Here is a 70,170-nt window from a genome sequence, read left to right on the forward strand (position 1 = left end):
GTAGCAAGTAAAAGCCTCATCAGAAAGACGATGTTTATTACATTTTCTGACATTGTAGAAAATTTACAGTGCAGTGAAAACATCAACATAAGACAATAACAGAAAAACCCAGGTTATATACTCCACTAACGAGAATTAGAAACAGGTGAACAAAAACACAGGTGCGGTATCATTCTTTTCTTAATCAAATGAAAAAATTACATAAAATTAAAGTGAGTAGCAAGTAAAAGCCTCATCAGAAAGACGATGTTTATTACATTTTCTGACATTGTAGAAAATTTACAGTGCAGTGAAAACATCAACATAAGACAATTTTGTTATATGAATATCGGCAAATGGTGTTGGCCGATCATTTTCTTATCGGTGTATCCCTATTATGTAACACTTAAATGTAATGGGAGTTATAGCAATGACATGTAAATATTGTATACGATGTTCTGGTTGTGCTTTTTCTGTATAAGTTACTAAAAAACTCTAAACAAATATATTTTACAGCACCAACTAAGAGTCAATTTCATCTAGGAGAGGACAAACAGGTGAGACATAGTTTGATGCTACATACTAATGTATTCTGCTCAAAGCCTAAGGACCACCAGTATAACTACTACAGTAATTGTATAAAATGAATGATATTGTTTTATTTAGTCTACACCTTTTGAAGGTTCTGAGGCATACGTACTTTACAGTAATATAAAGTAAATGCATTCATCATTTATACTTTGAATTAATGAGAAAAGAAGGAATAGATTTTGTAAGTGATATCTTTTTACCCCAGTAAACCGCCACCATGAGTACGGACGCGGAGATGGCCCAATATGGCAAGGCCGCCATTTACCTCCGTAAGCCTGAGAGGGAGAGGCTTGAGGCCCAGGCTGCACCCTTTGATGCTAAGAATGCCTGCTACGTGCCTGATGCCAAGGATTTGTACCTTAAGGGTATGGTTGTTAAGAGAGATGGTGGAAAATGTGATGTGAAAGTCCTTATCACTGAGGAGGTAAGAGGATACTTAGCACGGAATGAAAAAAACATTTAGTGGACGTTTCTGTACATGTCTGTGTTATTCATTTAGTGTAGGCTTCATGCTTGTTATTGACGTTTTCCAGGTAAAAACCTTCAAAGAAGAAGACATCTCACCCATGAACCCTCCCAAGTTTGACAAGATTGAAGACATGGCCATGATGACCTACCTCAATGAAGCCTCTGTCCTGTATAACCTCAAAGAGCGTTATGCAGCATGGATGATCTACGTAAGAACACTACACATGTAGACATGAGCCACCTTAAGGAAGCAAATTGCACCCTCCGAAAATGTACCATACATGAGCTCTAATATCAATATTTCCCTCTACTCTCTGCTCATATGCAGACCTACTCTGGGCTCTTCTGTGCCACGGTGAACCCCTACAAGTGGCTCCCTGTGTATGACATGGAAGTGGTCAACGCCTACAGAGGGAAGAAGCGTATGGAGGCTCCACCCCACATCTTCTCCGTCTCTGACAACGCCTTTCAGTTCATGTTGACTGGTATGGACGCTCACTGATAGATGGCTGAAGTCATATATAAATGTATGGATGCATTCTTAGTTGCTACTCGTATTACTTGCGACAAATGTATTTGTCAATTTACTTTCAGATAAGGAGAACCAGTCTGTCCTTATCACGTAAGTTTGAGACTTTAATTGAGTGGATATTTTTTATATTTATATGTATATAAATATGAAGACTATAATGCTTAATGACTTAAGATGCTTGAAAATACTTATTTTAGTTCATGCACACTAAATCATATTTTTATCATCTTATAAACTAGTGGAGAATCTGGTGCTGGAAAGACTGTCAACACCAAGCGTGTCATCCAGTACTTTGCCACCATTGCTGTTTCTGGAGGTGAGAAGAAGAAGGAAGCAGTTCCCGGCAAAATGCAGGTATGACCTAATATTTACCATAGAAAGTGCATGCCATCAAATGTTCCATCATTGTTTTTACCCCCCAAATAAATGCTTCAGTTCAAGGGTGTAGGTTTCATTATACATTAAAACTGTAAATATGTCCCCCCAATTGTTTATTAAGAAAATATTCTATTCACTTTTTGCATCCTCAGTTATTAAAAAAATGTGTCCCCCAACAGTTGAAAACAAAAAAACTCCCTTAGTAAAGTTAAAATCTAGTTTATATCTTCAAAATATGTTGTCATACAGCACAACGTAAATAAGACTGTAAGTATATTACTTATTATTACTCATTCAGCAACTTGATAGGTTATGGATTTAGTGATGAGAAAATTATTTTGGATGATTGGTGATCAGTCTAAATGACCAATGTTTTTTCTCCCTTCAGGGTTCCCTTGAGGATCAGATCATTGCAGCTAACCCTCTACTGGAGTCCTATGGTAATGCCAAGACAGTGAGGAATGACAACTCATCTCGCTTTGTAAGTTTGGAGGGAAAATATTCATTTTCACATTTTACACTAACTTAGAAATCAATAGGATGCGTTGAAAAAGCCCTCTCTATGACCTCTTTCAGGGTAAATTCATTAGGATCCACTTCCACATGAACGGAAAACTGGCTAGTGCTGACATTGAGACCTGTAAGTTGGTTTGAATTATTTCCCAGATGATCCTTTAAATAAATGTTGGTGTCCATTCACTTGAGATTCAAATTGTTCTCATGTTTCTCTATCCTTTCAACCACGTTTCTCACAGACCTGCTGGAGAAGTCTAGAGTGAGCTTCCAGCTGCCTGATGAGAGAGGCTACCACATCTTCTACCAGATGATGACCAACCACAAACCCGAGCTTGTTGGTGAGGCACTGCGGGGATTAAAGAAACAATATATTCTGAATGACATTTACTCCTTTGTCCACTCATTGAGGGTTCTGCCTTTTACATAAAATGTACACATGCCTGGGTGATAGTCATTTTAGTTTTGTGTCTCCACAGAAATGTCGCTTATCACCACCAACCCCTACGACTACCCCATGATCAGCCAGGGTCAGATCACTGTGGCCAGTATCGATGACACAGTTGAGCTTGATGCCACCGATGTAAGTCACTAAAAGGGTTCAACTTGAAAATATAATAACATATATATTGATGGTTTAATGTAAACTTTCTTTCCCCATCCAGGATGCTATTGACATCTTGGGCTTCACCGCTGAAGAGAAGATGAGCATCTACAAGTTTACCGGTGCTGTCATGCACCACGGCAACATGCACTTCAAGCAGAAGCAGCGTGAGGAGCAGGCTGAGCCAGATGGCACGGATGGTAAGACAAAGTATTTGTATCAAAGTTCTAAAGAGCAAGCATCTAACTATATTCCAGTGCTAAACGTTGCACTTTGATGCTCATTGCTCCGTTCCCTCCCCAGTGGCTGATAAAATCGGTTACCTTCTGGGTCTGAACTCAGCTGACATGCTGAAAGCCCTGTGCTATCCCAGAGTGAAGGTCGGCAATGAGTTTGTGACCAAGGGTCAGACAGTGCCTCAGGTAAGAATAGACTTGAAAGCAGTCATTTTACAATGAGACTGTTTCTGTTGACTTGTGATGTGTTTGTAAAAAGAAATGTAGTCACTTTGCATTGAATTAATACAAGTTATTAACATTTGTATAAGACAGTGAAAGTAACTTTTAGCATTGATGTTACACAGGTGAACAACTCAGTGAGTGCTCTGGCCAAGTCCATCTATGAGAGGATGTTCTTGTGGATGGTCATCCGCATCAACCAGATGTTGGACACCAAACAGCCAAGGAACTACTACATCGGTGTGCTTGACATTGCTGGTTTTGAGATCTTTGACGTGAGTTTGAGATTGGTCATTATATCAATATTTGACAAATTATTTGAAATACCTTCAAAAGTGGTTTATTTCGTGTGTCATTAAACTATAAAGAGAGTATCTACTGTATTTCAATTATTTGATTTAAAGGAACAACAATCAAGTGCAGATATAGTAAAAAATGCATTTGGTATGGTGGGATCTTTACTCAATGAAGTTCTGACAAACTTTGCAAATCTACAGTACAACAGCATGGAGCAGCTGTGCATCAACTTCACCAATGAGAAACTGCAACAGTTCTTCAACCACACCATGTTCGTCCTGGAGCAAGAGGAGTACAAGAAAGAGGGCATTGTCTGGGCTTTCATTGACTTTGGCATGGACTTGGCTGCCTGCATTGAGCTCATTGAGAAGGTGAGGTGTCTGTAAAAACTGTGGATGTTTCATACCTGGCAAGGATACAAGGTTATTCATACATGTAGATACATTAAACTGACATGTTCTTATCATATCACAGTGCTTAATATATGTCTTATTCAATTATGCCGTTTCAGCTCACTCTTATACACAGTATATTTGACTGATCAAAGTATATTTCTACACAGCCAATGGGTATCTTCTCCATCCTTGAAGAGGAGTGCATGTTCCCCAAGGCTTCAGACACTTCCTTCAAGAACAAGCTGTATGACCAGCATCTTGGAAAGAACAAGGCATTTGAGAAGCCTAAACCAGCCAAGGGCAAGGCCGAGGCCCACTTCTCCCTGGTCCACTATGCTGGTACAGTGGACTACAATATCACTGGCTGGCTGGACAAGAACAAGGATCCCCTGAACGAGTCTGTGCTTCAGCTGTATGGAAAGTCCTCAGCCAAACTGTTGGCCACACTCTACGTTGCTGCTCCAGCTGAGGGTTAGTATGGTTGAATTAGATTACAAACACACATGTTTATACATGAACATATTAACATGATTTGATAATGAATTAACAGTATCGTTCAAGCAACAAGACATATGCATGTATTATGCTGTCTAACTCCTCACACTCCTATAACAGATACCTCAAAGAAAGGAGGCAAGAAGAAGGGAGGTTCCATGCAGACTGTGTCCTCTCAGTTCAGAGTGAGTGAGGTTTTTTAAAATAAAATTTGGGATAGTTTCATGCTATGATTGTACTTTAATATTAGTGAGGATTTTAGCTTTGTTATAAATAATATCTGAGAGTAACAATGCTTTATAACAACCTTACAGGAGAACTTGGGCAAACTGATGACCAACTTGAGGAGCACCCACCCTCATTTCGTGCGTTGTCTGATCCCCAATGAGTCTAAGACTCCAGGTATAACATATTGTTTCATGGATTATTTCTCTCAAATCATTATTACTTTAAACATAGAGTACATTCATTCGATTATTATTTCTAAAAATAAGTTCCACAAAGTACAAAGCTGACCCAAAATCTTTCATGCAGGTTTGATGGAGAACCACCTGGTTATCCACCAGTTGAGGTGTAACGGTGTGCTGGAGGGTATTAGGATTTGCACAAAGGGCTTCCCCAGCAGAATCATCTATGCTGACTTCAAGCAGAGGTAGTCTTACACACAAATGCAACAAAGATGTGGTAGATGGATAAAAACATGCAAGTAATAAACACATTTTCTCCCTATTCAGATACAAGGTATTGAATGCCGGTGTCATCCCCGAAGGCCAGTTCATGGACAACAAGAAGGCTTCTGAGAAGTTGCTTGGGTCCATTGATGTGAACCATGATGAGTACAAGTTTGGACACACCAAGGTAACATACCGTACACTATTGATGATGGGATACTGGCAACTGGGAGTCAGGTGGCTGAGCGGTGAGGGAATCGGGCTAGTAATCCGAAGGTTGCCAGTTCGATTCCCGGTCAAGCCAACTGACGTTGTGTCCTTGGGCAAGGCACTTCACCCTACTTGCCTCGGGGGAATGTCCCTGTACTTACTGTAAGTCGCTCTGGATAAGAGCGTCTGCTAAATGACTAAATGTGTAAATGTAAACTCATGTTTGTGACCTACAGAGGTTATTAAATATTTAATTTACTTGGTAGACATTCAAAATTGAGTTTACTTTTTTTCTGGAGCGATCCAACAACCTTAATAATGAACAACTTATGAGAAATGTACTGTATTATACATATTTGATCCTAATGTCATACATAACCTTTGCTTTCTACTCAGATAGCAATGTGTTTACACCAGAAGTGTTTATTTCAGTTTTGTATTATACTTGTGTCGCAGGTGTTCTTCAAAGCTGGTCTGCTTGGTGTCCTTGAGGAGATGAGAGATGAGAAGCTTGCTCATCTAGTAACCATGACACAGGCTCTTGCCCGTGGATACCTGATGAGGAAGGAGTTTACCAAGATGATGGAGAGGAGGTGAGATGGAAATGATAAAAGGAAAAATATGGATTCAAGTATTTGCATTCAAATCTTGCTTTTAGGGAGCGATCAATTTTGTTTTACTATGAAGCTATTGTTAGAATCATGATGTGAACTTGTGAATTTTGGAATGATGGATATCTTGGGCTTGATGGAATGATAGACTTTACATGTAGGAATGGGTTAGGGTAATGACTTTACATTGCATAATCTGCTTCGAGCTAAACTATCTCTTTTTGTCATGCCTCTCTTTTTCTTATAATTAGAGAGTCTGTCTTCACCATCCAGTACAACATCCGCTCGTTCATGAATGTGAAACATTGGCCATGGATGAAGGTCTACTACAAGATCAAGCCTCTCCTGCAGAGTGCTGAGACAGAGAAGGAGCTGGCCAACATGAAAGAGGACTATGGGAAGTGCAAAGCTGCTCTTGAAAAGTCTGAGGCTCGCAAGAAGGAGCTGGAGGAAAAGATGGTGTCCCTCCTGCAAGAGAAGAATGACTTGTCTCTCCAAGTTGCATCTGTGAGTGAGCCACACACACGTATGCACACACACACACACACACACACACACTCACACCACATTAAAGTCTAATTAACCTCTGTTATTTTCAGGAATCAGAGAATCTGAATGATGCTGAGGAGAGATGTGAGGGTCTGATCAAGAGCAAGATCCAGCTGGAGGCCAAACTCAAAGAGACAACTGAGAGGCTGGAGGATGAAGAGGAGATGAATGCTGAGCTGACTGCCAAGAAGAGGAAGCTGGAGGATGAGTGCTCTGAACTGAAGAAGGACATCGATGATTTGGAGCTTACCCTGGCCAAAGTGGAGAAGGAGAAGCATGCCACAGAGAACAAGGTATCAACATCTCACCCACATCCGAGCAGTAGTTTGTTCAAAAACACCAAACATTAGCTTTAACTTGAGCTAACTTTGTCTTTGTCTGCAGGTTAAAAACCTGACTGAGGAGATGGCATCTCAAGATGAAAGTGTTGCCAAACTGACCAAGGAGAAGAAAGCCCTGCAAGAGGCCCACCAGCAGACATTGGATGACCTGCAGGCAGAAGAGGACAAAGTCAACACTCTGACCAAGGCCAAGACCAAGCTGGAACAACAAGTTGATGATGTGAGTCAAGTTATGTTTTCTGGGGGTTTTATCCAACTTTGCCTCTATTGGTATTGAATTTAATCTCATATAATAAATTGGTTTGGGGATTCAGTAGGACGACTGACTTCACTATAATAATATAAGGTGTTATGAATGAGCTGTTCACATCAAAGCTTAAGTATGAGAAATGTGTTTTGTCCTCCAGCTTGAAGGTTCTCTGGAGCAAGAGAAGAAGCTCCGTATGGACCTGGAGAGAGGCAAGAGAAAGCTGGAGGGAGACCTGAAACTGGCCCAGGAGTCCATCATGGACCTGGAGAATGACAAGCAGCAGTCCGATGAAAAGATCAAGAAGTAAGTATTGTAAAATCATTCAAGACTTTCTTGACATTATTTGGATTTTATTCACTCCAGCAATACTTACAATCAATTTTGACTTCCACATAATTATTTCAATGTCCAATGTTCAACCCCATCTATAGGTCAATGCATTTCAATTTGTTTATTAATATTACTCAACTTGAGTAATGCAATAATAAAGACCTATGACACTGAGTTTTGTTTCTAAGTATACTAATCAGATAACATAGATTACTTAATATATGTTAATCCCATGTTAATCATATGTTATTGTATTAGGCATATGTTAATATGTTAATCATTAGGCATAGAGAAACTTTTGATATGAAAAATTGTGGATGTTCTTTACAATTTAATGTCAACTCAATGACACAAAACCGAAACCTGACATGGATTCATTTGTGCACTAAAGGAAGGACTTTGAGACCAGCCAGCTCCTCAGCAAGATTGAGGATGAGCAGTCTCTGGGTGCCCAGCTTCAGAAGAAGATCAAGGAGCTCCAGGTGCGTTGTAGTTACTTAATCCCAGACAAGTAATATTTCCTGTTTTGGGCTGGATGATATTGGACTTGCTTGTACTCAAATCCATGTTGTCTATTAAGTAATTTTCTGCTCATTTTTAGGCCAGAATTTGGACACGTTGATGCTAAATAATGGTTTTGTCTATTGTAGGCTCGTATTGAAGAGCTGGAAGAGGAGATTGAGGCTGAGCGTGCTGCCAGGGCCAAGGTGGAGAAGCAGAGGGCCGATCTGTCCAGGGAACTGGAGGAGATCAGCGAGAGGCTGGAGGAGGCCGGAGGCGCCACAGCTGCTCAGATTGAGATGAACAAGAAGCGAGAGGCTGAGTTCCAGAAGCTGAGACGTGACCTGGAGGAGTCCACCCTGCAGCATGAGGCCACAGCCTCAGCCCTGAGGAAGAAGCAGGCTGACAGTGTGGCAGAGCTGGGAGAGCAGATCGACAACCTGCAGCGCGTCAAGCAGAAGCTGGAGAAAGAGAAGAGTGAGTTCAAGATGGAGATTGATGACCTCTCCTCCAACATGGAAGCAGTTGCTAAGGCCAAGGTATGAATCAAAGCAGAAATATATAATACATTTAAATCTGCCGTGCTCAACTACATTAGCAACAAAAGGTGGAAGTGTGGGGGGGACATAAAGAGAATTCTTCATTCCCTAATTCCTCATTTCCGGTTCCTCCTCAATGAGACATGTTGATGCATTCATTTGTGAATAGATTCATGTCAAGTGTAACATTGTGTTTGTTCCACAGGGCAATCTGGAGAAGATGTGCCGTACCCTTGAGGACCAGCTCAGTGAGATCAAGACCAAGAATGATGAGAATGTTCGCCAGATCAACGACATCGGTGGACAGAGAGCCAGACTCCTCACTGAGAATGGTAAAAAAAAAATACCAGACACGTCTGATGCCTTCAAAAGTCTTCATGCAGAAATATGTTCCAGAAGGTGTATATTGAAAATGACCAAGTATAATCAAGAAACAGACCTAACAAAGAACTTTCTTAATTCCCCACAGGTGAGTTTGCTCGCCAGATGGAGGAGAAGGAGGCCCTGGTGTCCCAGTTGACCAGGGGAAAGCAGGCCTACACCCAGCAGATTGAGGAGCTCAAGAGGCATGTTGAGGAGGAAGTCAAGGTAAAAGCCCCATGTTGACCGACTATGACAGTTTTACAGTACAGTAGTTAGCAAATACTTTTTTTGGTCCCTTACTACATCACCCATGTCTCCTAATATTTTCCTCTCAGGCTAAGAACGCACTGGCCCATGGTGTCCAATCTGCCCGCCACGACTGTGACCTGCTGAGGGAGCAGTTTGAGGAGGAACAGGAGGCCAAGGCAGAGCTGCAGCGCGGCATGTCCAAGGCTAACTCTGAGGTGGCTCAGTGGAGAACCAAGTACGAGACTGATGCCATCCAGAGGACAGAGGAGCTGGAGGAGGCCAAGTAAGTCCACAAAAGTCCAAAAGATAGTAATTCATAGTACCCCAATATAACATTACTGTCAAGCACTCCAAGCTTGCAATCAGTACAGAACATCTTTGCGATGTCATGATTTGTGTCAACAGGAAGAAGCTGGCTCAGCGTCTTCAGGAAGCTGAGGAGACCATTGAGGCCACCAACTCCAAGTGTGCCTCTCTGGAGAAGACCAAGCAGAGGCTGCAGGGAGAGGTGGAGGACCTCATGATTGATGTTGAGAGAGCCAATGCCCTGGCTGCCAACCTGGATAAGAAGCAGAGGAACTTTGACAAGGTGAAAAATATTGTGCCAGTTTTAGGTTTTGATGTAATTGTACGTGTGGAACATGGGTATTAATGTGTAATTGAATACATATATACATAAATGCATACATTGCAAGACTTATTTGAGATGTGTCTACTTGCCTAGATGGACCTAAATCTGCAATTGGGGCTTAAGAACTCTATTGTCATGCTCATGTCCTTGTCATGTGCTTCTTCCTAGGTTCTTGCAGAGTGGAAGCAGAAGTTTGAGGAGGGCCAGGCTGAGCTGGAGGGAGCTCAGAAGGAGGCTCGTTCTCTCAGCACAGAGCTCTTCAAGATGAAGAACTCCTACGAGGAGGCTCTTGACCAGCTGGAGACTCTGAAGAGAGAGAACAAGAACTTGCAACGTGAGTTGCAATGTTGTGTGTGGTGCTTTTCCCCACCTCAAGTACATCGGATTATACGTTTTGGAATGAAACTATGTTTCTTTTTCAAATCACAGAGGAGATCTCTGACCTGACCGAGCAGATCGGAGAGACTGGCAAGAGCATCCATGAGCTGGAGAAGGCCAAGAAGACAGTGGAGACAGAGAAGTCTGAGATCCAGACGGCTCTGGAGGAGGCTGAGGTACAAACTCTCCACAATTCCCAGAAAATAATAAACCCTCTTGGAATCACCATAACTAAGACTGACATTTGCAAATATTTTCATTTATTCAGGGAACTCTGGAGCATGAGGAATCCAAGATTCTTCGTGTGCAGCTGGAGCTGAACCAGATCAAGGGTGAGGTGGACAGGAAGCTGGCAGAGAAAGATGAGGAGATGGAGCAGATCAAGAGGAACAGCCAGAGAGTGGCTGACTCCATGCAGAGCACCCTGGACTCTGAGGTGCGCAGCAGGAACGACGCCCTGAGGATCAAGAAGAAGATGGAGGGAGACCTGAATGAGATGGAGATCCAGCTGAGCCATGCTAACCGCCAGGCTGCTGAGTCCCAGAAGCAGCTGAGGAACGTTCAGGCGCAACTCAAGGTACTGTGAATGTTGGCAATAGTGATGTGTATACTGCAGTGAACTACATTAATAATGACTTCAGACCATTACTAGAGATCTAGACTCAAAATGAGAAAATGGGGGCTCCAATGTCCATCTCAGATTTGTTTTGGTTTGGTTAACATGGGTGCATCTATATAGAGGGGCAAGGAATAATATCATCCTTACAAAGAACATATATTTCCAGTACAAACAGTACTGCTGAAGCCATATAGGACAGTATAAGCCATACTGTACACAGCAGCATCTTCTCATTCCTCTCTACACTCTTTGGTGTTTCTAGGATGCCCAGTTGCACCTGGATGATGCCGTCCGTGCCTCAGAGGACATGAAGGAACAGGCTGCCATGGTGGAACGCAGAAACGGCCTGATGGTGGCGGAGATTGAAGAGCTGAGAGCGGGTCTGGAGCAGACAGAGAGAGGCCGCAAAGTGGCTGAGCAGGAGCTGGTGGACGCCAGCGAGAGAGTGGGACTGCTGCATTCCCAGGTGCGGACAACACAGACACATAAACAAATAACTTTCACAGCAAAGGTTTTGTTTTGCTATATCCATGTGTTCTCTCTTCCAGAACACCAGCCTGTTGAACACCAAGAAGAAGCTTGAGGCTGACCTGGTCCAGGTGCAGGGAGAGGTGGACGACATTGTCCAGGAGGCCAGGAATGCTGAGGACAAGGCCAAGAAGGCCATCACTGATGTGAGTTCGGATAACCAAGTATCCCAGAACAGTATTGAGTCTGCTACTTTACCTGCACTGTCTTCAAGGGCACATCAACCAGGTCATGTAACCTGGTACGATATACTATGTGTGTGTACGGTTCCTCAGTTCAACCAAGCTGCATTATGTTGCTGCAGGCGGCCATGATGGCAGAGGAACTGAAGAAGGAGCAGGACACCAGCTCTCACCTTGAGAGGATGAAGAAGAACCTGGAGGTGACAGTCAAGGACCTGCAGCACCGTCTGGATGAGGCAGAGAACCTGGCCATGAAGGGCGGCAAGAAGCAGCTCCAGAAACTGGAGTCCAGGGTAAGTTTGCAAAAGTTGAAAATAAATCCCTGTTGCCTTGAGAAAGGTCAAATATTTTTAAGCCCTTTTTCCCCAGTATAATGCTGTTCATAAGGACCTTTTAGCATGGGAGTGATGGACTCACCATGAGCTCCTGTTCTCCACGCAGGTGCGTGAGTTGGAGACTGAGGTGGAAGCTGAACAGAGGAGAGGTGTAGATGCAGTCAAGGGAGTCCGCAAATATGAGCGCAGAGTGAAGGAGCTGACATACCAGGTAACAACGCACAGTCAAAATCAGCATATGTTGATACAACAGTTCATGTTGACACATATCATTCTAATTGACATTATCATCTCCTTCAGACTGAGGAGGATAAGAAGAATGTAACCAGACTTCAGGACCTGGTGGACAAACTGCAGCTTAAAGTGAAGGCTTACAAGAGACAGGCTGAGGAAGCGGTAAGTCTAATGCTAATTTGACCCTTGCTTATGCAAAATAAAGCTTCCTAGATTTCAGTGTATATATCTATGGCTTTACCAATGGTATTGTTATTGTCTAAATGGTCATTGCAGAAAGCACTTACAAAATTTGTAAGAAATCTTTTTCAAATTAATTTATCCCAGGAGGAACAGGCCAACTCTCACATGTCCAAGTTCAGGAAGGTTCAGCATGAGCTGGAGGAGGCTGAGGAGCGTGCCGACATCGCTGAATCTCAGGTCAACAAGCTCAGAACCAAGAGTCGTGACTCTGGAAAGGTAAAGATCTGCTGTCACACCAAGGAATAAAATTCATTACATTGTCTTGTCAGACCATTTGTCAAATAGAAATATAATTCAATACAATAATTTCCTGATTTTTTCTTTCTCACAATCAGGCAAAAGAAGCGGAATAGACACTAACCTGAACAACACCCGATGAATCATTGCTGTGTTTCATAAAATATGTACATAGTGGTATTTTGAGGATTTTTGAAAATAAAATAAAAAACATCTACAAAACGACATGGCTTGTGGGTTTGTTGTAGGAGGTACAAATGTTGTCTCAGATTGCACAGCATTGTACATAGAAATTCAATTATATGGTCAATAAAACATATAAAAAATATCTGCATCCAAATTAATTTTGAAAACACATGGCCTGTGTAGTCTTTGAAATAGATTCTTCCATGCTCCTGAATATAGTATCTTGAGGAAAGTGAGATTGTTAGAGCTACTGTGGCCTGTTTAAAGGTGCTATAGCTGAAAGCTAAGTCTAAAGATGTTTGTTTCAGTAAAATATGTTTGAAAAAGTGGGTCCATTAGTGACTGCAAGGGGATACACAATATACTGATGAAATGATTAAAATTCATTTAATATTGCATCTTGACAAAATGTGAGCCTAACATTGGCCATTCATTTGATGTTATACCTGGACAAGAAAAAGTCAGCTCTCTTGACATTTGATATTCATTCGATATTACATCTGGACACTGGCCATTCATCTGATACTATATCTGGACAAAATATCAGCCTTCTGCACACTGGCCATTCAGTTGATACCATGTTTGGACAAAATGTCAGCCTTCTGGAGACTGGCATTTCATTTGATGTTGTATATCTGGAGAAAATGTCAGCGTTTTGGATACTGGCCATTCATTTGATAGGTGTATTACATCTGGACAAAATGTCAGCATTCTGGACACTGGCCATTCATTTGATATTATATCTGGACAATAATGTCAGCCTTCTGGACACTGGCTAATCAAGCTCACAGGATAGACCCACTTACGTATTTATTCACTACCTTGGTGTCCAGGCAACATTTTGTTCTGCGTTGGTCTAACATAACTGGTTACCCTGGGCACACCGTAGACAATAACCGAGTGTACCTGTCACATATTTGGGTTTTCTCGAGGCAATAAACATATTGACCATCACAGCCCCTTATGACACTACATTACAAATGAATACTTAGATCGTCACCCAACCAATATAAACAAAATACACTTAAATGCTTACACTGAGGCAAAGGAAGAGTATACAAGTGGTAATATTCTACCCACAACACAGTACTGAAGGTGTGGAATTAATGTGAATGACCATCCAGGTAACTTTGTTAGGTGTCTAAAATACATAGATTTGTATTTTGTTTTGTAACAAACACACAACACTCATGTATGGACATCATATTTCTTTAGTATGTACTATACAAGTACTATACAAATTTAAAGCAGCAAAAAAATAAAGAATACAACAACAATAAAAACAACAGAAGGAGGCAGAGCAATTAACAGCAGGTGGAATAAGTGGTTTTAAACAGATGTGTTTTGAGTTGTAATGTGTGGCATTACAGTAAACATGATATTACTGACTATTAACAGACAATTTGTATACCAAAACCCTTTCCACATGCTTAAACCGCCATGATTAACATGTTAGATCACTCATAAGTTTCACCCAGAAGTTACAAACAAACCAAAGCAATTGCATTGAAAATGCTATTCAGGAGGTGAAAAGCACTTTAATTAGTAGGATTGGAAGTAAATACAGCACAGAATTAAATGTGGCATTAGGAAATAAAAGTCCCATGAAATAAATAAATGTGGCATTAGGAAATAAAAGTCCTATGAAATAAATGTTATCTTTTGAAAGTCAATTTGAATTAAGTACATTTTGAAGGTAAATTGATTCAGCCATATATTTATAGAATGCTATATTTATTGCCATCTTTTTTTTTATTTCAGGGTTTATTTCATAGCCATATTTATTTATTTAGTACTTACCTATTTATTTACCTATTTATTTAATTAATTTTGAATCAAACAGCATTCCATATTTTGCAGGACCCTGGGATCTAGTACTGTACTCATTACAAGCTTTAATATTTACTGTACTTAAAAAATCGAACTTGGGCCTTTGTATACATTACTGTATACAGTCTATGAATACCCCCCCCAAAAAAATAAATTTTAAACGAAGAAAATGGAAAGCAATGCACAGAAAGCAATGCATGGAAAGCAATGCACGGAAAGCAATACACGGAACATATTCAGGAATGTCCTGTGTCATGAAAAAGAGACATGTGGAGAAGAAGGGAAGGGAGGGATGGGCTTAAAGTCTAACTCTTTCCTTTATAGGAGAGTAGTCCACAATTAGCTTCTGCTTGCTTATCACTCTCCACTATATATAAGTAGTCCCACAGAGAAGCCTCTATGGACAGACAACTTCCACCTCTGAGGTAAGACACTTGTTATTTTCACATCCGTTTACTGAGATCACATCCGTTTACTGAGATCACATAGATACAACTCATAACACTTTTTGCTATTTGTCCACTATTGTGGACAAAACATGTAAGATTGAGTTTTGAATTGAAAGACTGACGTTATATGTTATACAATACATTTTTGTCTCATAACTGAAATGCTATTTTGGAATGCCAAACCTTTGTTGACTATTAGACACTGAATGGGGGAAAGTAAAACCCAGATTATATACTCCACTAACGAGAATTAGAAACAGGTGAACCAAAACACAGGTGCGCGCAATAGCGCGTAATCAGCACTAGACAGCGGCGCCACTAGTACTCTGGGGAATCTGAGTGTAGATGTGGAGTCGCTGGCCTTGATGTAACAGGCACCATGCTTAGGCTACTATGTTTTTCCAGTCACGTGTCAATGTGTCCACCATATGTATACCATATCAAATTGGTGGCCATTTATCTTATGTCTTAATGCGGTATCATTCTTTTCTTAATCAAAATTTTTTTTTTTAATTTACCTAAAATAAAGTGAGTAGAAATTAAAAGCCTCATCAGAAAAGACAATGTTTATTACATTTTCTGACATTGTAGAAATTGACAGTGCAGTCAAAACATCGGCACGGGACAATTTTGTTATATGAATATTGGCTAACGGTGTTGGCCAATCATTTTCTTATCGGTGCATCCCTACTATGTAACACTCAAATGTAATGGGAGTTACAGCAATGACATGTACATATTGTATATGATGTTCTGGTTGTGCTTTTTCTGTATAAATTATTAAAAAACTCAAAACTAATTTATTTTACAGCACGAACCAAGAGTCAATTTCATCTGGGAGAGGAAAAACAGGTGAGACATAGTTTGATGCTACATACTAATGTATTCTGCTCAAAGCCTAAGGACCACCAGTATAACTACTACAGTAATTGTATAAAATGAATGATATTGTTTTATTTAGTCTACACCTTTTGAAGGCTTCTGAGGCATATGTACTTTACAGTAATATAAAGTAAATGCATTCATCATTTATACTTTGAATTAATGAGAAAAGAAGGAATATATTTTGTAAGTGATATCTTTTTACCCCAGTAAACCGCCACCATGAGTACGGACGCGGAGATGGCCCAATATGGCAAGGCCGCCATTTACCTCCGTAAGCCTGAGAGGGAGAGGCTTGAGGCCCAGGCTGCACCCTTTGATGCTAAGAATGCCTGCTACGTGCCTGATGCCAAGGAATTGTACCTTAAGGGTATGGTTGTTAAGAGAGATGGTGGAAAATGTGATGTGAAAGTCCTTATCACTGAGGAGGTAAGAGGATACTTAGCACGGAATGAAAAAAACATTTAGTGGACGTTTCTGTACATGTCTGTGTTATTCATTTAGTGTAGGCTTCATGCTTGTTATTGACGTTTTCCAGGTAAAAACCTTCAAAGAAGAAGAGATCTCACCCATGAACCCTCCTAAGTTTGACAAGATTGAGGACATGGCCATGATGACCTACCTCAATGAAGCGTCTGTCCTGTATAACCTCAAAGAGCGTTATGCAGCATGGATGATCTACGTAAGAACACTACACATGTAGACATGAGCCACCTTAAGGAAGCAAATTGCACCCTCCGAAAATGTACCATACATGAGCTCTAATATCAATATTTCCCTTTACTCTCTGCTCATATGAAGACCTACTCTGGGCTCTTCTGTGCCACGGTGAACCCCTACAAGTGGCTCCCTGTGTATGACATGGAAGTGGTCAACGCCTACAGAGGGAAGAAGCGTATGGAGGCTCCACCCCACATCTTCTCCGTCTCTGACAACGCCTTTCAGTTCATGTTGACTGGTATGGAAGCTCACTGATAGATGGCTGAAGTCATATATAGATGGATGGATGCATTCTTAGTTGCTACTCGTATCACTTCCTACACATTTATTTGTCAATTTACTTTCAGATAAGGAGAACCAGTCTGTCCTAATCACGTAAGTTTGAGACTTTAATTGAGTGGATATTTTTTATATTTATATGTATATAAATATGAAGACTATAATGCTTAATGACTTAAGATGCTTGACAATACTTATTTTAGTTCATACACACTAAATCATATTTTTTTATCATCTTATAAACTAGTGGAGAATCTGGTGCTGGAAAGACTGTCAACACCAAGCGTGTCATCCAGTACTTTGCCACCATTGCTGTTTCTGGAGGTGAGAAGAAGAAGGAACCAGTTCCCGGCAAAATGCAGGTATGACCTAATATTTACCATAGAAAGTGCATGCCATCAATTGTTGACCCATCATTGTTTTTACCCCCCAAAAAATGCTTTTCCATGGTACAGTTCAAGGGTGTAGGTTTCATTATACATGAAATATGTAAATATGTCCGCTCCAATTGTTTATTAAGAAAAAATTATATTCACTGGCTACATCATCAGTTATCAAAAATCTGTGCCCCCATATTTGAAAACAAAAAAGCTCCCTTAGTATAGTTCAAATCTAGTTTACATCTTCAAAATATGTTGTCATTCTTGACAGGAGCCCTGTGGTAGTTTTACATACAGCAAAACGTAAATAAGACTAGTAAATTAGTGTAGTACTTATTATTACTCATTCAGCAACTTAAAAGGTTAAGATTTATGACATTTGCACTTTAAGTGGGGGTTACTGTGTTAACAGTGGCGAAACATATTAAACTTAAGGCGTTCAAAGATAATATAGAAACAGGGTTAGACCTAGTCTAGGGAAAGCGTTCCAGGAGTATATAACTATAGACAAAGTGACGAGATAATTATTTTGGACGATTGGTGATCAGTCTAAATGACCAATGTTTTGCCTACCTTCAGGGTTCCCTTGAGGATCAGATCATTGCAGCTAACCCTCTACTGGAGTCCTATGGTAATGCCAAGACAGTGAGGAATGACAACTCATCTCGCTTTGTAAGTTTGGAGGGAAAATATTCATTTTCACATGTTACACTAACTTAGAAATCAATAGGATGCGTTGAAAAAGCCCTCTCTATGACCTCTTTCAGGGTAAATTCATTAGGATTCACTTCCACATGAACGGAAAACTGGCTAGTGCTGACATTGAGACCTGTAAGTTGGTTTGAATTATTTCCCAGATGATCCTTTACATAAATGTTGGTGTCCATTCACTTGAGATTCAAATTGTTCTCATGTTTCTCTATCCTTTCAACCACGTTTCTCACAGACCTGCTGGAGAAGTCTAGAGTGAGCTTCCAGCTGCCTGATGAGAGAGGCTACCACATCTTCTACCAGATGATGACCAACCACAAACCTGAGCTTGTTGGTGAGGCACTGCGAGGATTAAAGAAAGAATATATTCTGAATGACATTTACTCCTTTGTCCACTCATTGAGGGTTCTGCCTTTTACATAAAATGTACACATGCCTGGGTGATAGTCATTATAGTTTTGTGTCTCCACAGAAATGTCGCTTATCACCACCAACCCCTACGACTACCCCATGATCAGCCAGGGTCAGATCACTGTGGCCAGTATCGATGACACAGTTGAGCTTGATGCCACTGATGTAAGTCACTAAAAGGGTTCAACTCGAAAATATAATAACATATATATTGTTGGTTAATGTAAACTTTCTTTCCCCATCCAGGATGCTATTGACATCTTGGGCTTCACCTCTGAAGAGAAGATGAGCATCTACAAGTTTACCGGTGCTGTCATGCACCACGGCAACATGCACTTCAAGCAGAAGCAGCGTGAGGAGCAGGCTGAGCCAGATGGCACAGAGGGTAAGACAAAGTATTTGTATCAAAGTTCTAAAGTGCATGCATTTAACTGTATTCCTGTGATAAACGTTGCACTCTGATGCTCATTGCTCCTTTCCCTCCCCAGTGGCTGATAAAATCGGTTACCTTCTGGGTCTGAACTCAGCTGAAATGCTGAAAGCCCTGTGCTATCCCAGAGTGAAGGTCGGCAATGAGTATGTGACCAAGGGACAGACAGTGCCTCAGGTAAGAATAGACTTGAGAGCAGTCATTTTACAATGAGACTGTTTCTTTTGGCTTGTGATGTGTTTGTAAAAAGAAATGTAGTCACTTTGCATTGAATTAATACAGTTAATAACATTTGTATAAGACAGTGAAAGTAACTTTTAGCATTGATGTTACACAGGTGAACAACTCAGTGAGTGCTCTGGCCAAGTCCATCTATGAGAGGATGTTCTTGTGGATGGTCATCCGCATCAACCAGATGTTGGACACCAAACAGCCAAGGAACTACTACATCGGTGTGCTTGACATTGCTGGTTTTGAGATCTTTGACGTGAGTTTGAGATTGGTCATTATGGCAATATTTGACAAATTATTAGAAATACCTTCAAAAGTGGTTTCTTTCATGTGTCATTAAACTATACAGATAGTATATACTCTATTTTAATGATTTGATTTAAAGGAACAACAATCAAGTGTAGATAAAGTAAAAAATTCATTCGGTATGGTGGGATCTTTACTCAATGAAGTTCTGACAAACTTTGCAAATCTACAGTACAACAGCATGGAGCAGCTGTGCATCAACTTCACCAATGAGAAACTGCAACAGTTCTTCAACCACACCATGTTCGTCCTGGAGCAAGAGGAGTACAAGAAAGAGGGCATTGTCTGGGCTTTCATTGACTTTGGCATGGACTTGGCTGCCTGCATTGAGCTCATTGAGAAGGTGAGGTGTCTGTAAAAACTGTGGATGTTTCATACCTGGCAAGGATACAAGGTTATTCATACATGTAGATACATTAAACTGACATGTTCTTATCATATCACAGTGCTTAATATATGTCTTATTCAATTATGCCATTTCAGCTCATGCTTATTTTTTTTCTCATGCGTATATTTGACTGATCAAAGTATATTTCTACACAGCCAATGGGCATCTTCTCCATCCTTGAAGAGGAGTGCATGTTCCCCAAGGCTTCAGACACTTCCTTCAAGAACAAGCTGTATGACCAGCATCTTGGAAAGAACAAGGCATTTGAGAAGCCTAAACCAGCCAAGGGCAAGGCCGAGGCCCACTTCTCCCTGGTCCACTATGCTGGTACAGTGGACTACAATATCACTGGCTGGCTGGACAAGAACAAGGATCCCCTGAACGAGTCTGTGCTTCAGCTGTATGGAAAGTCCTCAGCCAAACTGTTGGCCACACTCTACGTTGCTGCTCCAGCTGAGGGTTAGTATGGTTGAATTAGATTATAAACACACAGTTTTATACATTGAACATATTAACATGATTTGTTAATGAATTAACAGTATCGTTCAAGCAACAAAACATATGCATGTATTATGCTGTCTAACTCCTGACACTCCTATAACAGATACCTCAAAGAAAGGAGGCAAGAAGAAGGGAGGTTCCATGCAGACTGTGTCCTCTCAGTTCAGGGTGAGTGAGGTTTTTTTATATATAATTTGGGATAGCTTTATTGTGAATAATATCTGAGAGTAACAATGCTTTAAAACAACCTTACAGGAGAACTTGGGCAAACTGATGACCAACTTGAGGAGCACCCACCCTCATTTTGTGCGTTGTCTGATCCCCAATGAGTCTAAGACTCCAGGTATAACATACTGTTTCATGCATTATTTCTCTTAAGTCATTATTACCTTAAACATAGAGTACGTTCATTCGATTATTATTTCTAACAAATAAGTACAAATAAGTTCCACAAAGTAAAAAGCTGCCCCAAAATCTTTCATCCAGGTTTGATGGAGAACCACCTGGTTATCCACCAGCTGAGGTGTAACGGTGTGCTGGAGGGTATTAGGATTTGCACAAAGGGCTTCCCCAGCAGAATCATCTATGCTGACTTCAAGCAGAGGTAGTCTTACACACAAATGCAACAAAGATGTGGTAGATGGATAAAAACATGCAAGTAATAAACACATTTTCTCCCTATTCAGATACAAGGTATTGAATGCCGGTGTCATCCCCGAAGGCCAGTTCATGGACAACAAGAAGGCTTCTGAGAAGTTGCTTGGGTCCATTGATGTGAACCATGATGAGTACAAGTTTGGACACACCAAGGTAACATACCGTACACTATTGATGATGGGATACTGGCAACTCATGTTTGTGACCTACAGAGATTATTAAATATCTCATTTACCTGGTAGACATTCAAAATGTGTTTGCACCAGAAGTGTTTATTTCAGTTTTGTATTATACTTGTGTCTCAGGTGTTCTTCAAAGCTGGTCTGCTTGGTGTCCTTGAGGAGATGAGAGATGAGAAGCTTGCTACTCTGGTAACCATGACACAGGCTCTTGCCCGTGGATACCTGATGAGGAAGGAGTTTACCAAGATGATGGAGAGGAGGTGAGATGGAAATGATAAAAGGAAAAATATGGATTCAAGTATTTGCATTCAAATCTTGTTTTTAGGGAGTGATCCATTTTGTTTTACTATGAATTTTGGCTTGATGGAATGATAGACTTTACATGTAGGAATGGGTTAGGGTAATGACATTACATTGCATAATCTGCATCGAGCTAAACTATCTCTTTTTGTCCATGCCTCTCTTTTTCTTATAATTAGAGAATCTGTCTTCACCATCCAGTACAACATCCGCTCGTTCATGAATGTGAAACATTGGCCATGGATGAAGGTCTACTACAAGATCAAGCCTCTCCTGCAGAGTGCTGAGACAGAGAAGGAGCTGGCCAACATGAAAGAGGACTATGAGAAGTGCAAAGTTGCTCTTGAAAAGTCTGAGGCTCGCAAGAAGGAGCTGGAGGAAAAGATGGTGTCCCTCCTGCAAGAGAAGAATGACTTGTCTCTCCAAGTTGCATCTGTGAGTGAGCCACACACACGTATGCACACACACACACACACACACACTCACACCACATTAAAGTCTAATTAACCTCTGTTATTTTCAGGAATCAGAGAATCTGAATGATGCTGAGGAGAGATGTGAGGGTCTGATCAAGAGCAAGATCCAGCTGGAGGCCAAACTCAAAGAGACAACTGAGAGGCTGGAGGATGAAGAGGAGATGAATGCTGAGCTGACTGCCAAGAAGAGGAAGCTGGAGGATGAGTGCTCTGAACTGAAGAAGGACATCGATGATCTGGAGCTTACCTTGGCCAAAGTGGAGAAGGAGAAGCATGCCACAGAGAACAAGGTATCAACATCTCACCCATATCCGAGCAGTAGTTTGTTCAAAAACACCAAACATTAGCTTTAACTTGAGCTAACTTTGTCTTTGTCTGCAGGTTAAAAACCTGACTGAGGAGATGGCATCTCAAGATGAGAGTGTTGCCAAGCTGACCAAGGAGAAGAAAGCCCTGCAAGAGGCCCACCAGCAGACACTGGATGACCTGCAGGCAGAGGAGGACAAAGTCAACACTCTGACCAAGGCCAAGACCAAGCTGGAACAACAAGTTGATGACGTAAGTCAAGTTATGTTTTCTGGGGGTTTTATCCAACTTTGCCACTATTGAAAGTTTTATCCAACTTTGCCTTTATTGAATTTAATCTCATATAATAAATTGGTTTGGGGATTCAATAGGACGACTGACTCCACTATAATAATATAAGGTGTTATGAATGAGCTGTTCACATCAAAGCTTAAGTATGAGAAATGTGTTTTGTCCTCCAGCTTGAAGGTTCTCTGGAGCAAGAGAAGAAGCTCCGTATGGACCTGGAGAGAGGCAAGAGAAAGCTGGAGGGAGACCTGAAACTGGCCCAGGAGTCCATCATGGACCTGGAGAACGACAAGCAGCAGTCCGATGAAAAGATCAAGAAGTAAGTATTGTAAAATCATTCAAGACTTTCTTGACATTATTTGGATTTCATTCACTCCAGCAATCATTACAATCAATGTTGACTTCCACATAATTATTTTGATGTCCAACTCCATCTATAGGTCAATGCATTTCACATTTGTTATTGATATTACTCAACTTGGAGTAATGCAATAATCAAGACCTATGACAGAGTTTTGTTTCTAAGTATACTAATCAAATGACATAGATTACTTAATTTAATATTTTAATCATTAGGCATAGAAAGGCTTTTGTTATGAAACATTGTGGATGTTCTTTCAATTTAATCTCCACTCAATGACACAAAACCGAAACCTGACATGGATTCATTTGTGCACTAAAGGAAGGACTTTGAGACCAGCCAGCTCCTCAGCAAGATTGAGGATGAGCAGTCTCTGGGTGCCCAGCTTCAGAAGAAGATCAAGGAGCTCCAGGTGCGTTGTAGTTACTAAATCCCAGATAAGTAATATTTCCTGTTTTGGGCTGGATGATATTGGACTTGCTTGTATTCAAATCCATGTTGTCTATTAAGTCATTTTCTGCTCATTTTTAGGCCAGAATTTGGACACGTTGATGCTAAATAATAGTTTTGTCTATTGTAGGCTCGTATTGAAGAGCTGGAAGAGGAGATTGAGGCTGAGCGTGCTGCCAGGGCCAAGGTGGAGAAGCAGAGGGCCGATCTGTCCAGGGAACTGGAGGAGATCAGCGAGAGGCTGGAGGAGGCCGGAGGCGCCACAGCTGCTCAGATTGAGATGAACAAGAAGCGAGAGGCTGAGTTCCAGAAGCTGAGACGTGACCTGGAGGAGTCCACCCTGCAGCATGAGGCCACAGCCTCAGCCCTGAGGAAGAAGCAGGCTGACAGTGTGGCAGAGCTGGGAGAGCAGATCGACAACCTGCAGCGCGTCAAGCAGAAGCTGGAGAAAGAGAAGAGTGAGTTCAAGATGGAGATTGATGACCTCTCCTCCAACATGGAAGCAGTTGCTAAGGCAAAGGTATGAATCAAAGCAGAAATATATAATACATTTAAATCTGCCGTGCTCAACTACATTGGCAACAAAAGGTGGAAGTGCGGGGGGGACATAAAGAGAATTCTTCATTCCCTAATTCCTCATTTCCGGTTCCTCCTCAATGAGACATGTTGATGCATTCATTTGTGAATAGATTCATGTCAAGTGTAACATTGTGTTTGTTCCACAGGGCAATCTGGAGAAGATGTGCCGTACCCTTGAGGACCAGCTCAGTGAGATCAAGACCAAGAATGATGAGAATGTTCGCCAGATCAACGACATAGGTGGACAGAAAGCCAGACTCCTCACTGAGAATGGTAAAAAAATATATATACCAGACACATTTGATGCGTTCAAAGGTCTAAATGCAGAAATATGTTCCAGAAGGTGTATATTGAAAATGACCAAGTATAATCAAGAAACAGACCTAACAAAGAACTTTCTTAATTCCCCACAGGTGAGTTTGCTCGCCAGATGGAGGAGAAGGAGGCCCTGGTGTCCCAGTTGACCAGGGGAAAGCAGGCCTACACCCAGCAGATTGAGGAGCTCAAGAGGCATGTTGAGGAGGAAGTCAAGGTAAAAGCCCCATGTTGACCGACTATGACAGTTTTACAGTACAGTAGTTAGCGAATACTTTTTTTTGGTCCCTTACTACATCACCCATGTCTCCTAATATTTTCCTCTCAGGCTAAGAACGCACTGGCCCATGGTGTCCAATCTGCCCGCCACGACTGTGACCTGCTGAGGGAGCAGTTTGAGGAGGAACAGGAGGCCAAGGCAGAGCTGCAGCGCGGCATGTCCAAGGCTAACTCTGAGGTGGCTCAGTGGAGAACCAAGTACGAGACTGATGCCATCCAGAGGACAGAGGAGCTGGAGGAGGCCAAGTAAGTCCACAAAAGTCCAAAAGATAGTAATTCATAGTACCCCAATATAACATTACTGTCAAGCACTCCAAGCTTGCAATCAGTACAGAACATCTTTGCGATGTCATGATTTGTGTCAACAGGAAGAAGCTGGCTCAGCGTCTTCAGGAAGCTGAGGAGACCATTGAGGCCACCAACTCCAAGTGTGCCTCTCTGGAGAAGACCAAGCAGAGGCTGCAGGGAGAGGTGGAGGACCTCATGATTGATGTTGAGAGAGCCAATGCCCTGGCTGCCAACCTGGATAAGAAGCAGAGGAACTTTGACAAGGTGAAAAATATTGTGCCAGTTTTAGGTTTTGATGTAATTGTACGTGTGGAACATGGGTATTAATGTGTAATTGAATACATATATACATAAATGCATACATTGCAAGACTTATTTGAGATGTGTCTACTTGCCTAGATGGACCTAAATCTGCAATTGGGGCTTAAGAACTCTATTGTCATGCTCATGTCCTTGTCATGTGCTTCTTCCTAGGTTCTTGCAGAGTGGAAGCAGAAGTTTGAGGAGGGCCAGGCTGAGCTGGAGGGAGCTCAGAAGGAGGCTCGTTCTCTCAGCACAGAGCTCTTCAAGATGAAGAACTCCTACGAGGAGGCTCTTGACCAGCTGGAGACTCTGAAGAGAGAGAACAAGAACTTGCAACGTGAGTTGCAATGTTGTGTGTGGTGCTTTTCCCCACCTCAAGTACATCGGATTATACGTTTTGGAATGAAACTATGTTTCTTTTTCAAATCACAGAGGAGATCTCTGACCTGACCGAGCAGATCGGAGAGACTGGCAAGAGCATCCATGAGCTGGAGAAGGCCAAGAAGACAGTGGAGACAGAGAAGTCTGAGATCCAGACGGCTCTGGAGGAGGCTGAGGTACAAACTCTCCACAATTCCCAGAAAATAATAAACCCTCTTGGAATCACCATAACTAAGACTGACATTTGCAAATATTTTCATTTATTCAGGGAACTCTGGAGCATGAGGAATCCAAGATTCTTCGTGTGCAGCTGGAGCTGAACCAGATCAAGGGTGAGGTGGACAGGAAGCTGGCAGAGAAAGATGAGGAGATGGAGCAGATCAAGAGGAACAGCCAGAGAGTGGCTGACTCCATGCAGAGCACCCTGGACTCTGAGGTGCGCAGCAGGAACGACGCCCTGAGGATCAAGAAGAAGATGGAGGGAGACCTGAATGAGATGGAGATCCAGCTGAGCCATGCTAACCGCCAGGCTGCTGAGTCCCAGAAGCAGCTGAGGAACGTTCAGGCGCAACTCAAGGTACTGTGAATGTTGGCAATAGTGATGTGTTTACTGCAGTGAACTACATTAATAATGACTTCAGACCATTACTAGAGATCTAGACTCAAAATAAGAAAATGGGGGCTCCAATGTCCATCTCAGATTTGTTTTGGTTTGGTTAACATGGGTGCATCTATATAGAGGGGCAAGGAATAATATCATCCTTACAAAGAACATATATTTCCAGTACAAACAGTACTGCTGAAGCCATATAGGACAGTATAAGCCATACTGTACACAGCAGCATCTTCTCATTCCTCTCTACACTCTTTGGTGTTTCTAGGATGCCCAGTTGCACCTGGATGATGCCGTCCGTGCCTCAGAGGACATGAAGGAACAGGCTGCCATGGTGGAACGCAGAAACGGCCTGATGGTGGCGGAGATTGAAGAGTTGAGAGCGGGTCTGGAGCAGACAGAGAGAGGCCGCAAAGTGGCTGAGCAGGAGCTGGTGGACGCCAGCGAGAGAGTGGGACTGCTGCATTCCCAGGTGCGGACAACACAGACACATAAACAAATAACTTTCACAGCAAAGGTTTTGTTTTGCTATATCCATGTGTTCTCTCTTCCAGAACACCAGCCTGTTGAACACCAAGAAGAAGCTTGAGGCTGACCTGGTCCAGGTGCAGGGAGAGGTGGACGACATTGTCCAGGAGGCCAGGAATGCTGAGGACAAGGCCAAGAAGGCCATCACTGATGTGAGTTCGGATAACCAAGTATCCCAGAACAGTATTGAGTCTGCTACTTTACCTGCACTGTCTTCAAGGGCACATCAACCAGGTCATGTAACCTGGTACGATATACTATGTGTGTGTACGGTTCCTCAGTTCAACCAAGCTGCATTATGTTGCTGCAGGCGGCCATGATGGCAGAGGAACTGAAGAAGGAGCAGGACACCAGCTCTCACCTTGAGAGGATGAAGAAGAACCTGGAGGTGACAGTCAAGGACCTGCAGCACCGTCTGGATGAGGCAGAGAACCTGGCCATGAAGGGCGGCAAGAAGCAGCTCCAGAAACTGGAGTCCAGGGTAAGTTTGCAAAAGTTGAAAATAAATCCCTGTTGCCTTGAGAAAGGTCAAATATTTTTAAGCCCTTTTTCCCCAGTATAATGCTGTTCATAAGGACCTTTTAGCATGGGAGTGATGGACTCACCATGAGCTCCTGTTCTCCACGCAGGTGCGTGAGTTGGAGACTGAGGTGGAAGCTGAACAGAGGAGAGGTGTAGATGCAGTCAAGGGAGTCCGCAAATATGAGCGCAGAGTGAAGGAGCTGACATACCAGGTAACAACGCACAGTCAAAATCAGCATATGTTGATACAACAGTTCATGTTGACACATATCATTCTAATTGACATTATCATCTCCTTCAGACTGAGGAGGATAAGAAGAATGTAACCAGACTTCAGGACCTGGTGGACAAACTGCAGCTTAAAGTGAAGGCTTACAAGAGACAGGCTGAGGAAGCGGTAAGTCTAATGCTAATTTGACCCTTGCTTATGCAAAATAAAGCTTCCTAGATTTCAGTGTATATATCTATGGCTTTACCAATGGTATTGTTATTGTCTAAATGGTCATTGCAGAAAGCACTTACAAAATTTGTAAGAAATCTTTTTCAAATGAATTTATCCCAGGAGGAACAGGCCAACTCTCACATGTCCAAGTTCAGGAAGGTTCAGCATGAGCTGGAGGAGGCTGAGGAGCGTGCCGACATCGCTGAATCTCAGGTCAACAAGCTCAGAACCAAGAGTCGTGACTCTGGAAAGGTAAAGATCTGCTGTCACACCAAGGAATAAAATGCATTACATTGTCTTGTCAGACCATTTGTCAAATAGAAATATAATTCAATACAATAATTCACTGTTTTTTTCTTTCAGGCAAAAGAAGCGGAATAGACACTAACCTGAACAAGACCCTGTTGCTATGTTTCATAAAATATGTTTTACATAGTGGTATTTCGAGGATTTTTTAAAATAAAAAAAACATCTACAAAACGACATGGCTTCTTGGTTTGTTGTAGCATGTACAAATGTTGTCTAAGGTCGCACAGCTTTGTACATAGAAATTCAATTCTACGGTCAATAAAGCATATTAAAAATGTCTGTTGAAATTCTTCCATGCTCCTGAATATAGTATTTATAAGAAAGTTAGATTGTTAGAGCTACTATGGCCTGTTTAAAGGTGCTATAGCTGAAAGCTAAGTCTAAAGATGTTTGTTTCAGTAAAAGATGTTTGAAAAAGTAGGTCCAGTAGTGACTGCAAGGGATACACAATATACTGATGAAATGATTTAAATTCATTTAATATTGCATCTTGACAAAATATGAGCCTAACATTGGCCATTCATTTGATGTTATACCTGGACAAGAAAAAGTCAGCTCTCTTGACATTTGATATTCATTCGATATTACATCTGGACACTGGCCATTCATTTGATACTATATCTGGACAAAATATCAGCCTTCTGCACACTGGCCATTCAGTTGATACCATGTTTGAACAAAATGTCAGCCTTCTGGAGACTGGCATTTAATTTGATGTTGTATATCTGGAGAAAATGTCAGCGTTTTGGATACTGGTCATTCATTTGATAGGTGTATTACATCTGGACAAAATGTCAGCCTTCTGGACACTGGCCATTCATTTGATATAGCATCTGGACAAAATGTTAGCATTCTGGACACTGGCCATTCATTTGATATTATGTCTGGACATTTTCACCCTTCTGGACACAGACCATTCATTTGATATTATATCTGGACAAAGTGTCAGCCTTCCGGTCACTGGCTAATCAAGCTCACAGGTACGTATTTATCAACTACCTTGGTGTCCAGGCAACATTTTGTTTTGGGTTGATCTAAAATAACTGGTTACCCTGGGCACACCGTAGACAATACCCGAGTGTACCTGTCACTTATTTGGGTTTCTCGAGGCAATAGCCATATTGACCATCAAAGCCCCTTATGACACTACATTACAAATGAATACTTAGATTGTAGCTTAACTCAACCAATATAAACAAAATACGCGTAAACGGAAGAGTATACAAGTGGTAATATTCTACCCAAAACACATTACTGAAGGTGTGGAATTGATGTGATTGAGCATCCAGGTAACTTTGTTAGGTGTCTAAAATACATAGATTTATATTTTGTTTCTAACAAACACACAACACTCATGTATGGCCATCATATTTTTTTATTATGTGCTATACAAGTACTATACAAATTATTTAATTAATTAGTAGGACTGGAAATAAATACAGCACTGAAATAAATATGGCATTAGGAAATACAAGTCCCATTAAATAAATAAATGTGGCATAAGGAAATAAGTCCTATGAAATAAATAAATGTATTTTTAAAGTAATTTTGAAATGTATTTATTTCGTTTTTTAGGTAAATGGATTCAGCTATATATGTATAGGATGCTATATTTATATATTTATAGCCATCTTTTTTTTAATGTATTTTTTATATGTATTTACCTTTTAGTTACTATTTATTGATTTATTTAATTTTGAATCAAACGGCATTCCATATTTGGCAGAACCCTGGGATCTAGTACTGTACTCATACAACCTTTAATAGTAACTGTACTTAAAAAATCAAACTTGGGCCTTTGTATACATTACTGTATAAAGTATATGAATTAACCCATAAAAAATTAATTTGAATCTAATAAAATGGAAATCAATGCACAGAAAGCAATGCACAGAAAGAAATGCACGGAAAGCAATGCGGAACATAATCAGAAATGTCCTGTGTCATGTAAAAGAGAAGGAGGGAAAGGGAGGGATGGGCTTAAAGTCTAACTCTTTCCTTTAGAGGAGAGTAGTCCACAATTAGCTTCTGCTTGCTTATCACTCTCCACTATATATAAGTAGTCCCACAGAGAAGCCTCTATGGACAGACAGCTTCAACCTCTGGGGTAAGACACTTGTTATTTTCACATCCATTTACTGAGATCAGGCACATAGATACAACTCATAACAATTTGTGCTATTTGTCCACTATTGTGGACAAAACATGTAAGATTGAGTTTTGAATTGAAAGACTGACAATACAATACATTTTTGTCTCATAACTGAAATGCTATTTTGGAATGCCAAACCTTTGTTGACTATTAGACACTGAATGGGGGAAAGTAAAACCCAGATTATATACTCCACTAACGAGAATTAGAAACAGGTGAACCAAAACACAGGTGCGCGCAATAGCGCGTAATCAGCACTAGACAGCGGCGCCACTAGTACTCTGGGGAATCTGAGTGTAGATGTGGAGTCGCTGGCCTTGATGTAACAGGCACCATGCTTAGGCTACTATGTTTTTCCAGTCACGTGTCAATGTGTCCACCATATGTATACCATATCAAATTGGTGGCCATTTATCTTATGTCTTAATGCGGTATCATTCTTTTCTTAATCAAATATTTTTTTTTTTTTAAATTTACCTAAAATAAAGTGAGTAGAAATTAAAAGCCTCATCAGAAAAGACAATGTTTATTACATTTTCTGACATTGTAGAAATTGACAGTGCAGTCAAAACATCGGCACGGGACAATTTTGTTATATGAATATTGGCTAACGGTGTTGGCCAATCATTTTCTTATCGGTGCATCCCTACTATGTAACACTCAAATGTAATGGGAGTTACAGCAATGACATGTACATATTGTATATGATGTTCTGGTTGTGCTTTTTCTGTATAAATTATTAAAAAACTCAAAACTAATTTATTTTACAGCACGAACCAAGAGTCAATTTCATCTGGGAGAGGAAAAACAGGTGAGACATAGTTTGATGCTACATACTAATGTATTCTGCTCAAAGCCTAAGGACCACCAGTATAACTACTACAGTAATTGTATAAAATGAATGATATTGTTTTATTTAGTCCTTTTGAAGGCTTCTGAGGCATACGTACTTTACAGTAATATAAAGTAAATGCATTCATCATTTATACTTTGAATTAATGAGAAAAGAAGGAATAGATTTTGTAAGTGATATCTTTTTACCCCAGTAAACCGCCACCATGAGTACGGACGCGGAGATGGCCCAATATGGCAAGGCCGCCATTTACCTCCGTAAGCCTGAGAGGGAGAGGCTTGAGGCCCAGGCTGCACCCTTTGATGCTAAGAATGCCTGCTACGTGCCTGATGCCAAGGAATTGTACCTTAAGGGTATGGTTGTTAAGAGAGATGGTGGAAAATGTGATGTGAAAGTCCTTATCACTGAGGAGGTAAGAGGATACTTAGCACGGAATGAAAAAAACATTTAGTGGACGTTTCTGTACATGTCTGTGTTATTCATTTAGTGTAGGCTTCATGCTTGTTATTGACGTTTTCCAGGTAAAAACCTTCAAAGAAGAAGAGATCTCACCCATGAACCCTCCTAAGTTTGACAAGATTGAGGACATGGCCATGATGACCTACCTCAATGAAGCGTCTGTCCTGTATAACCTCAAAGAGCGTTATGCAGCATGGATGATCTACGTAAGAACACTACACATGTAGACATGAGCCACCTTAAGGAAGCAAATTGCACCCTCCGAAAATGTACCATACATGAGCTCTAATATCAATATTTCCCTTTACTCTCTGCTCATATGAAGACCTACTCTGGGCTCTTCTGTGCCACGGTGAACCCTTACAAGTGGCTCCCTGTGTATGACATGGAAGTGGTCAACGCCTACAGAGGGAAGAAGCGTATGGAGGCTCCACCCCACATCTTCTCCGTCTCTGACAACGCCTTTCAGTTCATGTTGACTGGTATGGAAGCTCACTGATAGATGGCTGAAGTCATATATAGATGGATGGATGCATTCTTAGTTGCTACTCGTATCACTTCCTACACATTTATTTGTCAATTTACTTTCAGATAAGGAGAACCAGTCTGTCCTAATCACGTAAGTTTGAGACTTTAATTGAGTGGATATTTTTTATATTGATATGTATATAAATATGAAGACTATAATGCTTAATGACTTAAGATGCTTGACAATACTTATTTTAGTTCATACACACTAAATCATATTTTTTTATCATCTTATAAACTAGTGGAGAATCTGGTGCTGGAAAGACTGTCAACACCAAGCGTGTCATCCAGTACTTTGCCACCATTGCTGTTTCTGGAGGTGAGAAGAAGAAGGAACCAGTTCCCGGCAAAATGCAGGTATGACCTAATATTTACCATAGAAAGTGCATGCCATCAATTGTTGACCCATCATTGTTTTTACCCCCCAAAAAATGCTTTTCCATGGTACAGTTCAAGGGTGTAGGTTTCATTATACATGAAATATGTAAATATGTCCGCTCCAATTGTTTATTAAGAAAAAATTATATTCACTGGCTACATCATCAGTTATCAAAAATCTGTGCCCCCATATTTGAAAACAAAAAAGCTCCCTTAGTATAGTTCAAATCTAGTTTACATCTTCAAAATATGTTGTCATTCTTGACAGGAGCCCTGTGGTAGTTTTACATACAGCAAAACGTAAATAAGACTAGTAAATTAGTGTAGTACTTATTATTACTCATTCAGCAACTTAAAAGGTTAAGATTTATGACATTTGCACTTTAAGTGGGGGTTACTGTGTTAACAGTGGCGAAACATATTAAACTTAAGGCGTTCAAAGATAATATAGAAACAGGGTTAGACCTAGTCTAGGGAAAGCGTTCCAGGAGTATATAACTATAGACAAAGTGACGAGATAATTATTTTGGACGATTGGTGATCAGTCTAAATGACCAATGTTTTGCCTACCTTCAGGGTTCCCTTGAGGATCAGATCATTGCAGCTAACCCTCTACTGGAGTCCTATGGTAATGCCAAGACAGTGAGGAATGACAACTCATCTCGCTTTGTAAGTTTGGAGGGAAAATATTCATTTTCACATGTTACACTAACTTAGAAATCAATAGGATGCGTTGAAAAAGCCCTCTCTATGACCTCTTTCAGGGTAAATTCATTAGGATTCACTTCCACATGAACGGAAAACTGGCTAGTGCTGACATTGAGACCTGTAAGTTGGTTTGAATTATTTCCCAGATGATCCTTTACATAAATGTTGGTGTCCATTCACTTGAGATTCAAATTGTTCTCATGTTTCTCTATCCTTTCAACCACGTTTCTCACAGACCTGCTGGAGAAGTCTAGAGTGAGCTTCCAGCTGCCTGATGAGAGAGGCTACCACATCTTCTACCAGATGATGACCAACCACAAACCCGAGCTTGTTGGTGAGGCACTGCGGGGATTAAAGAAACAATATATTCTGAATGACATTTACTCCTTTGTCCACTCATTGAGGGTTCTTCCTTTTACATAAAATGTACACATGCCTGGGTGATAGTCATTATAGTTTTGTGTCTCCACAGAAATGTCACTTATCACCACCAACCCCTACGACTACCCCATGATCAGCCAGGGTCAGATCACTGTGGCCAGTATCGATGACACAGTTGAGCTTGATGCCACCGATGTAAGTCACTAAAAGGGTTCAACTCGAAAATATAATAACATATATATTGTTGGTTAATGTAAACTTTCTTTCCCCATCCAGGATGCTATTGACATCTTGGGCTTCACCTCTGAAGAGAAGATGAGCATCTACAAGTTTACCGGTGCTGTCATGCACCACGGCAACATGCACTTCAAGCAGAAGCAGCGTGAGGAGCAGGCTGAGCCAGATGGCACAGAGGGTAAGACAAAGTATTTGTATCAAAGTTCTAAAGAGCATGCATTTAACTGTATTCCTGTGATAAACGTTGCACTCTGATGCTCATTGCTCCTTTCCCTCCCCAGTGGCTGATAAAATCGGTTACCTTCTGGGTCTGAACTCAGCTGACATGCTGAAAGCCCTGTGCTATCCCAGAGTGAAGGTCGGCAATGAGTATGTGACCAAGGGACAGACAGTGCCTCAGGTAAGAATAGACTTGAGAGCAGTCATTTTACAATGAGACTGTTTCTTTTGGCTTGTGATGTGTTTGTAAAAAGAAATGTAGTCACTTTGCATTGAATTAATACAGTTAATAACATTTGTATAAGACAGTGAAAGTAACTTTTAGCATTGATGTTACACAGGTGAACAACTCAGTGAGTGCTCTGGCCAAGTCCATCTATGAGAGGATGTTCTTGTGGATGGTCATCCGCATCAACCAGATGTTGGACACCAAACAGCCAAGGAACTACTACATCGGTGTGCTTGACATTGCTGGTTTTGAGATCTTTGACGTGAGTTTGAGATTGGTCATTATGGCAATATTTGACAAATTATTAGAAATACCTTCAAAAGTGGTTTCTTTCATGTGTCATTAAACTATACAGATAGTATATACTCTATTTTAATGATTTGATTTAAAGGAACAACAATCAAGTGTAGATAAAGTAAAAAATTCATTCGGTATGGTGGGATCTTTACTCAATGAAGTTCTGACAAACTTTGCAAATCTACAGTACAACAGCATGGAGCAGCTGTGCATCAACTTCACCAATGAGAAACTGCAACAGTTCTTCAACCACACCATGTTCGTCCTGGAGCAAGAGGAGTACAAGAAAGAGGGCATTGTCTGGGCTTTCATTGACTTTGGCATGGACTTGGCTGCCTGCATTGAGCTCATTGAGAAGGTGAGGTGTCTGTAAAAACTGTGGATGTTGGCAAGGATACAAGGTTATTCATACATGTAGATACATTAAACTGACATGTTCTTATCATATCACAGTGCTTAATATATGTCTTATTCAATTATGCCATTTCAGCTCATGCTTATTTTTTTTCTCATGCGTATATTTGACTGATCAAAGTATATTTCTACACAGCCAATGGGCATCTTCTCCATCCTTGAAGAGGAGTGCATGTTCCCCAAGGCTTCAGACACTTCCTTCAAGAACAAGCTGTATGACCAGCATCTTGGAAAGAACAAGGCATTTGAGAAGCCTAAACCAGCCAAGGGCAAGGCCGAGGCCCACTTCTCCCTGGTCCACTATGCTGGTACAGTGGACTACAATATCACTGGCTGGCTGGACAAGAACAAGGATCCCCTGAACGAGTCTGTGCTTCAGCTGTATGGAAAGTCCTCAGCCAAACTGTTGGCCACACTCTACGTTGCTGCTCCAGCTGAGGGTTAGTATGGTTGAATTAGATTATAAACACACAGTTTTATACATTGAACATATTAACATGATTTGTTAATGAATTAACAGTATCGTTCAAGCAACAAAACATATGCATGTATTATGCTGTCTAACTCCTGACACTCCTATAACAGATACCTCAAAGAAAGGAGGCAAGAAGAAGGGAGGTTCCATGCAGACTGTGTCCTCTCAGTTCAGGGTGAGTGAGGTTTTTTTTATATATAATTTGGGATAGCTTTATTGTGAATAATATCTGAGAGTAACAATGCTTTAAAACAACCTTACAGGAGAACTTGGGCAAACTGATGACCAACTTGAGGAGCACCCACCCTCATTTTGTGCGTTGTCTGATCCCCAATGAGTCTAAGACTCCAGGTATAACATACTGTTTCATGCATTATTTCTCTTAAGTCATTATTACCTTAAACATAGAGTACGTTCATTCGATTATTATAAAGCTGCCCCAAAATCTTTCATCCAGGTTTGATGGAGAACTTCCTGGTTATCCACCAGCTGAGGTGTAACGGTGTGCTGGAGGGTATTAGGATTTGCACAAAGGGCTTCCCCAGCAGAATCATCTATGCTGACTTCAAGCAGAGGTAGTCTTACACACAAATGCAACAAAGATGTGGTAGATGGATAAAAACATGCAAGTAATAAACACATTTTCTCCCTATTCAGATACAAGGTATTGAATGCCGGTGTCATCCCCGAAGGCCAGTTCATGGACAACAAGAAGGCTTCTGAGAAGTTGCTTGGGTCCATTGATGTGAACCATGATGAGTACAAGTTTGGACACACCAAGGTAACATACCGTACACTATTGATGATGGGATACTGGCAACTCATGTTTGTGACCTACAGAGATTATTAAATATCTCATTTACCTGGTAGACATTCAAAATGTGTTTGCACCAGAAGTGTTTATTTCAGTTTTGTATTATACTTGTGTCTCAGGTGTTCTTCAAAGCTGGTCTGCTTGGTGTCCTTGAGGAGATGAGAGATGAGAAGCTTGCTACTCTGGTAACCATGACACAGGCTCTTGCCCGTGGATACCTGATGAGGAAGGAGTTTACCAAGATGATGGAGAGGAGGTGAGATGGAAATGATAAAAGGAAAAATATGGATTCAAGTATTTGCATTCAAATCTTGTTTTTAGGGAGTGATCCATTTTGTTTTACTATGAATTTTGGCTTGATGGAATGATAGACTTTACATGTAGGAATGGGTTAGGGTAATGACATTACATTGCATAATCTGCATCGAGCTAAACTATCTCTTTTTGTCCATGCCTCTCTTTTTCTTATAATTAGAGAATCTGTCTTCACCATCCAGTACAACATCCGCTCGTTCATGAATGTGAAACATTGGCCATGGATGAAGGTCTACTACAAGATCAAGCCTCTCCTGCAGAGTGCTGAGACAGAGAAGGAGCTGGCCAACATGAAAGAGGACTATGAGAAGTGCAAAGTTGCTCTTGAAAAGTCTGAGGCTCGCAAGAAGGAGCTGGAGGAAAAGATGGTGTCCCTCCTGCAAGAGAAGAATGACTTGTCTCTCCAAGTTGCATCTGTGAGTGAGCCACACACACGTATGCACACACACGTATGCACACACACACACTCACACCACATTAAAGTCTAATTAACCTCTGTTATTTTCAGGAATCAGAGAATCTGAATGATGCTGAGGAGAGATGTGAGGGTCTGATCAAGAGCAAGATCCAGCTGGAGGCCAAACTCAAAGAGACAACTGAGAGGCTGGAGGATGAAGAGGAGATGAATGCTGAGCTGACTGCCAAGAAGAGGAAGCTGGAGGATGAGTGCTCTGAACTGAAGAAGGACATCGATGATCTGGAGCTTACCTTGGCCAAAGTGGAGAAGGAGAAGCATGCCACAGAGAACAAGGTATCAACATCTCACCCATATCCGAGCAGTAGTTTGTTCAAAAACACCAAACATTAGCTTTAACTTGAGCTAACTTTGTCTTTGTCTGCAGGTTAAAAACCTGACTGAGGAGATGGCATCTCAAGATGAGAGTGTTGCCAAGCTGACCAAGGAGAAGAAAGCCCTGCAAGAGGCCCACCAGCAGACACTGGATGACCTGCAGGCAGAGGAGGACAAAGTCAACACTCTGACCAAGGCCAAGACCAAGCTGGAACAACAAGTTGATGACGTAAGTCAAGTTATGTTTTCTGGGGGTTTTATCCAACTTTGCCTCTATTGAAAGTTTTATCCAACTTTGCCTTTATTGAATTTAATCTCATATAATAAATTGGTTTGGGGATTCAATAGGACGACTGACTCCACTATAATAATATAAGGTGTTATGAATGAGCTGTTCACATCAAAGCTTAAGTATGAGAAATGTGTTTTGTCCTCCAGCTTGAAGGTTCTCTGGAGCAAGAGAAGAAGCTCCGTATGGACCTGGAGAGAGGCAAGAGAAAGCTGGAGGGAGACCTGAAACTGGCCCAGGAGTCCATCATGGACCTGGAGAACGACAAGCAGCAGTCCGATGAAAAGATCAAGAAGTAAGTATTGTAAAATCATTCAAGACTTTCTTGACATTATTTGGATTTCATTCACTCCAGCAATCATTACAATCAATGTTGACTTCCACATAATTATTTTGATGTCCAACTCCATCTATAGGTCAATGCATTTCACATTTGTTATTGATAGTACTCAACTTGGAGTAATGCAATAATCAAGACCTATGACACTGAGTTTTGTTTCTAAGTATACTAATCAAATGACATAGATTACTTAATTTAATATTTTAATCATTAGGCATAGAAAGGCTTTTGTTATGAAAAATTGTGGATGTTCTTTCAATTTAATCTCCACTCAATGACACAAAACCGAAACCTGACATGGATTCATTTGTGCACTAAAGGAAGGACTTTGAGACCAGCCAGCTCCTCAGCAAGATTGAGGATGAGCAGTCTCTGGGTGCCCAGCTTCAGAAGAAGATCAAGGAGCTCCAGGTGCGTTGTAGTTACTAAATCCCAGACAAGTAATATTTCCTGTTTTGGGCTGGATGATATTGGACGTGCTTGTACTCAAATCCATGTTGTCTATTAAGTCATTTTCTGCTCATTTTTAGGCCAGAATTTGGACACGTTGATGCTAAATAATAGTTTTGTCTATTGTAGGCTCGTATTGAAGAGCTGGAAGAGGAGATTGAGGCTGAGCGTGCTGCCAGGGCCAAGGTGGAGAAGCAGAGGGCCGATCTGTCCAGGGAACTGGAGGAGATCAGCGAGAGGCTGGAGGAGGCCGGAGGTGCCACAGCTGCTCAGATTGAGATGAACAAGAAGCGAGAGGCTGAGTTCCAGAAGCTGAGACGTGACCTGGAGGAGTCCACCCTGCAGCATGAGGCCACAGCCTCAGCCCTGAGGAAGAAGCAGGCTGACAGTGTGGCAGAGCTGGGAGAGCAGATCGACAACCTGCAGCGCGTCAAGCAGAAGCTGGAGAAAGAGAAGAGTGAGTTCAAGATGGAGATTGATGACCTCTCCTCCAACATGGAAGCAGTTGCTAAGGCCAAGGTATGAATCAAAGCAGAAATATATAATACATTTAAATCTGCCGTGCTCAACTACATTAGCAACAAAAGGTGGAAGTGCGGGGGGGACATAAAGAGAATTCTTCATTCCCTAATTCCTCATTTCCGGTTCCTCCTCAATGAGACATGTTGATGCATTCATTTGTGAATAGATTCATGTCAAGTGTAACATTGTGTTTGTTCCACAGGGCAATCTGGAGAAGATGTGCCGTACCCTTGAGGACCAGCTCAGTGAGATCAAGACCAAGAACGACGAGAATGTTCGCCAGATCACTGACATCGGTGGACAGAAAGCCAGACTCCTCACTGAGAATGGTAAAAAAAAATATACCAGACACATTTGATGCGTTCAAAAGTCTACATGCAGAAATATGTTCCAGAAGGTGTATATTGAAAATGACCAAGTATAATCAAGAAACAGACCTAACTAAGAACTTTCTTAATTCCCCACAGGTGAGTTTGCTCGCCAGATGGAGGAGAAGGAGGCCCTGGTGTCCCAGTTGACCAGGGGAAAGCAGGCCTACACCCAGCAGATTGAGGAACTCAAGAGGCATGTTGAGGAGGAAGTCAAGGTAAAAGCCCCATGTTGACCGACTATGACAGTTTTACAGTACAGTAGTTAGCGAATACTTTTTTTGGTCCCTTACTACATCACCCATGTCTCCTAATATTTTCCTCTCAGGCTAAGAACGCACTGGCCCATGGTGTCCAATCTGCCCGCCACGACTGTGACCTGCTGAGGGAGCAGTTTGAGGAGGAACAGGAGGCCAAGGCAGAGCTGCAGCGCGGCATGTCCAAGGCTAACTCTGAGGTGGCTCAGTGGAGAACCAAGTACGAGACTGATGCCATCCAGAGGACAGAGGAGCTGGAGGAGGCCAAGTAAGTCCACAAAAGTCCAAAAGATAGTAATTCATAGTACCCCAATATAACATTACTGTCAAGCACTCCAAGCTTGCAATCAGTACAGAACATCTTTGCGATGTCATGATTTGTGTCAACAGGAAGAAGCTGGCTCAGCGTCTTCAGGAAGCTGAGGAGACCATTGAGGCCACCAACTCCAAGTGTGCCTCTCTGGAGAAGACCAAGCAGAGGCTGCAGGGAGAGGTGGAGGACCTCATGATTGATGTTGAGAGAGCCAATGCCCTGGCTGCCAACCTGGATAAGAAGCAGAGGAACTTTGACAAGGTGAAAAATATTGTGCCAGTTTTAGGTTTTGATGTAATTGTACGTGTGGAACATGGGTATTAATGTGTAATTGAATACATATATACATAAATGCATACATTGCAAGACTTATTTGAGATGTGTCTACTTGCCTAGATGGACCTAAATCTGCAATTGGGGCTTAAGAACTCTATTGTCATGCTCATGTCCTTGTCATGTGCTTCTTCCTAGGTTCTTGCAGAGTGGAAGCAGAAGTTTGAGGAGGGCCAGGCTGAGCTGGAGGGAGCTCAGAAGGAGGCTCGTTCTCTCAGCACAGAGCTCTTCAAGATGAAGAACTCCTACGAGGAGGCTCTTGACCAGCTGGAGACTCTGAAGAGAGAGAACAAGAACTTGCAACGTGAGTTGCAATGTTGTGTGTGGTGCTTTTCCCCACCTCAAGTACATCGGATTATACGTTTTGGAATGAAACTATGTTTCTTTTTCAAATCACAGAGGAGATCTCTGACCTGACCGAGCAGATCGGAGAGACTGGCAAGAGCATCCATGAGCTGGAGAAGGCCAAGAAGACAGTGGAGACAGAGAAGTCTGAGATCCAGACGGCTCTGGAGGAGGCTGAGGTAAAAACTCTCCACAATTCCCAGAAAATAATAAACCCTCTTGGAATCACCATAACTAAGACTGACATTTGCAAATATTTTCATTTATTCAGGGAACTCTGGAGCATGAGGAATCCAAGATTCTTCGTGTGCAGCTGGAGCTGAACCAGATCAAGGGTGAGGTGGACAGGAAGCTGGCAGAGAAAGATGAGGAGATGGAGCAGATCAAGAGGAACAGCCAGAGAGTGGCTGACTCCATGCAGAGCACCCTGGACTCTGAGGTGCGCAGCAGGAACGACGCCCTGAGGATCAAGAAGAAGATGGAGGGAGACCTGAATGAGATGGAGATCCAGCTGAGCCATGCTAACCGCCAGGCTGCTGAGTCCCAGAAGCAGCTGAGGAACGTTCAGGCGCAACTCAAGGTACTGTGAATGTTGGCAATAGTGATGTGTATACTGCAGTGAACTACATTAATAATGACTTCAGACCATTACTAGAGATCTAGACTCAAAATGAGAAAATGGGGGCTCCAATGTCCATCTCAGATTTGTTTTGGTTTGGTTAACATGGGTGCATCTATATAGAGGGGCAAGGAATAATATCATCCTTACAAAGAACATATATTTCCAGTACAAACAGTACTGCTGAAGCCATATAGGACAGTATAAGCCATACTGTACACAGCAGCATCTTCTCATTCCTCTCTACACTCTTTGGTGTTTCTAGGATGCCCAGTTGCACCTGGATGATGCCGTCCGTGCCTCAGAGGACATGAAGGAACAGGCTGCCATGGTGGAACGCAGAAACGGCCTGATGGTGGCGGAGATTGAAGAGTTGAGAGCGGGTCTGGAGCAGACAGAGAGAGGCCGCAAAGTGGCTGAGCAGGAGCTGGTGGACGCCAGCGAGAGAGTGGGACTGCTGCATTCCCAGGTGCGGACAACACAGACACATAAACAAATAACTTTCACAGCTAAGGTTTTGTTTTGCTATATCCATGTGTTCTCTCTTCCAGAACACCAGCCTGTTGAACACCAAGAAGAAGCTTGAGGCTGACCTGGTCCAGGTGCAGGGAGAGGTGGACGACATTGTCCAGGAGGCCAGGAATGCTGAGGACAAGGCCAAGAAGGCCATCACTGATGTGAGTTCGGATAACCAAGTATCCCAGAACAGTATTGAGTCTGCTACTTTACCTGCACTGTCTTCAAGGGCACATCAACCAGGTCATGTAACCTGGTACGATATACTATGTGTGTGTACGGTTCCTCAGTTCAACCAAGCTGCATTATGTTGCTGCAGGCGGCCATGATGGCAGAGGAACTGAAGAAGGAGCAGGACACCAGCTCTCACCTTGAGAGGATGAAGAAGAACCTGGAGGTGACAGTCAAGGACCTGCAGCACCGTCTGGATGAGGCAGAGAACCTGGCCATGAAGGGCGGCAAGAAGCAGCTCCAGAAACTGGAGTCCAGGGTAAGTTTGCAAAAGTTGAAAATAAATCCCTGTTGCCTTGAGAAAGGTCAAATATTTTTAAGCCCTTTTTCCCCAGTATAATGCTGTTCATAAGGAACTTTTAGCATGGGAGTGATGGACTCACCATGAGCTCCTGTTCTCCACGCAGGTGCGTGAGCTGGAGACTGAGGTGGAAGCTGAACAGAGGAGAGGTGTAGATGCAGTCAAGGGAGTCCGCAAATATGAGCGCAGAGTGAAGGAGCTGACATACCAGGTAACAACGCACAGTCAAAATCAGCATATGTTGATACAACAGTTCATGTTGACACATATCATTCTAATTGACCTTCTTATCTCCTTCAGACTGAGGAGGATAAGAAGAATGTAACCAGACTTCAGGACCTGGTGGACAAACTGCAGCTTAAAGTGAAGGCTTACAAGAGACAGGCTGAGGAAGCGGTAAGTCTAATGCTAATTTGACCCTTGCTTATGCAAAATAAAGCTTCCTAGATTTCAGTGTATATATCTATGGCTTTACCAATGGTATTGTTATTGTCTAAATGGTCATTGCAGAAAGCACTTACAAAATGTGTAAGAAATCTTTTTCAAATTAATTTATCCCAGGAGGAACAGGCCAACTCTCACATGTCCAAGTTCAGGAAGGTTCAGCATGAGCTGGAGGAGGCTGAGGAGCGTGCCGACATCGCTGAATCTCAGGTCAACAAGCTCAGAACCAAGAGTCGTGACTCTGGAAAGGTAAAGATCTGCTGTCACACCAAGGAATAAAATGCATTACATTGTCTTGTCAGACCATTTGTCAAATAGAAATATAATTCAATACAATAATTCACTGTTTTTTTCTTTCAGGCAAAAGAAGCGGAATAGACACTAACCTGAACAAGACCCTGTTGCTATGTTTCATAAAATATGTTTTACATAGTGGTATTTTGAGGATTTTTTAAAATAAAAAAACATCTACAAAACGGCATGGCTTGTGGGTTTGTTGTAGGAGGTAGAAATGTTGTCTACGGTTGCACAGCTTTGTAAATATAAATTCAATTATATGGTCAATAAAGCATATCGTATCATAGTATTTATAAGAAAGTGAGATTGTTAGAGCTACTGTGGCCTGTTTAAAGGTGCTATAGCTGAAAGCTAAGTCTAAAGATTTTTGTTTCAGTAAAAGATGTTTGAAAAAGTGGGTCCATTAGTGACTGCAAGGGATACAAAATATACTGCTGAAATAATTACAACTCATTTGACCTTTAGATGCGTGAGTTTTAAATATTTCCGACGCTTCCACCAGAGTGAGTTATTTTTCCAAAACGGAAGCTAGCTAGCTTTAGTTAGCTTTCGTTACCTAGCAACCTAGCATAATACTCGTAGCAATGCTACTACCTGCTAGTGTTAATTGTTAGCCTCCTAATTGTACATTTTGAAGCCATACTATAGCGTTTGTCATGTAGTTTTTGTCTATCGGAAAATAGTCGGTTGGAAGGTTCAGAATCCCACATGTGCGACGTTACGCTTTGAGACCCACATTCGAACAATCACATATGTGCGACGCTACTCCTTAACGGGTTAATATGCATCTGACAAAATGTGAGCCTAACACTGCTCACTGCCATACTTGGACAAGAAAAGTCAGCTCTCTTGGCATTTGATTCATTCAATATTACATCTGGACACTGGCCATTCATTTTATACTATATCTGGACAAAATGTCAGCCTTCTGAGGTACCTTGTGTTACCTCTGTAGGAGAATGAGCAGCAGGCCTCTGCTGCTCAGTGGTGGATCGCTTAGGTTTTACCGGAGTTGGTCGCGGTGTCTGCGGCGTGGGAGGGAGACCGGTGGGTCGGTTTACTGAAGATCGAGGTCTGCAGGGTCGACCCGTCGTGGTGGTGGCTCAGCGACAGGAAGGATATGACGCCGATTTCTCCTGTAGGTCCCTCCATCGGACTCGATGATGTAGGAGCATGGTTCCTTTCACCTTTCTTTCAAAGTGCCCAGACGGTCGTGTCCCTTAATGGTCTGCATCCTGACGACTTGTCCCTCTGCGAGCGGCTGTAGTGGGCGGCTTGTCGCATCGTAGTTCTGCTTTTGGATGTGTCTTTTATTCTGGAGATGGGCAGTGACCTGCTTTGTGTTTTTTGGGGCTGGCTCTAACAGTCTAGTGCTGACAGGAAGAGCTGAGCGCGTCTGTCTTGACATCAGACGTTCTGCGGGTGAGCCTAATGCTCGGTCACAGGGAATATTTCTGATGTTCAGCAAACTGTGGAAGATGTCGGCCCCATCTCTGTGAAATTTCTCCATCAGTTGTTTCTCTGCCCTTTCTGCCAATCCGTTAGACTGTGGATACTCCGGGCTGCTTGGTGAAATCTTTGAAACGTTGGCTTGTGTATTATTGCCTTGCATTGTCTGTGATGAGGGTGTGAGGCCTACCGTGAACAGAAAAGTGTCTTTTCAGCTTTGTGATCACAGCTTATGAAGTTGTGTCAAGGAGGAGGTCCATTTCATACCATCCTGAGTACGAGTCTACCAGCACCTGGTATTGTTGTCCGTGCCACTCAAACATATCAGTAGCCACTGTGGACCATGGCAAGACTGGAACTGGATGTGGTTGTAGAGGTTCCTTCTGCTGGTGTGGTCTGGTGCTATTGCAGACGGAGCACAACAGCAGCTCCTCTGCAATGTCGTTGTTCATTGTCGGCCAAAAGACTGTACTCCTGGCTCTGCACTTGGTTGACTCTAAACCTGGGTGACCACTGTGTATGATGTTGATGTATTCTCGGTGTAGAGAACGGCGAATTACTGTTCTGTGGCCCTTAACAACTATCCCATCCTCCACTACCAACTCGTCTCTGTGAGGGAAGAACGGACGTATGGAAGGGTGGACGCTGCGTTCTTTGCCAGGCCATCCGCGGTGGATGACTGTGCTGAGACTCTGTAGCACTTTATCCTGTGCTGTGTGGGTCCGGAGCTCCTCTAGTCTGTTAGTTGAGATGTAGCTAACAGACATCACCTCAAACGTGTCATCTGCAGCTGGACTTTGTGGGATAGTCTCATTTGGAGCTCGTGATAGGGTTTCAGCTAGGTACATGGGCTTATCCTTCTTGTAGACCAGTGTGATGTCATAGACCTGTAACTGTAGTAACATCCTTTGCAGTCGGGCAGGAGCAGTGTGGATGGGCTTCTTCAGGATTGTGACGAGGGGTTGGTGGACAGTTTCAACGACCGTGGGTTTCCCATACACGTAATCCTTGAATTTGATGCACGCAAACACTGCCAACAGCTCCTTTTCGATATGAACATACCTTGTTTCTGTATCTGTGAGCGTGCGAGACGCGTAGGCAACTGGTCTCCCATCCTGTAGATATGCAACACCAAGTCCGTAACATGACGCATGTTCACAGGTCAGTGACTGGTTTTATTACGTCGTAGTAGGATAGAATCTGTGAACTGGATAAGCATGACTTGAGACGGTCGAATGCCTGCTGATGCTGTGGAAACCAACACCACGCAGCGTCTTTGTGTGTGACCTGTCTCAGAGGTGCTGCAATATTGCTGAGGTCTGGGATAAACTTCCCGAGGTAATTCACCATGCCAAGGAATTGCTGCATGGCTAGGACATCCTGAGGGACTGGCATGTTTGTGATCGCCACTTTTATGCGTGGGGTCGGCCTTGAGGCCCTCCTTTGTGAATATGTGACCAGATATAACAGACCTGGTCCAGGCGGAACTTGCACTTGAAAGGGTTTAGCCTGAGGTTTATCTCTCCTGCCCGGTCCCCACTTTGTTTAGGTTGGCATGGTGTTCTGCGGCATCACAGCCCCCTATGATGATGTCATCAACTATGATAGCACATGGATACCCTGCAAATAGCTGTTCCATTGAGCGCTGGAACACCTCGCTTGCTGAGCTTATGCCGAATGGCATGCGGAGGAATCTGTAGCGCCCGAAAGGCGTACTGAATGTGGTCAGAATTGATGATTTGTGGTCAAGCTGTATTTGCCAGAATGAGCTATTTGCATCTAGTACAGAGAACACTATAGCACCTGACATCTGGGCAGCCACTTCCTCGACGCTGCGCATTGGATAGTGAGGTCTCTTCAGGGCTGTGTGGATGGATGCACAGCCTGATTTCCTGTTTGTCCTTTTTGTGTGCTGCAACCATGGACGAAACCCAGTCTGTAGGTTCAGAAACTGTGGTTATGACGCCTTTGTTCTGCATGCTGGTGAGCTCAGCTTTGATTCGTGCTTGCATTGCCACCGGGATGCGGTGTGCTGGACGAACTACTGGTTGTACAGATGGATCCAGGGTCATGGAGTATGTGATAAGGAGTTCTCCAAGCTCGTCACTGAACGTATTGTACATGGATCTGTTTGGTGAAATCAGCATTGCTCTCGGTGCTGACCTGATGAACGTGTGGGTTCATTGTGACAATTCCGAAGAGCACACACGCACAAAATCCCAGTAGTGGCACTACATTTCTGTCCACTAGGAAAAAGGTAGTTTGTGTTGCTGTCCATCTTAACAACAAAGCAGTGTGACTATGCCTATAGTCTCTATTTTGCTGCGTCCATAAGCCACTAGGCTGATATCTTTGCTGTGTTCCACTGGTCGCTTGCCATTAGCCAGCTGTCGGAAAGTGTCTTTTGACATTACATTGCACTTTGCACCTGTTACTAACCTTCATCTCGAATGGCCGATCATGTACATGCAGTTTGTAATGGATTTTGCTTCACGTTGGCCTGCTTGAGGTTTAAGTCTTGACCTGTAGTGCCACACCCTGGAGTTTGTCTGAATTGCGTCAACAGTGGTGGCTGTTTGGAGCTGGGCAAGAGCCTTAATACTCTCTTCAGTCATTTCATATATGCGGCAGATTGTAATGGCTTTAGTCAGGGTTAATTCACTGTCATGTAGCAAAGCCTTTCTTATACGGTCATTTCTGATGCCACACACTATTCTGTCACAAATCAGTTCATCTGTCAGATCTCCAAAGTGACAACTTTTAGCTTTGATCCTCACGTCACTGATGTAGGATTCAATAGTCACACCTTGCTGTTGATTTCGTGAATGTAACTTGTGTCTCTCCATAGTTTTGTTGTGTTGAACGTTACATACTTCCCGAAATTTCCGTTTCAAGCACAAGACAGCAGTCTTCTCTGGATTCAGCTGGGACGGCTCCATCTTCACCAGACGCCCTCACCTCCGCTGCGTAAACAAATGAACGCTCCCGTTCGATGGTCTCCGCTCCTGCAATATTGAGGAGGATATATGCCTTTGTTTTGGCAGTCGTGTCTGAGTGCGCTGCTGCTATGAAGATATCATGTAAATGTAATGTAATCATACTCTTGTTCAAAAATCTTTGTTCCCTTCAAAAACAATGGTTTGTGAAATACATCCATTATTTATTTTAGGTGAGACGTTAGCTTAGTTGTCCGCTCCGCTCAAGACAAAAAAATCACATAGAACTCACAGGCGATGGATTCCTTAATCTTCTGACACCATGTCGAAATAACTGTGAGAGAGTCCTTACTTTAACTCTAAGACGGTTTTGTTTATTTGATAAACTTCTTGAACTTGCAGGCTACACAATATACTTGGCGGGAGGTGTACACGCCAGGGTTCTTGCAGGTTTCATCAAGTCAAATTTAAGACCTTTTTAAGACCTTTTAAGACCATAAAGATTGAAATTTAAGACCTACACGACACATTACCCCAAAAAATATTCAAATCAAAGAAATTCTGAAAAAAAAACATTTTATTTCAATGAATGCAGTCATTGAAAAAGCATAAATGTAATTTACAGATAAAACAATCACATTAGTAATTTTTGAATATGTTTTAGGAAAAGTTTGCAGCGAGCCTTGTACCTGGAGCTGGGTATACCGCTTGTAACCAACAGCGGAAATCGCTGTGATCTAACCATGTCTCGTTGAAAGTACACTTTCCCATTTTCCACACGTAGCCGAACTTTAACAAACTCTGAGGAAGCGCAGACGTATTTCGCGGGCAGGTATTGCATTTATAACAGGATTTGTAGTTTTATCACCGTGTACATACCAACACCAATATCCCCCAGAAAGAACTACAACACAGCAAACCAACGTTCTGAGGGCAGCTTTCTGCTGGTTTCGTTTGTAGAGCTCCGCTTTGTAGGCTGCGACTCAATACTTTTTTGCTACTTTGTCATAACTTTCTGCTGCCAGCGGTTCTGGAAATGAACGAGGGTAAAACCTTTTTTAGACCTGACTAAATGAAATTTAAGACCTCGGATGAAAATATGTCCGTTTTTAAGACGTTTTAAGGCCTTAAATTTCAAGTTCCGAATTCTAGACTTTTTAAGACTTTTTAAGACCCCGCGGGAACCCTGACACACTGAACCAGAAGCCCAAACACGCATGTGCACTTCCTCCAGTACGGTGTCTCGTAGCGTGCACACAGAGCGCAAACATGATCATTCACCAGAATGATCTACACAAATCTTCGAGCTTTATCCTCGTGGGGAGGCTTGCCTCCAATTCAAAGTAGGCCTATCCCCCCCTAAAAAAAACTGACATAGATGTGTAGCAAGGCCAGAGTATACAAATCAATTTACCATTTTACAATAAATGTTGTCTTCCTTCAAACAAAATAACTTAAATCACATTAACCTTTTACCATTTTAGCCAGAGTGAAAACCTGTAACACAATGCCTATGCCAACCAACAGTGTATCGGCAATGAGCTATGCGCCAAAGCCATGTTTCCATGAAATATGGAAACAAATAAAAGCTAGCGTCTACTTTGAGCAGGCTCTTTAAAAGTTTGACCCAATTTAAAATTCAGAACTACGTTTCACAACTAAATATTGTATTACATTTGAATAAAGAGCAAACATCAAACTTGTACGTGCAATGCATATTCATGCTAGCATCGCTGTCACAACGAGTGAAGCAAGGCGGTCAAAAGTGTGCAATTGCGCCATGCCGCTGCTAGCCATTTTGGTGCCCTAAGCATAATTATTTTATGATGCCAACAAATTATTTTAATATTAAATATCCCGAAAAGTATCATATAGTTATAGTGTATTTTTCTATTTAAATGGCGTTACCTGACAATGAACTCTAATGACCGTTAACATTAATTATAATTTGGTCGAAATATGCCAATTCTCGACAGCAATCGGCCAATGTCCGCACAGTCAAAACCTAGCCAAATCTGGCAACCTATTCTGGGCCAGAGCCGGCTCAATTTAGGCGATCCGATGCCAGAGAACACAGCTAACTGCGCCGACACTAAACCTCAATCGGCCCGATTCGCCTGGCTACCTGGGGTAGCAGCTAGCGTCATGCAGTTACTTGCAAAATGCATAGATAACATAACAGTAAAATCTCAAATAGCTTGCACCTAAGTTATAACATATTTGAGTTTGCTAACATTAGCAATAACATCAGCTAGCTAGTTCGAAGTGTTTGTATAGGCTAACCATTACATTAGCAGCACATTTCCCGTATTTAAGAATGATTAAACATGGACTTACCTGAAAGTGATGCATGGGCATCATCTCGCAGTTTCTTCTTCTTTCTCTGCTCCTGATTCCTGCTGTCTTTTCGAGGCCATTTCCCAAAAAGTTGACTTTTAGCCTACTGTCAAACTTCGTCAGGCGCAATCCAACCATAAAGTTAATATTATAGACCACTATAGCTTGGTTGCTTTTTTTTTTGGGGGGGGGGGGGGGGGGGGGGGGCACCATCGTTACTTTCTTGAGCAATTAAATATACAGTATCTCTTGTATCTCTTGTTTTGTGATATACATGCCTAAAAAGAGCCTAATTTTTCTATACTGAAATAATATCGGCATTATAATTATTATGCCTATGATGATTTTTCATTAGGCTATTTTCGGTGCCTCCTCGGTGCCCTACGCACAGCGCGTAATGCGCGTGGTGGGAACGGCGGCAGTTTAACTGCCGTTTCGAAATACAAGGCTAAAAGAATATATCTATGTGTCATTTAATTGGCCCAAACCATCTCAATCTGATAGGTTAATTCCACAGTAAAATTAAAACATTAGTTACCCTGGGTTACATTATGCACACTGCATTCATTAGGATTCCTCCGTCAGGAGGAGACATATTGTGTAATATATTTCTGTCTACTCTGGTCTGTCACTCTCTTATCTACCAGCAACCTGCAGTATGAGTTGATTTGCTGTTGGCTGCAGAGGGCAGTATTGCTCTTCCTGACGTGGAAGTGGAAACAAGTGTGATGAATAGTGATAGAGAGACAGACAGTGGGAGAAAGAATGAGAAAGAAAGAAGGAGACAGAGAAAAATAGATATAACTGTAGAGTTAAAATCATTGCAAAGTCAAATGTGAGGAAGCTGTAAGACAATTTTTGCATTGACCAAAAGTGAAGCTTTCCTGATCCTAATTACAGTGGAATTTTGACACTGATGCACATGATGTAGCATGCCACAGTCACTGTGTAGCAGTCACTGGAGACATCCCACACTAATAAAGACCCTAACATATTAACACATTTGTTGGAGTCGGTGCAGTATTTGTGGTTGGAAATGGTGACATGGATCATGGAAAGTTCTGTTTTCTCACCTGAGCTTTCAGCAGTGTGGATTTATCAACTGTTGAAAGATATACTGGACTGGTTAAGCAGGAAGGGATGCCATACATAAAAGGTGAGGTCCCTAAACATATGCCGCACTTTCTGCATACACACGCACACACACACACACACACACGCACAAACACACAACTCTCTTGGGACACAAAACCAGAGTGTGAAGAAAAACAGGATTCCATTGCTCAGTAAAGCCAAAATAGAGGTGCTGACTGTTTCCTCTGTGGACTCCCAAAGGGCACGTTATCAACGGACTGTTATGAGATAACAACTGTTTATTCAGGAGGATGGCTCAGCTGACTTTGAATGATAAGAAACTCATATTAATACTCGGTGGATGCAGATTTGATGTGCCAATCAGGATTAAAGGTCACGGTTTATGACGCTAAGACAAATAATGCTTTATTCGGATCTGTAAACATGGAGAGTTTTGGACCCACAGAACACATACAACTTCTCTCAGCTCAACTTGAAGCTCAGAGACACTTCAACTAATCTGACTGATCCAATTACATACACACACATGCACAAAAAAACGCAAGCTCGTACTCACACACACATGGACACTCAAACACGCCAGGGATCAAAGAACCTACACTTTGCCTATATGTATTTTCATCAAAGGCCGAAACAAAGTCATCAAAGATTATGAGATGAACATGATGCTATTCTCTGAGACCACATCAAAAGGGATGTAAACAGAGCTTTAGTTGTGGGTATACTCCTGATGGATGAAGGCTAGGTGCAGGGTCTGCGACAGAGGCAGATCCAGTGGTTTCTCCCAACATCTGTTCTACAGTAAGTCATATCCGTGTTAACTTCCCCGGTGAAAACAGTTCCCTGGGTTGACGTTTATTTGTCTCGTATCGTTGATGTTCACCCCCCCCCCCCCCCCCCCCCCCCCACACCACCCCTCTCTCAACCACAGAGGGCTGTTGGCTCAGCTGAGCCAGGAATCATGGGAAAATAGTCCTCCAAGAAACCCTTTGTTATCTTTGGAGGTCTGTTGAGCTTGGCCCGGACAGTACATTTATGTTGGGACTACCTTAAAGGAATGACTGTCAGATCAACCTGATCTATATTTATGCAAAGTGATGAACCTAACCACAGAGATAAATCCCTCAATCTTATTTGATTTCGTCCCTAAATATCTTAGAATAGCGATGGGGTTTCGACACAGGATGTGGACCTGCATCCAGGTTGCATGTGTTGAAGGAGGCTTTTTCATAACAAAGGATTGTTCGCACTTCAGGTGGGCAGATGTTGCTATGAACTAGGTTAACAAAGCAAATCTCACAATAGCATCCATAGCTCTCAAGGGGGCCAAACAAAAAAGATCACAGGAATTCTTGCAGCCACCAGCGGATTTTTTTTTGTGGGGCAGGGTGGGGGGAGCGGGTCAGGGGGGGAGGGGGGTCAGGGTGTGGTTATGGAGGTCAGACACCCCCCCCTTCCTCTTCCTTCCACTGGGAGGGGTCCAAAGAGTCCCAACAGCAGGAAAGGACTGAAGGTCGGGGCACAGCCTTGTCCTCTTCCTACGCCATTAATCTCTGACACCCGCACACAATTAGGTTCTCTGTCTCACACATACACACGCAAACAAACACACAAACACACAATAAAAAAGTGAAGCGGATCCTGCCAGAAGACAGAAGATAATCAAACAAGACAGTCGATCTACAGAGTTGGTCTGCACACACAAAATCGCACTCCTTATCGCTGAGCCTTCGTGATACAATCAAACCTCCGAAACAAAACACTTTCTTGAGATCAAGGATTTATACAGTCCAAGGCTTCAAAACAGGAGGATACAGGCACCTCCTTTTCATTTTCAGGAAACACGTAATGTTTTGTACACTAGATAATGTGGTCCATCCCTAAACTTTGACATCCCTCCATGCGCTATCTGAAGAGGCTGGTGGATGCATGCAATCAGCAGATTATTGATGGACTAAACGAGGGAGGCGCCGACTCACTGAGGCCATTAAGCAGGAGAGGAGAGACTTATGTTTCCTGTGTGTGCGGATGTGCCAGTCCTGAGACAATGCTAATTAAATCCTCCTCTTCTATTATCTACTTCTTTTTGCCTTAATTAAGAGGGCTGATTAAGAGTCTCGACAGAGGTTGTCTCCTCACGTACTCACCCTCAGTATAATCTGACTGTGTTACGCCCCTCGCTACAACCTTCTGCTGCTAGAAAGAACCATGACCACGAACCATAACCATGGAGTTGAAGGTCCTCCACATTCTATCAGTGCACAATGTCGATTAGCTGGGACTCCTTTGCGCTGTTTGTCCAGGTCAGAGGAAGAAGAGAGGGAAAACAGCGGACAGTAGGACCCTGAAGGACAGATGCTGGAGCGTTTCTGCAGGTCTCTTGCTTCAAACAAAGAGTGTGCTATGATTTAAACTGAGGTCATGTCTTGGCCAAGCACACCTCATTGGTTGCTTGCAGACACCGCTGTTAGCTCGGTGATTGAATGATCACCAACACACCATGTGGCCATGTGCCATGCACCATCCCTGGGGCTGTGATGGGTGTGTGTATGTCTTGCTGCAGCTGTAGTGATTGTGTGTATGTTCTGTATCCGTGGGGTTGTGGTGTGTGTGTGTGTATCATTGAGTATCGGTGTAGTATGGGTGTGTGTATCAGGGGTTGGGGTGTTTTGGCATGGCTGCTGCATACCAATGGCATTGAGCAGTATATATATTCCTCATCACGCTCGATCTGGAGCAATAAGTATGTTAAGGTTTCCAGACATGATGGTTCCATCCCCCCTGGGAATACAGATCATTAGGTTTGGTGATATGGCAACCTATAGGGTCACATATCCTGTCTATAAAAATGCTAGAATAACCCCCCTCGCAAAGCAAGGCATCACTTTGCGCACACACATTCGCTGGACGAGGTCGGGTGTTTTAAGCGGCACCATTGTGATTCAGTATATTCCTAAACTATTTTCTACTTCATTTACTAAAAACCATAGAGGCAAACTGCACACATACTGCGTTTCGGTGATCCAACCAGCACATGACCTCCCTCAGGGAGGACTGGGAGGCTCCTGTCTTCATGTGTTGATGGTGCTCCATTAACCATGAAGGTTATTAGCCCAGTTCTATATGGGGCCAAGTCTACCAGAACTGAAATACCAAGCCGCAATGACCCGCACGCAGGAACTTACATCCTATTAAACCAGCCCCTCACATATTACTGTAATAAATGCATCCGCAACAGTCTTCATTGCCTTTTTAATTACATCTATTCGTCTTCTAGGGCTTGTGCAGGCTCATTTCACCGATGCCCCACCCAAGAAGATCAGAGGCTTGGCATGTCTAGACGAAATGGACTATGCTTACAGTATCATCTGTGTTACCATACTGCACACCTATGGACCCTTGTACAATAAATCAACACGATTCTCATTTGCCCTTTAATGGAATTCTTTATTCAACAGAACGGGAATGGAACGTTTGCGTATGGCACAAGCCCGTAGCCCGTGTAAGCTGGATACAAACGGGAGCTCATGCAGGAATTGGTTTATCTTTTGAACATGCAGAGGAAAGTAGATTGTGTCTCAGTCTCAGGTACAACACTGTTCCCATTACAGCCAGCCAGACAACAGTAGTGCACACTCCAGCCAGGACCACAAGCAGCCATGACATTCCTAGATTGGAGGGGTGTTGCAAATGGTAGTGACCGATAACATTTGTAAATGTATTCCTTGCATGCATTTTCAAAAGTATGCGTTGACAAACGCTTCCTTGCTTATGCCTTCAGCAAAATACAAAAAAACACAAATGAAGGCCATGTTTCCAATTGCAGCAGAAGAATTGTAGTCATCCATGCATCAAGTCAGCAAACCTACAAATGCACTCATGGTCTTGAGCACAGTTATCAAGGCAGAGTGGAGAAGGTCTCACCTTCTGATGCTTGGTCCTCCACTACCTGCAACTCTGCCTGCTCAGCAGGAAACTCTGGAAGACCCTCCTCCTGGACCCTGCTCTGGATCAAGATGGGTCCCAGGACTTCATCCCTTTCCCACAGATGGTCTGGAGGACAACAAGGCATTAATGATACCCACACTTCCGGACCAGGATTGTAGAACCGCTTTCCTCATCCATCTGGCAAAGTGTTCCGTACCTGTGTCTGAGGTCAGACTCCTCATCTTCCTCCTCTGGTGAACACAGGTCTTCTCACAGCAGTCACACACATCGGACGAGCCTTCTGAAGGTCTCCACCTGCGTGGATTGCAGAGGGAATCCTCGTTAGCTCAGCGAACATCAGGGAAGGCTCACGCATGGTTGACCTCCAGAAACGACATCTTACGCTTCTGGACAAACCTGACAGCACGTGAGTCAAAGGAGCAAGCCTTGTTTTCAGAGTCGTTGGGGATGAAGGCGGATCTTGCCTTCAGGTGACAGGTGATATAGATCTGGGAAAAATGGTAATAAAAAAATAATTTGTGATAAGCCATGAGCGCCAATCCACAGTACAATGGTTGAAGCAGAGTTGTTCCGGCTCATTCTACTCACTGAACTCCTGTCATCCAGGTGGAACTTAAAGGCTTCAAGCGCCAGCTGGAGCCTTTCAGGGCTGGTCGTCTGTAAAAAGTGGGACTTGGAGCCTGTCATGTCACCATCCATTAAACACCTGGAGGCAAGAAACAAAGGAGTTGTTTGATAGTCAACATGCAGGTTGGCAGGTACTGTTCTCCTGTACTACACAGGCTCACCCATTGTTCTGAATGAAGGAGTATCTGGGTTCAGAGTTCACATCCATGGACAGTGTGGCCACACAGCGGTCTATGAATATCCTGAGAGGGGCGTGATTGGCCTGATGAACGGACGCCTCTATGTTGATAAAATCACCCAGGAAGTAATGACCTGATGACCTCCTAGCTTGCCAGTCATCTAAAAAGATAGAAATATTTAAACATGAAGTCAAACAATTCAACTGAAGTGAAGTTTGACAAAGTTTATCGTTTTCTGTTCAATCTTGTTTGTAGCTGGGGGGGGAAGTAAAGGTTTCAGTGTCTAGAAACTTCTGTGTCTTGAGTCTGGACTTACCAGTCATGAGGTGGAGTGAGAAAAGCAGCTGTTGCTCCACTACTGTGGAGGCAACAAAGGGGATCCAGGTGGGATCCAGGCCTTTGCTGCTCACATTGAGATGCCTGGATTGGAAGACAAGTAGCCTGTGTTTTAGATGAGAACATTTTCATACCTGAGCAGTTAGTATTGACGTCACATATCGCAAGTTACAGGTTCACGCGAGACAGAACCTTCTCACCTTTGATAATAGCATTGAATGCTGACCTCAGCGCTGTTGCCCCTAACAATGGAGGTACCTTTGATGGGCATTGGAGCGTAGGCCAGTCTGAAGGTGTAAACCAGAACGTCCTCATACGCCTGAGGGAACAACAACATACATTCAGTCTCAGTCTCTACTCTTCCTCGACCACAAACATGTTCAACCCCCACATCCTCACAACAAGCCAACGTCACACCATCAGCAAGCTGTCGCATTCTTGCAGCTCCGCCTCAAAGAGCAGCATCTTCTTCTCCTTGTCGAAGGCTTTCAGAGGGCAGCCCCCCAGGGTCAGGTCAGCGGGGTCGATCAGCTGACCGGTCCCCAGGAAGTCCTGCTGGGCCACCACCCGCACCAGGGCCTCCCCACACTCTACCTCCACGCTGTTGGCTGGCACCGGCTCCCGCTCTTCTGCCGTTGGTGGCATGTGGAGTTTGACAGGAGCTGTTGTGGCCCAGTGTGACTCCAAAGCTGGCTGCTTTCTATCATAGTTTGATCCCACACGTATGAGGGAGAGGAACAAAACCAGCTCAACAAGGTGAACTTCAACCCACATCTCCTCAACTATTTTCTTTTGTGTTCTCAGAAACACTTCAGTCCTAATTTTGGATAGAAAACCCTTAGTGCTTGAAAGCTGCTATTTATGAGTGACTGATTGCAACCCAGTCCTGCAGTTGAACACCTGTGGAGGATTGGTGTAATTAGCGCTTCCACCTCCCTTGTCTTTCACCTGGTCAGATTCAGGTAATTACAACTCAAAGTGCATGCAAAATGTAGGAAGGGATTGGTACTGAACAAACATATTTAATTCCCAAGATTTAGTTGGAAGTGAACAAAGCCTGAGTAGAGGGGGAAATTAAAAATAAATAAAAAAACAAAATGTGAAAACATTCCAAATGGTAGGGTTCTTTTCAGCCAATGAATAAATACTCTGCTGCAGCTCAAACTGTCATAAAGAAAAGAAAAATTGCCCCCTGAAATACATTAAAAGGCTTTGCTTGACAGTAAGTGCCATTTCTTGTTCTCATAAGGAAAAGCCGGTGTTCCCCTGGGGAGTTAAAATCACACTTCTCCACTGAAGGTCTAAAATGGCTTGGGTTATTGAAACACTCTTTAGGATAGGAGCAGTGTGAAGTTTAGAAAACGCTCATTGAGGTGATGTTTGATTGTTCACAGTGTGACATCGGAAATGTCAGCAGTGAATGTGTGTGTGTGTGTGTGTGTGAGTGACAGTGAACAGGATCTGGGACCCCTGAGTTGTCAGCAGTTCTGCCAGTCACACCTGTGTCCCAGGGAAACCAAACCACAACAACAGGAACCGGGCCCCTGTTCTGCATGGGTGGATTCCACTCTGAAAATGCCTCCTTGTCCTCAGTGATATCTACAGATCTCTTCACTCAGAAATGCTCAAACAGTCTTGGCAATGAGGATCATAAGTGGCTATCACTTACAACTTGGACGTAAATACCCATGAAAATCACTTTGTAGGATTAGGGCTGGAAACAAGATGATAAGGCTTTAATGTCATCTCATTCAGAATACCTGGGAGGACAAAATCTGACTCCACTTCCAACAACACACAACATACCATGTGCTACGTTTTGTATTGTTTCATCTGAAATTCCGGAATGAATTGGTTCCCTCCTACCCATCATCTCTCCCTCAAGACCTCTCCATTGTCAGGAACTCCGGTCTTATCTGCTGCTGATCTGCAGCCAAACAAAAGGGATAGAGGAGAGAAAAGGCTGGTGTGTGATCAGTCTAGCCAGCCAGTCAGCATCCTGGCTCTGTGTCTTCATCTAACTCAGTTAGGGGCCCTAATTTAGCCCCCGGGGAGCCCCCCCCCCCTCCCCCCCAGACACACAAACACACACTTACACACTCCACACACACATACACCGCCCCAGGGAGCCTGTAAATGGGCTGGCCATCCTCTCCCGGCCCGGCTCCTCCTGCTCCTCTCTCATCTCCTCCATCTACAACAGCAGGCCATCTGGAGGAGAGCACAGGTAGGGAATCTGTGACCATTACACACGCACGTACACACACGTACATACACGCACATGTACACACATTTTTTATATCGAAAGTTAAACCACCCTATGGTCAGGAGACCATCCCTAGAAGCCAGCCAGACCAGACCAGACCACAGATGCTTTCGGTGTCACATGAGGACCCATTTGCTGACAGTACAAAGTCAGAAACAAGACCATTTGGCCGCCGGTCCTGTGTAACATGCGGGTAATGGTTATGGAGGTACATTATGCATGTGCAGAGGAGGCAGATAGTTGTTAGCCTGCTGTTGGGGTGTGAGCGTTCAAGATCATTGAGTTTGCAGATGTTCATCATTCAGCATCATTGGCAGTGGAGCAAGGAGAAGACTGGGACATGGTTTTTACTGTGCCATGACTGCCCAGTCATTTTCTATGCAGGCATTACATCTGTTACAATCGTCAACATGGAAGCAACAGCTGTGCTATGATCTCACTGTGTAAGGTTTGTATTGGCTAAAACAATAGCTAAATGAACTTTTAAGCAAGTAATGGAAAGTCCAAAGGGCTGAATCAAGACGAGTGAAGGAGAGAGGTGGAGTCGTGAGGTGGAGAGGAGAGAGCGAGAGAAATCCAAAAGGAAGAGAAGTAGAGAAGAAGGGAGAGACAGGAGGATCAACAGAATGAAACAAGACAGTATTATGCGTCTCTCTAGAGGCGCGGGCTAACAGACGAAACCCCTGGTGCTGGTGGTCCCAGGGGGAGAGCCAGGGGTTTAATACCAACACGCTCCATCCACCTCCACTCCCTGCAGGTTAGCAGAGAAGAACGAGCCGGGCTGGGCTGTTCCACACCTCACTGATGTCCTGTTATTAAAGACATGCATCACCCCACATCACCACAGACCAGTCTAGACCACACACACACACACACGGCAGTACACTCCAGAACACGCATCTAGCACACTAACTCACAGTCTCTCTCTCTCTTTCACTCACTCACTCACGCACCCAACACACATACACACGCGTTCTTGTTCCTTTGCATTGAAACATATCTGATGTAACATTTACCAAAAGCCATCATGACACAACAGGGTAATGAACATTACCCTGAATTCCGATGGGTGTTTTTTTCACGCTGGCTAGTGGGGTCGACACAATCCGATTCACCCTGTCTTTGTTTTGACTCTGTGGCATTTCTGGTAAAAGGTTTTTGTGCAGAACAGGGAGAAGAATCCTGGTGTCGTGTTGTAAAGGTCTTTCCTGTGTGATGATTGGCAGGTGTCACTGACCCACAGAGGCCACAATAGCATTGTCAGTGAACCAGGACTTGACCTGTGTTTCCTCCCATGCCCCTGCCCTCGCAGATCATCAACAGAGACATCTGGTCAAGGAAAAACTCATTCTCCCAGCCATAACCTAAAATCCCCACATTTAAAATGAACATAAACATAATTGTAATATGAATACCCACCACACACAAGCAACCCACGCACGCTCTATCTCTTACACACCCTCACACACACACACAAACAAACACACACAAACACACACAGCAGTCGAGGTTTACACTCCGTGCTGCCTACTGAATCTATGTCATTTCTACAGCAAAGCAAAGCCCTCTTGTTTGATAAACAATTTGTCAGTGATGTATTGCAAGCCAACCCTAATAGGATTGTCTATGAAACATGTGCATGTGTTTCCTCCTTTCCAGTTGGGTGGTTGAACAGAAGCACAGCCAGTGAGTGTGTGGTGGGTGGGTGGGTGGGCTGGAAGACTGGGGGAAGAGAACGCTGCAATTACATGGAAATGGCATAATCATCCATGATGGATGACTGCCTCAGCCCGTCCACAGTGTTTCTAGCTCAGTTCCTCCAACCCAATATCATTAGGGTGAGACACGGGAAATGATGGAATATATAATGGTTTGACTTTGTGTTTTATTTCGCCCTTTACAGGTAATTGGTAAGTGGCCTAATCGAATTATGTTTTGCGGTCGACTTACATGCTTGGAGGAGTGGTTAGTCTGTGCCGGGATGTTAGCCTAGACTTGCTTCCTGAGTCCTGACGTGGAATGATAGCCCTGCATTTTTAATTCTGCAGAGTTCTGAGTGAAGCCATGTTTTAAACATAACCTGGAGACTGGTGATCCCAGGTAGGGACAGATGCCTCCCCTAGGTGGCAGTGTGGGACCAACGTTTCTCTCGACGTGTGTGGCAGGGTTCCAACACAGAGCACAGCGTGTCACTCCAACCCTGAGCCTCCTGGTGAGTACCGAGACTGGGCTGAAAGGTTTATTTTAAGATGCGACTTTAGCTATGTTGCCGAATGAACTCGCAGTCTTAGCTTTGCATTGGTAGTCTTACCTTGTTCCTTTAATTCAGTGTTTGATGCACAGGTTTTGATGCATTCCCTGCATTTGAAGGTAAGAACTCTAAATGTATGTCTTTAGATAACTGGATCCAGTCACTCTTGTAACAGTCAGGCCTTAGGGACTGAGAAATGATTGCGATTTCAGGAGGAGCACTGTTTGTAAATCGGAAATGAACATCAAAATGCCGTCAGCCACTCGTTGTTCTGTTGAGCAGGAGTCTTCTACCACAGAATGTGGCACAGCAAGGTGAGACACGAGCTGCCTGTTCTCAGACAGTCACACAACGAGGCGTCGAGGGAACCTGGAAAGCTGCGAAAAAAACCCAGAGCTTTGTTTCTGTCTCTCCCGTCAGATGAATCTTTGATGCGTGATGTGTCTGCGCCCCTCCCGGCATTGTGACATCACCACAGCACCACGTTCCCCGAGGGAGCCTCATTACCCAGAATTCCAGGGGCTGAAGACTGGAGCTGACAAATCCGCCATTACTCTGTTCTCACCACTCTGGGAGAGAAGACAGATGTTAAGTTACGGCAAAAACAAACAACTCAAAAATAGATCTCCATCACAGGCCTGAAACATTATTTGTGTTGATGTTGTGCTGTGACGTTGTCTTTTCGTGACTCCCTCACTGCTCCTGGTGTTTGGTTCCTCCAGAGTGGAGATCAGACGAGGGACAGAGTCTCAGCTGAGAGCTTTTGTCTTGCTCACCGGCGTCCAGCTCTCAACCTCCTGAGCCCACTTGAACCCCGGAAGGAACACCTGAACCTGGAGCGTCTAGCCGCAGCAGCTGTGTCGTCGCGACCCCGCACCCTTCCAAACCAGCCTGTGAATGAGTGTGTGCGTTTGGCATGGGGGGCATGCGTTTGGGTGTGTGGATATAGTCGACCGGCTGTCCTCCAGCAGCGATTCAAATTCACCTCCTCCTCCTCACCTCCCCCCCCCCCCCCCCCCCCCGCAAGCCAATATTCTGATCATTGAAAACATGACAGCAACAAATGAGTCTTCGAAACTGCTCCCGACACAGAAATCATTCTTTTCTAATGCCAGCACCACGCCTGACAGTGAGAAACGGATCGTGCTCCGAGGAGAGGAAAATAGTTACCATATTCTCCGGGTGACATTTGAAAGATATTTACCTTGTAAAGATCCTGGCATTTCACCATGTGCTCTAATAATATCCTGAAATATGAAAAGGAGTTTGGAGTGTCTCAACTCCTGGGGAGCTTTTGTTAACAGGTATTGATTGGTCCTCTGGGAAGGGAAATGACAGGTGTGGAGACCTGGGGAGAGTCATTCTTACTCATTATCCTGGGCGGCTGTCAGAGACCATGAACCACCCAGCACATGCTGTGTTCCCCACCCTGCCTGTGGAGCCCAGCCAGTCTGAAGCTGGGCCTGCCCTGCCACTGCTCCTGAGCAGGAACCACTCCTGGCCCTGGGTAGACATGGAGGGAACCTTCTGGTCATGACCTGAGGATTACACACACACACACACACATACACACAGACAAAAAGACACACCCACACAAAGAGACACACAGACATACCTTCTGAGACATTCTGGGTAATCAAAATAAATGGTTTTGATAGATGATAAATTAATGAATTTTGCTTAGTCTGGATCAATACTTGACTGCAGTTGGAAATAAAATATGCAATGTCTAATTCCATTTTAATTGATCTCCAAAAGGTTGGGGAGGAGACTGCTCTGCTCTCCTTGTTTTGTCTAAATATGTTGTTGTTGTTCTCTGCACTGCTGGAGAGTTGGGGAAATACAGAATTGATTTTCTGAAAACACTTTGATGAAAATTATTCGCTTTCAGTTTTTTTAGTGACAGGAAGTGGAACTGAGATAGAAATGTGTTGTCTTGCATCTGGACAGTGTGAACCATACCATCTTCAAGGACAGAAGAAACACCTGTCCAAGCACCCTCAGGCCTCCCACCTTCTACCCTCCTCACATGGCTCTAACTCCTCCATTTTGAAAAGCTCCATTGAACTCTCCTCAACCCTACCAGTGTTCTCTAACACCTCCTGTCCTTCAGGCATGACGACAGGGGCCTGCCCCGATTGGCAGTTGCCGTGGCAGCCATGTGATTTACAGGTCAGTGGAGTGTTGTAATGGAGCCGACGAGGCAAGGATTCGTCCTCCAATCACAGTGCACTTTTTGCCCATTCTGCCCAACTCAGATATTGCCACCTCCTCAAAAACACACAGATGCACACATGCACACCCCCCCCACACACACACACAGACACAGACACATTACATGCACACCGAGACACACATACACACAAATCCCACTTTATGGGGGATAATCCAATGACAGCCAATTTGCTGGAGGGGATATACTTTTTTTTTTTATTATTCTTTATTTATCTATCGCTTTTGCTTTTACAAGGCAATTTGTTTGGTGGCAGATAGGAGAGGGAAGTATTAACCTAGCTTTCCATTACCATGCCACCCCTCCTCCTCCTCTTCCTCCTCCTCCCTTCCTCCATCCCCTTCATCCTTTTAAGATTAAGCTGACCAGAAAAGAAGCATAATCATTAAAGTGTCACATTTCAGCAAAGTAGAGGAAGAGGTGGGTTTTAAGGTCTTGGTAAAAGTCCATCTCCCTCTCTTCGTCTCTCTTCCTTTTTTTACCTCCCTCTGCCACTCTCTCTCTCTGTCTTTCTCACTCTGTCTGTCTCTTTGTCCCTCTCTCTTCTCCTCTCTCGCTGTCCTCTGTTTACTTCTCTCCCTCTCATCACTTCTCCCTCCCTCCTTCCCTCCTCTCTGCATCTTCTTTTTCTGGCCGGGGTTTAGCTGGAGACTGCAGAGTGGCCCGCTCAGTTTGAGGCCAATTACCCAGTTCCACTGACACTCCCCTGTGACAGACAGGATTAGCCTAGCCTCCTGACCAGACCGCCTCCAAACCTGCCAACTCCTACTCTCACTGGATCTGACACATGCCAATCAACCTGAAGAAAACACAACCCCCCCCAAAAAACACGGCTTACCACAGCTACAGTCACAACTATTATCTCTAAATATGACAGTAACTGAGATGCGGTCTACCGAAATCGGTCATGTTGACAAATGATGTCAGATGAGCTTCCTGTCCATCCCAACCAAGGTCTTATCAAGGTTGTTACCGGGTCATATGTTGCCGGGTTGAGCTTAGTCATTGCATCATCTTGTGTGATAACAGATAGGGTTGGTCTGATTCAATCTTAACTACCTGTCTGCAGCCCTGACCATGAGGAAGTGAGCTGTCACCACCAGACAAGGGATGAGGGCAGGGTTAGGGTTAGGGGTTAGGGTTGGACCGTAGGAAACGATTGCAGTCCATTGGCAATAAGAATTTAAAAAAGGGTGAAAAGAAAAAAACAACAACATTGACGCTGGTGGATAAAGGAGAAAACCCCCAAGTCATATGTCTTTCATGTACTGTCAGTCCTCTGCAGAATAAAACAAATAAAAGAATAAGCTACAGATTGCCTGATGGAGGAAAGGCCAGTTGGTTAAACCCTCCTGGAGTCTCCTGTTTCCTGCTGAACTGTTCTCTGATGTTGAGTGAGGGAGTAGTCGGGATTAAACAGATCTGCGGATTGAATTCCTCTCCTCTGCATTATGGAAGACTATTGGACTGTCTCAGGTCTGCCTCTTTGAACATGACTCACGTTCAGGAACAGCTTACTACTTCAAAGACCTGGGAGGAGAGGCGGTATTACATCAGGCCTGACCAGGGTGACCTAAGATGTAGAGTAGTGTTACCGAAAAAGAAAAAAAAAAGACTGGGATGTGTGACTGACTTCTAATTTTTTCCAAAGGTCTTGTGTCAGACAACTGTTGAACTGTTCTGTGATGTTGAAGAGAAGGAGGGAGGTGGAAGGACAGAAGAAGGACATAGGGAGACACTGAAATACAGGTAGAGAACAGTGAATTTTCCCAGAAAAAGAAGTAGAAGAGATACTTTGTGATCCGGGTGAATGATACTGTTGTTTGTGATGTGTGGAAACCACAGAGTGTGGACTCAGTTGAGACATGAATTAGTGGAGACAACGTCTCAAGCATAAGTCTTCCAGCCTTGGATAATTTTTCACTCTTTATACTGACTGAACTACAGCAACTGCTATTTTCTATGTAATTAAGTGAATTACAGCCCTACCGTGTGCTTGGAGACTTTGTCTGTAATTACAAAGGAACTCCTGCCAAATACAGCTGCCACTTTCATCTCAACCTTGGGTTAGTCTTTGTAAGGCTGTGCGGGCACATATAACTCTTTGTGATCAACATGATAGTTAGAGAGAAATCGGTTCACTGCTTTGTGTGTGCATGTGTGTATGTGTATATGTGTGCGTGTGTGTGTAAATATGTGTGTGTCTGTGTACGCATGCTGTGGATGCAGGCGGAGACAGAAAGACTGGGTTTTATTAAAACAGATCAAACATTTTCTGCTCGGTTTGTTGATCAATGAAGATAATTGGAACGAGACACAAAAGAAGAAGAGAGTGAAGTGAAGGATTCATCCTTTGCTGGATAAACTGAATGATTTCCTTAACAAACAATGATTAATACATTGTGAAAATATCAAATTCTTGAGAGTCCCCATATGAAAAGACAACTAAGATTTAAAGATTAGATACACCTGCATGCATCCAGGGAGTTTCCACCCCAAATAATGTGTTTGAAAAAAGATTCATGAACACAGATTTGCTTCTCAACAGGTGGAAATCGATTGGGACGTTACCATGGCAACGGCTGTCCTAAATCAGCCGGCGAGCCCGGAGAGAGAAAGACGGAGGATTCAGGCTGGGGGAACAGAGACCTCCCCCCTGGCCCTTTCACCCTGCTGCAATACACAGCAGGGTCTATCTATCTATATATACGACCCATTCCCTGCCAGCTACATAACTAAGGACAACTCTTGGACAGCAACATTTCTGACCAGGTATCCCCATAGCCGCTCCACTAGCCACACCATGATGTGATCCAGCAACATCTTTAGTTCATATTGGCTATAGGTGGACACATACATGGACATGGTGGATCTTTTCCATTCCTTGTGATTCTGGTTCTTCTTACATACATTAAAACATTTTTATGGTTGTGTGACAGCATTAGCAAAGCCTTACCGGTTTTCCAGACAATCCAGCCCTAGGAGTCCTTTGTGAATACAAATCAAAGCCAGATCAATCAGAATTTGTCTGATGAAATATTTCGGCAGTAATTGCAGTGCTCTAGACCAGCAATTCATTATGTAAAAGGACTTCATTGTGCTTTTTCTTGCTGATGGAGAATGATAATTGCCTTTTAGATTCAAATAGGGGCCATTTTTGATCTCTTTCTTTGCTTCATCCCTGCCTTCTCTCTTTCATCTGTCTCCCCCTCTCTTTTGCAATGTCTTTTCAATTTCTGTATTTATTAGGATCGAGAACATGGCGGGGGGTGGCATGGAAAACTCCCATCTTGTGCTCGTGTCTAGAAGCCTCCAGCAGGGTCATTGGGGTTAAGCGATGGCCTGCGTAGCTACGCATTAGCAATTAGCACATTTGCATAACTTAATTGACTGTATTTGGTCGATGGAATGTCATTAGTTCTAGCGTCACCATTGGCACATGTGTTAATGGGATGTGATGACAAGAACCTCACACGCATCTGCACCACACACACACCCACACACACACACAGAGACACACACTCACAGGACAGCGGGCCCCTTGTTGCCATGTTGATATCAACACATGTTGTTGATATCGCAGTAAGCTTTTCTGTATTCCATAGGTTAGTTCCAAGGTTTCCGTTTAGCCTGACTTGCCTCTGTCTGCTGCGTCTGATTGGTTGATATGTGACCAGCCACACAAGACCCCTGGTCACGATAACACCAGAACTCGGTCCCTCTTGTCTCCCCCGAGGAAACAGTGAAGCAGAGAGAACCCCCCCTCCCCCCCCCCCCCCCCCCCTCAGAAGCAACTGAAGAGAGCAGCTCCCTGGACGAGCCGGAGACGGACAGTTTCATCGTTTTCCGATCTGTGGTTTTGCTCCCTTCTGCCTCTGTAAACAAGTTGCTTGTGTGCTGATGTTTCCAAACGGCGGGGTGTGTGAAAGTTAACAGAAGAACGGCATGATTCAGGCCTGTGGAAAAGGTGGCATTTAGTTCCATTAAAGTGGTGAGACACGCAACGGCAGCAGCAGTCTCTGATGCTCTGAATTTCATTTCCGCAGGTTCTTAAAACCTTTATAGTTTCCCCTTTTTTTTCCAACAATTACCTCTATCTTGTTTGCTTTTGTTGTAAATGTAGCTCATAATTGCCAAATCAATGTTCACCGTTTTTGGCGCGATTAGGCAGAAAATTAGGTTATGTGGCAGTTGCCATGGTTTCCCGGCACAGGGTTTGAGAGACCTCCTAGCGGGAGAGTGAGAGAGTTCATGGTATAATGAACTTAAATTAAAGCAACTTTCCTCTGAATGTAGTTTTAATTACCCACTGACTGTTTCCGGCAGCTGGGGTGAGGATGAACGAGGCAGAAAAGGAATAAGGTGAAAAGAAGAGGGGAAAAAATGACTGATTTTATGTGACAGTGTGCTAATTTGATCCATTAGAGGAAGTGTGAGTGTGTGAGAGGGAGGGTGTTTCTGCGAACCTGTCTGGGGTCTCATTCCCACCACTGGAGGTGCACAAAGCCCAGGGTGAGAAACACCAACTTTCTTGTGAGAACTTTCAGGTTTGGCTCACATGCCGAGAGAAATGGGTTTAATTATGCATGTACAGTATGACACTTTGAGACGGTGTGTCTTATGGGTTCCTCACTGGGAATGAAATAGTGAGAAAACTGGATTTGGAAGGTTTTTGAAGTCACAGTTTTCTCTAACCCCCTTCCCCCACCCCTCTCCCGCCCTCCACTCCACAGCCATCCTCCATTTCCACTATCTCCTATTTTACTGATCATGTAAACCAAACTTGGTTAGCTTACAACGTGAAATATTGCATGGAATAATTCCACTGCAAATGCATTTCCAGAAACCCTTGTCGGCATAAAAACTCCATTCCAACAACGCATTGGCAGCTCACGAGCTGACCATAAATTTTGCATAAACCCTGAAAGTCATAACACCATTTGGCAGGGTTCTCGGTGTTCCTTTTCCGTGTCCAGAGAACATCATGAAATGGAACCACAGTAAAAAATAAACTCTTAAACAGATCCTTCCTGACTGTGCTGACAGACACTGATATGCAACAGGCCTTGACTCTGAGGTCAGGTCATTGGCCTCACCGTGAGCTTGGCACTGCTGTTGACTTGTCCTTGTGCTCAACCACAACTTCCAGCCACTCAGAGGAGTCTGTAATCAGTTTCCAACCCACACAACAGTCTCACTCCAGGCTGCTGATCAGGAGGATGCTTTACTGTGGGTTTCTCTCAGAATGGTTCTGGCCTGGAGTGAGGGATACTAAGTGAAACAGAGAACATTGTCATTCAGGTCAACATGAGGTCAGCCATGTACCCCAACTGCCCCTCTGTTCCCAATGTTTACATTTGGGTACACAAATGTAAAAAGGCTGAAATGTAGGGTGAAAGAGAGGTGTCCTGTGTGCTTTGCTGTACCCTACTACGTTTGGCAAAATATTACTGTAAATGTTTTCTATTGGCTCACTATCATATTCTTTCAAAATGCAGAAATGTGACTTTTTGGGACATTCTCCCTGAATGGGTCATTTGTGTCTGGATGGTGACTGTGGCCTTCTTTTGCCTTGGGTTTTCAAAAGACGTCATAAAGTTGTGTCAACACATCATATATGAAGCTGTGCCCTGTTAATCTCCTCCTTGACCTAACAACAACATTCAAGGTTCAAAGGAGAACTTGATGGGGTAGATCTGAGGGAGGGCTGGCCATTGTTTGGTCATGAGCTAAAACTGAAACGGGGTTGTTAAAACACGCCAGGCGCACCACTGAATCATCGGCAGAAAAATGAAAACAGACTCTATGGTCGCCTGTGTGTTTGCACAGCTCTGTCATTTCCTGGATCCTGTGGCTTGTCTTCCATAACATTTATGGAGTGAGAATATCACTGGAAAAACAATATTTGCCGACCAAGGACCCCTTTGATTTATAGCTATACACATACTCGACGTTTAATACGAACGATGAGAGATCAAATGTGTTGGCCCCAAATATGTGTTGTTGAAAGGAGGGAGATGAAACTTGAGAGAAAAGAAGGATTTAAATATGGTGGCTGCGTTCTGTCTTTGAATGGTCTAACATCACTCGCTCACTTTCTGTTTTTCTCTCTCATTCAGACATGCACGCGCAGACCCACTTACAAAAACACACATGCGCACACACAAACAAAAACACAAGTGCACACAGTATGGCTCTGTAATCCATGGTAGTGATTCTGTTCCTGTAAGCAGCAGGAACAAAGCCAAGGCACTGCCATTGACGTCGCCCGGTCTCACACTGAGCCAAAACATGGAGGTGGGACTACTGCTGAGAACAAGTCGATTCTGCTCTTTGGAAAACACCACTTGTCGAAAATCTGAAAGCAAATCAACCAATGGTATTGACTTACACAACCACCTATTAGCTTTCCAAGGGAGTTGAAACTGAAAAATCATTTTCACCACTAAGACTCTCAACATCATGCTAGTAAGTTAGTTAGTTAGTTAGTTGGTTTGTTCGTCAGTACATGTAAATATTGCATTGTATGAGTTACACAACTTTCCAGACACTATGTCTCCTAAGTAGAGAGGAAACAAAAGGAAAATAAATGCCATTGCCTTGTAGATTAGATGGAATTTAGAAATATACTTAAATCAGCAAACATTGGGAACTGAGCTCAATCTGAAAGGAGGCTTTCTGAAAGGTCGGATGTGTGTGGGGAGTTGAGACAGACAGTTGGGATGTTTAGGAAGATGAGAGAGAATGTGAAGCGACGTGTTCCTGTCGGAGGATGGAGAGACGTGGGAGCCAGGATGGAGAAAGGCTTTGGAAGTGAGCGGGAAGGTTTCCTATTTCTATTCAGTATTGCTGTGGAGCTTAACAGCACACCTTCTGTTTACATTCTCCACAAAGCTTCCACAGAGATTATGACCAGATCCGACAGGCGGCACTGTAATCACGATACTGGTTAATGAAAGGGGAAGTGACATCATAGTAAAGAGAGTCAACGTTATGTACTCTGCAGTCCAGCTGGAAACGGCTCTTCCCCTTTCACTCTACCTTCAGAAACAGTACATGCTGAAATAGGAACAATGTGGATGGTCTGTTCTCTTTGTATGTACGAGAGGAACTCAACTTATATGACTATTTTGTGAGGACCTAATGCGGTTCTTTCAGAGTAACAAGCATTTGTTCTCGCAATGTACTAGACTTGATAGAATGTGTTTGTTAGGGTGACTGTGGAATGTGAGTGAGATGAGTGTGTGTATGTGTGTGTGTGTGTGTGAGAGAGAGAGAGAGAGCTTCCCAGTGATTATGCTGCAGTGCTTCCCAGCAGTAAATGACCAACAGCTCTCACTGAGACTATGATATCGCTAGTTTATTTTTGTGGAGCCATGGTGTGACCAGACTAAAGCAGCGGTGTATTGGCGTTCATCCCTCACCTGCCAAATCCTCAGCACACACAGACTGGGATACCGCACTGAAACATCACGCCCGTCTCATGTGAAAGTTCTGCTCTGCCAGAGTAGACTGCTGCCAATTTTACATGCGTGCACAAGCACACACACACGCACACACAAACACACACACAACTGTCTCTGTCGCTGGTCAGGCTCCAACTGGGGGGGGGGGTATCTTCTCAATGGCTATGCAAATGGTAAGT

The 70,170-nt window shown here is 43.2% G+C and overlaps 4 protein-coding genes across 4 annotated transcripts; 3 read left to right on the forward strand and 1 right to left on the reverse strand.

Annotated features, from left to right (window-relative positions):
• The first annotated feature begins 787 nt into the window (after positions 1-787).
• Positions 788-12,897, forward strand: LOC136966288 (myosin heavy chain, fast skeletal muscle-like). The gene is made up of 39 exons (XM_067260759.1): positions 788-994; positions 1,104-1,247; positions 1,367-1,523; positions 1,633-1,660; positions 1,810-1,924; positions 2,337-2,429; positions 2,525-2,588; positions 2,704-2,802; positions 2,941-3,044; positions 3,127-3,265; positions 3,369-3,487; positions 3,649-3,798; positions 4,021-4,191; positions 4,383-4,686; positions 4,831-4,895; positions 5,025-5,112; positions 5,245-5,362; positions 5,445-5,568; positions 6,048-6,184; positions 6,454-6,709; positions 6,802-7,044; positions 7,136-7,312; positions 7,500-7,645; positions 8,064-8,154; positions 8,323-8,712; positions 8,918-9,044; positions 9,182-9,300; positions 9,411-9,607; positions 9,730-9,913; positions 10,124-10,289; positions 10,385-10,509; positions 10,602-10,910; positions 11,215-11,418; positions 11,501-11,626; positions 11,785-11,955; positions 12,104-12,208; positions 12,298-12,393; positions 12,559-12,690; positions 12,810-12,897. Exons 1-39 carry the CDS (start codon positions 788-790, stop codon positions 12,825-12,827), a joined length of 5,808 nt encoding a protein of 1,935 aa, XP_067116860.1. The 3' UTR covers positions 12,828-12,897.
• A 3,104-nt stretch (positions 12,898-16,001) lies between these two features.
• Positions 16,002-28,128, forward strand: LOC136966295 (myosin heavy chain, fast skeletal muscle-like). Its single transcript, XM_067260767.1, has 40 exons — positions 16,002-16,028; positions 16,269-16,487; positions 16,597-16,740; positions 16,860-17,016; positions 17,126-17,153; positions 17,305-17,419; positions 18,017-18,109; positions 18,205-18,268; positions 18,384-18,482; positions 18,621-18,724; positions 18,806-18,944; positions 19,048-19,166; positions 19,327-19,476; positions 19,699-19,869; positions 20,070-20,373; positions 20,519-20,583; positions 20,671-20,758; positions 20,902-21,019; positions 21,102-21,225; positions 21,378-21,514; positions 21,734-21,989; positions 22,078-22,320; positions 22,412-22,588; positions 22,798-22,943; positions 23,307-23,397; positions 23,566-23,955; positions 24,161-24,287; positions 24,428-24,546; positions 24,658-24,854; positions 24,977-25,160; positions 25,371-25,536; positions 25,632-25,756; positions 25,849-26,157; positions 26,462-26,665; positions 26,748-26,873; positions 27,032-27,202; positions 27,351-27,455; positions 27,545-27,640; positions 27,806-27,937; positions 28,049-28,128. The coding sequence occupies exons 2-40, from the start codon at positions 16,281-16,283 to the stop codon at positions 28,064-28,066; spliced, it is 5,808 nt and encodes a 1,935-aa protein (XP_067116868.1). The 5' UTR covers positions 16,002-16,028; positions 16,269-16,280; the 3' UTR covers positions 28,067-28,128.
• Positions 28,129-30,930: 2,802 nt separating this feature from the next.
• On the forward strand, positions 30,931-43,012 carry LOC136966289 (myosin heavy chain, fast skeletal muscle-like). The gene is made up of 40 exons (XM_067260760.1): positions 30,931-30,957; positions 31,193-31,411; positions 31,521-31,664; positions 31,784-31,940; positions 32,050-32,077; positions 32,229-32,343; positions 32,941-33,033; positions 33,129-33,192; positions 33,308-33,406; positions 33,545-33,648; positions 33,730-33,868; positions 33,972-34,090; positions 34,251-34,400; positions 34,623-34,793; positions 34,986-35,289; positions 35,435-35,499; positions 35,588-35,675; positions 35,782-35,899; positions 35,982-36,105; positions 36,258-36,394; positions 36,614-36,869; positions 36,962-37,204; positions 37,296-37,472; positions 37,682-37,827; positions 38,193-38,283; positions 38,452-38,841; positions 39,047-39,173; positions 39,312-39,430; positions 39,541-39,737; positions 39,860-40,043; positions 40,254-40,419; positions 40,515-40,639; positions 40,732-41,040; positions 41,345-41,548; positions 41,631-41,756; positions 41,915-42,085; positions 42,234-42,338; positions 42,428-42,523; positions 42,689-42,820; positions 42,932-43,012. Exons 2-40 carry the CDS (start codon positions 31,205-31,207, stop codon positions 42,947-42,949), a joined length of 5,808 nt encoding a protein of 1,935 aa, XP_067116861.1. The 5' UTR covers positions 30,931-30,957; positions 31,193-31,204; the 3' UTR covers positions 42,950-43,012.
• An 11,099-nt stretch (positions 43,013-54,111) lies between these two features.
• On the reverse strand, positions 54,112-56,584 carry LOC136965981 (zona pellucida sperm-binding protein 3-like). Its single transcript, XM_067260307.1, has 9 exons — positions 56,193-56,584; positions 55,976-56,094; positions 55,756-55,859; positions 55,422-55,599; positions 55,222-55,339; positions 55,030-55,121; positions 54,830-54,927; positions 54,610-54,738; positions 54,112-54,353 (listed from the first exon to the last, which is right to left on the reverse strand). Exons 1-9 carry the CDS (start codon positions 56,547-56,549, stop codon positions 54,211-54,213), a joined length of 1,338 nt encoding a protein of 445 aa, XP_067116408.1. The 5' UTR covers positions 56,550-56,584; the 3' UTR covers positions 54,112-54,210.
• Between the last annotated feature and the right edge of the window lie 13,586 nt (positions 56,585-70,170).

This window comes from Osmerus mordax, chromosome 22 (assembly GCF_038355195.1).
Source record: "Osmerus mordax isolate fOsmMor3 chromosome 22, fOsmMor3.pri, whole genome shotgun sequence".
NCBI lineage: Eukaryota > Metazoa > Chordata > Actinopteri > Osmeriformes > Osmeridae > Osmerus > Osmerus mordax.

Coding starts and splice junctions, on each gene's coding strand:
- LOC136966288 (XM_067260759.1), top strand. CDS start 788: ATGAGTACGGACGCGGAGATGGCCCAATATGGCAAGGCCGCCATTTAC. Junction 4,687..4,830: donor CGTTGCTGCTCCAGCTGAGG/GTTAGTATGGTT, acceptor CTCCTATAACAG/ATACCTCAAAGAAAGGAGGC. Junction 10,510..10,601: donor CGGCTCTGGAGGAGGCTGAG/GTACAAACTCTC, acceptor TCATTTATTCAG/GGAACTCTGGAGCATGAGGA.
- LOC136966295 (XM_067260767.1), top strand. CDS start 16,281: ATGAGTACGGACGCGGAGATGGCCCAATATGGCAAGGCCGCCATTTAC. Junction 16,488..16,596: donor AAGTCCTTATCACTGAGGAG/GTAAGAGGATAC, acceptor GACGTTTTCCAG/GTAAAAACCTTCAAAGAAGA. Junction 18,269..18,383: donor TAGTGCTGACATTGAGACCT/GTAAGTTGGTTT, acceptor CGTTTCTCACAG/ACCTGCTGGAGAAGTCTAGA.
- LOC136966289 (XM_067260760.1), top strand. CDS start 31,205: ATGAGTACGGACGCGGAGATGGCCCAATATGGCAAGGCCGCCATTTAC. Junction 31,941..32,049: donor CTTTCAGTTCATGTTGACTG/GTATGGAAGCTC, acceptor ATTTACTTTCAG/ATAAGGAGAACCAGTCTGTC. Junction 38,842..39,046: donor AAGCAGTTGCTAAGGCCAAG/GTATGAATCAAA, acceptor TTTGTTCCACAG/GGCAATCTGGAGAAGATGTG.
- LOC136965981 (XM_067260307.1), bottom strand. CDS start 56,549: ATGTGGGTTGAAGTTCACCTTGTTGAGCTGGTTTTGTTCCTCTCCCTC. Junction 56,095..56,192: donor AATGCGACAGCTTGCTGATG/GTGTGACGTTGG, acceptor TTGTTCCCTCAG/GCGTATGAGGACGTTCTGGT. Junction 55,122..55,221: donor ACCTGGATGACAGGAGTTCA/GTGAGTAGAATG, acceptor CATTTTTCCCAG/ATCTATATCACCTGTCACCT.